The sequence below is a fragment of the Procambarus clarkii genome, chromosome 67, assembly GCF_040958095.1.
Source record: "Procambarus clarkii isolate CNS0578487 chromosome 67, FALCON_Pclarkii_2.0, whole genome shotgun sequence".
NCBI lineage: Eukaryota > Metazoa > Arthropoda > Malacostraca > Decapoda > Cambaridae > Procambarus > Procambarus clarkii.
In genome coordinates, this window is record NC_091216.1 from 3,348,703 (window position 1) to 3,420,791 (window position 72,089).

Sequence of the window (72,089 nt, forward strand, 5' to 3'; positions counted from 1 at the left end):
ACAGTTCCTGCAATGGCGCTGGAACCAATCGTATTGGCATTAGCTTCTCTATTGGAGACTTTCGGCGCCGTGGAGAGGAGGGCCGGCTGCATGGGTAACAGCTTCTCCCTTGTATCAACCTACCCTGGCTTTGTGGCCTGGAGAGGCAACTCCAGTCCGACATCCAGAGCGCATCTTTATAATCTCCAGAGACTAATGGATTCCTACTACTATATATTATAATTAAACTGACTGTCAAGATATATGACTAGTGATTTTGTACAGGTAAATGAAACACATTTTTCAAAGATTTTGATAATAAAACAACTGTTCAAATAAACAATTCATTACAAACTCTCACAAAATAGTATTTACATTGGCCAGTATTCACATCCTTCCACACCTCCGAAACACATTCACAACATAAGCCATGCAGTCCAAGAATTGGATCATTCAAGCCAAAATTTACACCTCCACACCATACGTTCACTCCCTCCTTCCAAGACTCCCAAGACAAGGTGGAAAACATAGTGTAAAGAAAGATAGTGAAAGGATCAGGAGAAGGGTTTCGTTGTCACCAGAGAAGACTTCCTTAGTAAGGAGTCTTACCATGGGATTATTAGTCATGTGAAAACTGCAAGGAAAAATGGAATTAGTGACATGACATAATGTTGTAAACACAATTATACGCCAGAACTTTTGAGGAAAGCTACTTTACATCAAAATGTCTGGAACATGAATAATTCTACTTCTTAATGTCTGTTATTATACGAGCAGACACCTTGTAACTAAACTATAATTATCACATTATATTCAGATATTGGCTATAAGTACTGTATGACTATTATATTGTTATATAAATAATATTCAATATTAAAAATTGTTAAACTGATATTAATAATTAGTGTTTAAGACAAACATGTTTTCTTATCTTAACAAGTAGTAAATGGTCTATTCTATGATGAAAAGTGATTTTCAGACTTGACTTCTGTGGTGATGTTCAGGCAAAATTGTATGGCTTACTATATCAAATGAGATAATATAAAGTATTAAATTACAGCAACAACATATAAAAAAATCTTAAAACTATTTTGTATACCATATATTGAACAAGGTATTGCATATTTTACTCTAAACTGCTTTAAAAGTTCAATATTTGTATTATAATTTTAACATTGGACTATTCCAAGGTACAGTAAATGCATCATAATACAGAAAGATCAACTTACAAAAGATGCAGCCAGTGATGTTCTGCCAGCCGGTGTTGGTGCAGGCGAGAGTGAGGGAGCTGGCTTGGTTTAGGAAGCGGTATTGAGAGTTACAGTGAGCCATTACCTCCTGGCCCTCAAGCCACAACCCTGGCACCCAGGTGGTGCTGCCGTTGTCAACACTTGGCTCTCCCTCACACACTACACCATCCAGTTGTAACATTATGTGCGCGATGTATAACAAGACAAAGACAGGTCATTAGTCTGATGCTTGCTTTTTATCATTAAAACATCTTAGACATTATCTTTATTATAAATCTCAGTAGAATGCTTATCCTAAATTTATGAATAACCCTTTAACTGCTAAAGTCGACATTCTTCTCTATTACTATTTCAGGTGTCAAGAATTTGTTTCACAAGTCATGCAATGTTCGACCAGGCCCTTTGGCTTCACGACTGTGGCCTGCAGACCTAAACAAATACAGCAATCCATTAGTTATAAAGGACACATTTAAAATATAATTTGTGGCATAACATCAGAATGAGAGACCACCCTGAAAGGGAGAGATCACATCCGGACATGTCTTCAAAGGAATGGCAACCATGTCGAGCATATAATAGCATGTAGTTTTCGGCATTCATTTTTTTGCTACTTCAGTTCAATTCATGCTTCAATTAGTTTATATTCCAGACATCCTTGTGCACAGGAATCTTAGCAGATATATGAAAAAAGGAAAACATAGTTCCAATCTACAAAATTGGTAGTGGAGAAAACCCTCTAAATTATGGACCCATATCATTAACAAGCGTGGTAGTCAAACCACTTGAAAAATAGTTAAAACCAAATAGGTAGAATACATGGAGAATACTATACTAACAGACAGACAGTATGGTTTTCAAACAGGAAGATCATACATAACAAATCTACTTAATTTTTTATGAAAGAGCCACAGAGATTCTACAGGAAAGAGATGGTTGGATTGATTGTCTATCTGGACCTAAAAAAGGCTTTTGACAGTCCCACACAAGCAGTTGTTTTGGAAACTTGAACATGCTGGAGGGGTGAGACAGAGACTTCTGACATGGATGACAAGTTTCCTTACAGAAAGATGAGCGCAGTAATCAGAGGCAATGTATCTGATGGGAAGAGTGTTACTAGTGGAGTCCTGCAGGGTTCAAATCTTGCACCAGTAATGTTCATCGTCTAAATAAATGATCTACCAAAATAAATATAACATTACATGAACAACGTTGTGGATTGTATTCACCTAGTTGTGTTTGCGGGGGTTGAGCTTTGCTCTATCGGCCCGCCTCTCAATTGTCAATCAACTGTTTACTAACTACTTTTTTTTCCACACCACACACCCACACCCCAGGAAGCAGCCCGTGACAGCTGACTACTCCCAGGTACCTATTTACTGCTAGGTAACAGGGGCATTTAGGATGAAAGAAGCTTTGCCCATTTATTTCTGCCTCGTGCGGGAATTGAACCCGCGCCAAAGAATTACGAGTCCTGCGCGCTATCCACCAGGCTACGAGGCCCCATTGTTATGAACCTTACCTGCTGTGGAGGTTAGTTTCAAGTATAAAAGGTTGGTGGACACAGTGGAGAATGTTTGATAGGAAAATATCTACAGCTGATATCAGAGAGTCCGCGAGTCACCAGTAATACTCCGCCCAGCAAAGTAGTGCCTTCTCAGCTGGAGATTGTTAGGAATAATGTGAACTGGAATATCCTAACTACGTAAGGGAAAAATGGACTCAATCAAAAAGCATGCATATGGAATATGGTAAATAAAGTCAATAAAGGATTTGATTGCAAATGTAAAGAATAGAGTATTAAGGAGCGATGACGCAAGGGAGGTGGACGCCATCTTGGCTTGAGGGGAGATGGAACGCAGATGACCAGTCCTTGCTATTTGAGGGGGTTTTCTCCCCCGCACAGTCAGATAAGCCTTCCTTTGTATCTAAACAGGGATGCAAGGGGATGCGCTTACTCCTGAAGTATCAGGAGTAAGCGCCAAGCCATAACGACTATATAGCACTTGGAAGGGGTTAAGATTCGGATTTGGGATTATGCAGACTTTGGAGATGGTTTACGAGAGTCCAGGTTTCCTAGAGGTGTAAATATGTGTGTCACTGGGTTGATAGGTATGGTGGCTGTGTGCAAGGTTCCAGGTTTGGGATTGTGAGCCATAGGGTAGCCAGAGCCCACTTGGCTTATATTAATTGTCCTTCTGTTGTAAGGAATAACATTTCAAATATGTAATAGCGTGTGTCTTATACATATAAACTTGTATCTTTGTACTAGGCTGTTTTTCCTTACCCCTTGATTTTCCACTAGGCTCGAGTAAAATTATCTGTTCCCCTAGACAACATTTAAAGGTCCACCACCACCAAATTCTTGACAGGACTCTGGCACACAAACTAAGACACAACCCATGACATGAATGATGCTAAGATACTGAGGAAGATAGGAAATGTAGACAATTGTCATGCTCTTCAAATTGATCTAGATAAAGTAAGTGCTTGGAGCACCCTGTGGCAAATGAGGTTCAATGTGAATAAATGCTATGTTATGGAATAGGACAAAATAGACCACCCACAACCTACAAATTATGTGGAAAGGAATTAAATAATTGCTAACAAGAAACGAGATCCAGGGGTGGTTCTGAATAGTAGACTATCACCAAAGGAACACAAAGGGCAGTTTGCGAGGAGTAAATGCTGCACTTTCCAACTTCAGAACTGCTTTTAATTACATGAATGGTGAAATACTAAAGAAACTGTTCATGACCTTTGTGAGACCAAAATTGGAAGAGGCAGCAGTTGTATGGTGCCCATATCTCAAGAAGCACATCAATAAACTGAAAAAAGTGCAAGGGGGCATGTTAGTTAATGGCTTCCAGAACTGATAAATAAGAGTTATGAAGAGAGGCTAGAGACATTAGATATGCCAAAGCTAGAAGATAGAAGAAAACATGACAATATGATCACCACTTACAAAATAATAACAGGAATCGACCAAACTGACAAAGGAATTGCCAAAACCTTTGTCAAACCTCAAGAACTTTCAAGCTAAGGAAACGAAGGTGGCAACAAATGCTAGAAGTTTCTTTTTTGCAAACAGAGTGGTATACAGTTGGAACACATGAAGTAAGAAAGTGATGGAGGCCAAAACCGTCAGTAGTTTCAAAGTGTTATACAACAGAGTGTACTGGGAAGACGGGACACCACGAGCGTAGCTCCCATCCGTTAACAACACTTTGGTAACTACACACACACACAATTGTGTTATAAAGCACATAACTTGTACGAGATTAAGAGAGATAGAGATATTTACAGTTTACCTCTAAGACAGGGCGCAAGAATAAGCCAGCCAGTTGGAGTACAGGTGAAGTTAGTGGTGTTGGTGCCATTGTGTGTGAGGTACTGGTCACTGCAGGAAGCTGTGAGGTTCTCATCCAACGACCACACCCTCGTCTCCCACGGCCAGATGGCGGACCCATTGGCTGCCTCGAGTGCAAGCTCCTCAGTACAACCTGCAACAACAGAGCAGTACAGTGAACTGGTACAAGAGGGTTGTGTAGTGAAGTGGTACAGGTGGGTTGTGCAGTGAACTGGTACAGGAGGGTTGTGCAGTGAACTGGTACAGGTGGGTTGTGCAGTGAACTGGTACAGGGGGGTTGTGCAGTGAACTGGTACAGGAGGGTTGTGCAGTGAACTGGTACAGGAGGGTTGTGCAGTGAACTGGTACAGGAGGGTTGTGCAGTGAACTGGTACAGGGGGGTTGTGCAGTGAACTGGTACAGGGGGGTTGTGCAGTGAACTGGTACAGGGGGGTTGTGCAGTGAACTGGTACAGGGGGGTTGTGCAGTGAACTGGTACAGGGGGGTTGTGCAGTGAACTGTTACAGGAGGGTTGTGCAGTGAACTGGTACAAGAGGGTTGTGCAGTGAACTGGTACAAGAGGGTTGTGCAGTGAACTGGTACAAGAGGGTTGTGCAGTGAACTGGTACAGGAGGGTTGTGCAGTGAACTGTTACAGGAGGGTTGTGCAGTGAACTGGTACAGGAGGGTTGTGCAGTGAACTGGTACAGGGGGGTTGTGCAGTGAACTGGTACAGGAGGGTTGTGCAGTGAACTGGTACAGGGGGGTTGTGCAGTGAACTGGTACAGGAGGGTTGTGCAGTGAACTGGTACAGGGGGGTTGTGCAGTGAACTGGTACAGGGGGGTTGTGCAGTGAACTGGTACACGAGGGTTGTGCAGTGAACTGGTACAGGAGTAATGTCACCCAAAATTTTCTCCCAGACAAACTAATTTTGGCTGGACCATAATTATAATGAAGCAAAAACAAAATAATAGCAATTATATTATTTACAATGTAAATATAACCACTCAAGATAACATAACTATAGTCAACTTTCGTGCTGGCAGAGACATTTATCACGTACAACAATGTGTACCTCTTGTCTCCTTGTTCTCTGGCTAATAGTACAAGAAGACTGTCCCACAGGGTGTCACCTCTCATTCCTTATATATACAAGTAGATTGAATAAATCCACAAGTGCCGTGATGAGAGTTCGATCTTACGTCCAGGAAGATCCCAGACGCGCCTTAATCGACTGCGCCACGACATGGATAAGAATTGCAACCCTTGAGGATTTATACATTCGATATATCACGCTATTGTGATTTCTGTGTGTATACAAGAAGATTGTCTGACAGGCTATCCCCTCCTGTCTCTCAAAGTGTTCAAGAGGATTCTCTCACCTGGTTCACAGGGCGTCGCGTTCTGCCAGCCTTGGCTCGTACACTCTACTGTCTGGGTGAGGTTGCCTTCGGGTAAGATGTAGTGACCCTGGAGACAGGTGGCGTTGACCTTAGCTCCCAGCGGCCACACCACAGTGGATGACCAGTCAGTCATGGCTCCTTCCACGCTCAGCTCCTCCTCACACACTGCCACAATGATCACATTATGTCAAACAAAAGGTTAACTGCAGATACATTTTCATTTATTCTCGTTACAAGCAAAACTACTGCATTATACCAACCATAACGTAATATAGCAAAGTGCAAGTGACATTGCAATTCACTTTAATAATAATAATAATAATAATAATAATAATAATAATAATAATAATAATAATAATAATAATAATAATAATAATAATGAGTAAATCAGTAGGAGTCATGAGAAGGATTCGAACCTATGCACAAAGCACTCCCAGGTAAATGTTCTACATCATGATAATGTGATTTCTCTGTGCAATAATGATAATAATGATAAAATCCGTATGAGTCGTGATTAGGGTTGGAATCTATGTGCAGGGTGTTCCCAGGCACACACTCAAGACAACTTGACCACGATATGGAAAAAGGTTGCAACCTGGGGTACTACTGCGCCCTCGAGGAATTCTGAGGCTTCCACTGAAGCCGAACCAGAGTTTCTTACGATCCTCCCCCCCCCCCCCTATGCTCTCTGGCTCTGTCATCTAGGAATAAGCTACCTCTGATGCTCCTCTTTCAATACAGAGTAATCACAATCAAATATTACTAGAGTAATCACAATATAATTACTAGAGTACTCTAGTAATCACTAGAATCTATCCCTATTTAACACACAGTATCTATGCATCGGGTTCAACCACTGCAAATTATCTAAAGCCCATCATCACCCAGTAAAAACCTGCTATCAGAACTATAACAAACTATCTTTAGACAACACACAGCCCCTCTCTTTAAATCCCTAAACATGCTAAACATACACTCCACACATTCTCTTGTGCTATATATATTTAGAAAATCTTGTTCCTAAATGCTAATCTGATCTGAAACTCTTCCTTGATAGATGTAATAGACCCCATAATCACTACACCAGGAAATAATTATCTTTTGATATCCACAGAGTCAAACTAAATCTGTGCAAACACTCCATGTAAATAAAAGGACCCAGTCTATGGAACTCACTCTGTAATGAATTAATAAATTGCCCAACAAATTAAAAATATTTATTCAAAATAAATTAAAATCGTTATTCAAAAGTAAAACCAAAAAGTATCCAATTTCATCCTTATAGTTTCGTACCTTGTGCTTTAAACTCACCTGTAGTTTGTGCTACCTACTTCCCCAATTTTAGTATTTAAGGGATTTGGAACTCCGTTAGTGTAAACATTCCCATCAATTTATGTTGCAGCTATTATGGTAAACTCAAATCTTACTACAATATTATATTGAACTCAAATTCTGCTGCAAAGTACCTATTAATACTTTCACTTTTATTAGTTTGATATCCTTAGAGACAGCAGGTATTGTCAACTGTTGATTCACAGAGTAAGGCGGTTATCATCATATGAAGATTTAACAAATATTGTCTGGGTTTTACGTGTATCATGCAAATATGGATATAATAGGTCTATGTGGATGTAACGGCATTTGCTTTGTTCCATGAAAATATCCTGCTACCATTTCATGGAACAAATGCGGTTAATGTCATGAATGTTACTAGGGTAATGCAGTCAATCATGTGATGATTTAAACACTTAATGTCTGGGTTTTACATGTATGATGCAAATATGTATATAAAAGCTCTGTAGATGTAAATAAAGAAAAACAAGTGATAAAACAATCAGTGAAGCATCAGAGAATAAATCAGGAAGTGTCAGCAAAGTCGAGCACCAGGCGTTGACAAGCGCCAGACACAGCCTTGCAGACCGCCTCCACCCAGTGTAACAATAAATATTCACTTATTTTTCTTATATTTTTATATTTATATATTTTTCATAGGGAGGTGTGAACATTTCTCCATAGCCGCTATCTAAGGGTTAACGACCTGCCCGAAACGCTACGTGTTAATGGCTTTGCAAGAATATTAAAAACACCTATGTTATGTATGTACTCTCTGAACCTAATGTATCTTCTTGTATATAAATGAACAATAAATAAATAAGTAAATAAATAAATAAATAAATAAATAAATAAATAAATAAATAAATAAATAATAAATAAATAAATAAATATAGTAATAAGCAATTCTGGTGGGTGTGGTGATGAAATCCAAACACAGCATGGGGCCATACGATATGAGCAGACAATGCTAGCAAACACAGCATGGGGCCATACGATATGAGCAGACAATGCTAGCAAACACAGCATGGGGCCATACGATATGAGCAGACAATGCTAATAGATTCAAGAAAATGCCTCCAATATTCTACTCATTTTGCTATGACTAACGAAATGTTATCATCGTTATGATAATAACAGAACTGCTGTTATCATCACATTCCTGTCACAAAATCCCGAATATGAATCCACTTTCACAAGGTTATATTGTGAAGGAGCATGAGGTAATATAATAATGTGTAGATACAGAAAACAATGGCTGGGTGCGCGCTCTCTCTCTCTCTCTCTCTCTCTCTCTCTCTCTCTCTCTCTCTCTCTCTCTCTCTCTCTCTCTCTCTCTCTCTCTCTCTCTCTCTCTCTCTCTCTCTCTCTCTCTCTCTCTCTCTCTCTCTCTCTCTCTCTCTCTCTCTCTCTCTCTCTCTCTCTCTCTCTCTCTCTCTCTCTCTCTCTCTCTCTCTCTCTCTCTCTCTCTCTCTCTCTCTCTCTCTACCTCATGCTGTGAATATCATAACTAGCATTGTGTTCACTGATGTCTGACTGTTGTACACAGTCTTAATCACAGTCAGGATCATCCATGACAGTGTCAACATAATAATTGCAGTGACCTATTTTATTCATCATTATAAAGTGGTGCTGCAGCGGTGCTGTGAGCTCCTGCTGCATGTGCTAGCTTGGTCGCTCTCTCAGTACTGAGGTTCTCACAGCCAGTAGGGATGCAGACAATTTCTTTTTTATGAGGGCATCTGTTTACTGGAATCCTAAGGAACAGCATGCGAGTCCCGTATACCCACGGGAGTTTTGAATCGTTCCCTATACCTAAAAGGCCATAAGGTGTTGTGCACAGTGAAGTGGTTAAGTGAGTGGATTATATGAGAGACATATAATCTATCCCACACAAGATCTGAAGATCTTGTTTGGGATAGAGGTAAGAGAATCGGGAGAGTTGCTTGTGAAATTTTTATTTACAATGCGTTGTAATGATGAAATTCTTTTGGGAAAATATTGTTTCTATTGATAGAAACAAGTGATGAAATGCTGATAAAAAATTTCCATTGTTTCTCCCCAGGTATATTGCTTATTATTAGTTCTTTTTATTTAAATACCTGAGAAAATGTTTTTAATGTTTTGTTGTCTCTTATTTAACAACATTTATTTACACAGAACTGTAGTTTGAGTTAGCTGTTTTCATTTTCCTAGTGTTGCAGAGTACCTCTTAGCTGCTTCTGTAGGTATAACTTGTATTCTCTATTTCTTCTGTTATTCAAGCTTTGTGTTGATTGATTTGTGCCTTGTGTAAGCCATGGATTGTTTAGCCTTTTGGAGGTAATTTATATAGTTAGCACGGGACTGTTTGTGTTATAGAGGCTCTCAGTCTATGAAGAAATGTGTAAATTATGCTGATATTAGCATGGGGCCATACTTGTTACAGAAGTTCCGAGTCTATGAAGAAATGTATGTACACTATACTGATGCTTTCTATATTAACGAGTTCAGTCTCCTTGTGTATATGGCTGACCGCTTCAAGGAAGTTCCTTATAGAGGCTTCAATGTATAGTCTGAAAGCAATATTCATGGTTTAAAGTGGAGATTTAGCAATGTTTGTTAAAAAAAAATGTTGGATAGACCGTATATACTAATGCACGCACATTGATTCTAAAAGCTTGAGGGACAATAAAGTAGAGGGAAGTTGAAATGGGGAAGAAACTCTTGCAAATATCTGGTGGCAATATAGTCCACTAATTCAGATAATATTTTTGCCATCAGCTGTAACACGTGCAATAGAGCAACATCCAAGCAATGCAACAATTCATGTATAACATAGGCGAGCATAAGCAATATTGCAACAAGCCTCAAATATAGCAAAAGTGCACATATAGCAGAGTGCACGCTGTATAGCAGTACCCAGAGAGTATAGCAAATACTGCAATATTAACGTGCACTGCAACACGCACAAACACTCGGCATCTAAATTTTTACTGTTAAATGACACATGTGTTATTGCATAATAACAAGACTTAGAGAAGAGAACTGACCTATCTGACATCCGGTTAGGTTCTGCCAGCCCTGGGCAGTGCAGGTGATGGGGCTCTGTGAGGCGTTGTTTACCACAAAGATGAATCCAGGCAAACAAGTGGCAGTCACATTGTCCCCAACAAACCACGTTCGGTTCCTCCAGGTGGTGTTGGCATTCTCCACCAGAGGCACCATACTGCACTCCTTTCCTATGTTGACTGTGTATGATAATAGTGAGAACTTGTATGTATGGTGGCATACTCAGATATAATAATAGTTACTTATATATTCCATCAATTTTAAGTAATGCTTTGGATACAGGATAAACATCAGTGCTGTTAGTTCAAACAGCATATACCAGTCTTAGCTGCTCACTGCTCACTTGCTACTGATGCCCTCACACACAAGAACGGTGACCACAATTATTTTTCAAATGGTGTTTGTTTACTGGGAGCCAGAGAAAGCCAATGTGAATCCTGTGTACCCACAGAACTTTTCAGTCTTACACAATATTCTGAGGTGTATATATATATATATATATATATATATATATATAGGAAGGGAGTACCAACTCTAGCTGGAAGAAGGGGGACCCATAGCCTCGGAGGAAACCAGGTATAATGACGTGGCGATAATCTCCTTCAAGAGATTGAGCCTGCTCTTCCCTCCACAATTACGTCGTTATATATATATAAAACTACTATGGAAGAAATGTCCAACAACGACAACAACACCAGCAAGGTTTGCCAGAGAGCAAAACGTATGCAGCCAGGGACACCTGCTCAGACTCAAACCGCCAAAACTACCTGTCTTACTGCCGGCTCCCCGCTGATTGGTCGCCGGTCTGGCTGCAACTGCACTCGCCCCCCCCCATACTACTTGATGTCTGGGGCCGCCACGACCTCAGTCCTCAGAATATTCCGTGCTTTCACAGTTAACACTTCTCCCTGCTAGACGTAAGCTTTAGCGTACGTATACTGAGAGAGGTGATAGCTTAAAGCCAATATTCCAGCACCTTTCATATACTTGTCTATTGCACTTCTTGTTATTTTGTCTTAACGTAACTTTTCATTGTGTCATTTAATTATTCTTATTATTTTGATTGATTTTATTATACGAATTTGTTTGACCATTTTATTCATGTTTTATTTCTTTAACGTAATTAAAATTTCATTGTTAAAATTTACTTGTGTTTTGTGTGTCTTCTCCTTACCTTACCACAGACGAAGTTCCAGATTTTCTATTTTTTTAATACTATGTGACGAGGCCATACCCCTAGCTTTGAACAGCCGAACACCAACGCGTTACCGTCACATATTATATGGGGGCCTGTCCTAGGAGCTTCACTCAGGTACTGGTGCCAAGTGGTAATTTATGGTAAGCGTATTTAACTTTGTTAACGTAGCATTACTGTTTTTCATATTCAATTTCATTTTTTATAAGGTGCGGTGTATTGTGCATTACGAGAGTAACATATAGTGAAGGTGAGACAACTTTGGATTACGTGGTGACTGTAGGCCGCAGTCATACTCTTAATTGGTCATCTCTCCCTCCGTGTTATTACTCGTGTTTACCATCTTTTTCCCTTGAATATTTCTCATTTTTGACAGATCATCATATAGGTACCCTTGTACTGTGGTCTGCCCCGGGTCAAGAGTACCCAATCTTCTGCAATCTGACTGTAGGAGGAAAAAGAGGGCCATAGTTCCTCTAGCTCGAACTTTAGTTGCTGAATTGGGACCTCAGCAGCAGTTCTCGTCACCAGTTGACACCTCGCACCCCTACACGTCAGTCAGAGATGATGATACATACAACGGTAGGGAATTAGCTTACTTTTTCAGAGCACAAAAGTTCGCTAATTCTGTAAGTATCATACTAAATTCAGTAGGAAAAACTTGCTTTATGTCCTATAGAGACTTGGCAAGGTATGCCTACATCCTTGGACTACCAATTTTACTTTTGAGGCATTTAACTGTTTCATTTGTTTTCGAAACTCTGTTTCATTTGTTAGTAGGATTTTCTTGCCCTTATCCTCTTACATGAGTACCGGGTACAAGATTTCCTGCGCCCTTGATTTAATTTAATCATTTAACATCTTTTACTTAACTTTAATTGTTAAAGATCTCACAGGATAGGTACCAGTTGCCACGTTGTCCTGTTTCTGACATTCACTATTGAATATTCGTGTACCTTTATTTGCTAATTTCACCATGTTTCGTCTCCAAGCTTTCCGTGCAAATCCAGCAGGTGAAATAGGGACTTTAAGTCGTGCCAAGAAGACTGAATTACAAACTCTTGCACATGAGTATCAACTAGAAGTTCCCTACCAAGCCAACAAAAATGACCTACACAACCTGTTGCTGGATTACTATTTAGAGCAAGGTAAGATAGACTCTGAAACTCATGAAACTTACTATATTGCAGAAAAAACTGATTTGGCAACGCTGAAACTCAAACTAGAGCTGGCCAAGATTGAAGAACGAACAGCTGCCATACGGAGGGAAGAACACGAACGTGAGGCTGCTTTGAGGAGAGACGAACAAGAACGCGAGGCCGCCTTGAGGAGAGAAGAACAAGAACGTGAGATTGCCTTACTCCAGGAGCGGGAACGCGTACGGCTTGAAACCAAACAACGCGAGTTGGAGATGCAACGCGAACATGACAAGCAACAAGCGACTCTGGCTCTAGAGTGTCGTCAACGAGAAATCGCCTTGGAAACTTCACACTTCACTCAACGCCAACAAGCTACTGCCAATCTTCCCGTCAGTTTTAATATATCACATGCAAGTAAGTTAATGCCATCCTTTGTAGAAGAAGAAGTTGATGTGTTTTTCACCACCTTTGAAACCCTTGCTAATCAACTCAGTTGGCCTGTCGACCAATGGTCCACACTTCTCAGAGTTCATCTTACAGGTAGAGCTGCAGTCACACTCAGTACTTTGGCGTCTGAGAATGACTACCACACTCTGAAACAAGCAGTGTTAGACGCCTACCTACTTTCCACAGAAAGTTATAGAAGGAAATTCCGTGACCACCTGAAGGCAAGTACCACTACCTTCCTCGAGTTTGCTAACACGAAACGGAGGTATTTCATGAAATGGCTGGAAGCAGCACATGTCTTTACTTTTACAGAACTCGTCAACCTGATGCTTGTTGAAGAATTCTTGAGACGTGTGCCGCCTCCTGTCCGCCTCTACTTAGCAGATAAAGAAGAAACCGACTACCTGAAGTGTGCTAAGTCGGCTGACACTTACAGCCTCATCCACCGGCTGACACCCGAACCATCCTCCAGTAAGAAGTCGTGGTACAGTTACGAGAAAGTGAGCCCCGATCAAGCTGGTTCACAACTGTACTGCAAGTATTGTAGACTCTATGGACATACCATAGACAAGTGTGGTAAGTCTCAATACAAGGGAACCACTGACCAACAAAAACCCAAACCAACTCCTCCTAAGTCCGGTAAGCCTGTGATAAATGTTGGTGTTAATATTAATGATCTTTCTCTTTTCAGTAACCACCTGTATACTGGAACTGTCTCTGCCAACGGTTCAAATCCGGAGGGACGTTCCAAATTGAAGATCTTGAGGGACACAGCGGCTCTTCAATCGATCATCTTGAAGTCGGCTGTGACCAACATCACCTACACCGGAGAAACTGTCTTCATCACTGACCTCACTGCTACCACTCCATACCCTCTCGCCAGAGTCCACCTGGATTGTCCCTACGTGAACGGGGAAGTCCAAGTCGCCGTCAGGGAAAAGCCTTTTCCCATGCCTGGAGTGCAACTTCTCCTAGGCAACGACTTGGCAGAAGACCTGCAACCGACCAACCTGATCGTCATGGACAAACCCCAGGTGTGTAACTCTGTGCCAAGTAACCCTATTCTAGAGTATGTTCCAGCAGAGGTTCAAGAGAGTGATGAAGTTTCTCCTCCGGTTCTCGTGACCACCCGTGCACAAGCCGCACGTCCACAGCCAGCTGACTCTACTGCTACCGCTGTCCCTCAAGACCCTCAGAAACTCCCCCCGCATCTGACCAAGTTGGAGTTCCGTAAGTTGCAGAGGGAAGAACTTACTTTAACACCATTGTTTTTCCAGGCTGAGACTCAACCCGACAGTATTCCTGGGTTCTTCCTAGAGAACGACTTGCTCTACCGCAGATATAGACCCAGTAAACTGAAGGAGGAGGACGATTGGGCCAACATCGAACAACTTGTGATTCCCACCAGCCTGCGGCCCACTATTCTACACCTGGCCCACGGAGCACTCTCCCACTACGGCTTCAACAAGACTTACCATGGAATTCGTCAAGACTACTACTGGCCAGGTATGGTAAATAACGTCAAACAGTACGTAAAACAGTGTCATACATGTCAGATGGCAGGCAAACCGAACATCTCCATTCCCAGAGCGCCACTGATTCCCATACAGGTGCCTGCGGAACCTTTCCACAGACTCATAATAGACTGTGTTGGTCCTTTACCTCGGACCAGTTCAGGTAACGCCTACATCCTAACCATCCTGTGTCCTACCACCAGATTTCCCATAGCAGTTCCAGTGAAGAACATCACGGCTGCTACGGTTATAAAACATCTATTGAAGATCTTCACTCAATACGGATTTCCCAGGGAGATTCAGAGAGACTGTGGTACCAACTTCACCAGTGATCTCTTCAAAAGGACACTGGAGGAGTTCAACATCAAACAGGTATTGTCCAGCCCCTATCATCCTGCTTCACAGGGTTCTCTTGAACGTAGTCATCAGACAATCAAAGCACTCTTGAAAAAGTTTTGTAGTGAAACCTCGAAGGATTGGGATAAGCAGATTGACCTTATAATGTGTATTTACAGAAGTCTCCCCAATGAGTCCCTAGGAGTATCTCCTTATGAGATGCTCTACGGCCGTAAGTGCCGTACTCCCCTTAAGGCTATCAAAGACTCTCTCCGAGATGCCACCTTCAGTGAGCATCAGAATGTGCCCCAGTTTCTTCAAAACCTTCAACACATTCTAGAGAGAGTCCACCGTTTTGCCCATGATAATCTATTGAAAGCCCAGGAGAGAATGAAGACTCATTACGACCAGACCAGCAAAGTAAGAAAATTCAAGCCGGGAGACTTCGTCCTTGCATATTTCCCTATCCCAGGTTCACCTTTACAAAACAGGTTTTCAGGACCCTACTGCGTCAAAGAGTGCAGGAATAATAACAACTACGTAATAGAGACTCCAGATAGGCGGCGGAAGACCCAGCTGTGCCACGTCAACCTCCTGAAGCAATATAATGGTACTCCTCCCACTGTCCTAATTAACTATTCCACCTTCACAGAACCCTACATCCACAGTGAGACCTTCCCAGCTTCTCCTCCCAAAAGCACTGACAAGGAGTCAGCGCTTTCTAATTCCGAAATCCTTAATGATCTTCCCAAATGCTTTCAGGATAATAATCGTGCTCCTTTGCCCTATTCTAATTCCACTCTCACCTCGTCAGATAAGCCCTTCATCCTCCATGTCGACGCCAGTGGTACCGACGTTGGTGGTGTCGCGATGCAGCAACGAGGCGAGGAGAATACACCTGTCAGCGACTACTGCTACAAGGAACTACGGAACAATTGGCAAGGAGCTACTCTTCCTCATCCTGAAGCTCCAGCACTTCACTCCACACCTGAAAAGTGCTCGGTCCACCATCAACACGGACCACACCACCCTACACCTCCTGCAGCACGCCCACTTCTCATCTCAACGTCTTCTACTATGGGCTTGCTAACTGCAGAAATTCAACCTGGAGACACGCTATACCAAGAGTCTGACAACATCTTAGCCCATGATCTCTCCAGAGTTTATGAAGTAGAAGCAACTCCATCCATTACTCCACCACATAACGACGTACTTCTTCCAGAACCGCAGGCTTCGGGGGAGAGTTGTGACGATAATCTCCTTCAAGAGATTGAGCCTGCTCTTCCCTCCACAATTACGTCGTTATATATATATAAAACTACTATGGAAGAAATGTCCAACAACGACAACAACACCAGCAAGGTTTGCCAGAGAGCAAAACGTATGCAGCCAGGGACACCTGCTCAGACTCAAACCGCCAAACTACCTGTCTTACTGCCGGCTCCCCGCTGATTGGTCGCCGGTCTGGCTGCAACTGCACTCGCCCCCCCCCATACTACTTGATGTCTGGGGCCGCCACGACCTCAGTCCTCAGAATATTCCGTGCTTTCACAGTTAACACTTCTCCCTGCTAGACGTAAGCTTTAGCGTACGTATACTGAGAGAGGTGATAGCTTAAAGCCAATATTCCAGCACCTTTCATATACTTGTCTATTGCACTTCTTGTTATTTTGTCTTAACGTAACTTTTCATTGTGTCATTTAATTATTCTTATTATTTTGATTGATTTTATTATACGAATTTGTTTGACCATTTTATTCATGTTTTATTTCTTTAACGTAATTAAAATTTATTGTTAAAATTTACTTGTGTTTTGTGTGTCTTCTCCTTACCTTACCACAGACGAAGTTCCACATTTTCTATTTTTTTTTAATACTATGTGACGAGGCCATACCCCTAGCTTTGAACAGCCGAACACCAACGCGTTACCGTCACAATATATATATATATATATATATATATATATATATATATATATATATATATATATATATATATATATATATATATATAGGAAGGGAGTACCAACTCTAGCTGAAAGAAGGGGGACCCATAGCCTCGGAGGAAACCACGCATAACGCATTAGAGGGAATGTTTAGATCCCCTCCAATACAGTTTCTGTGTGCTTTTCTCCTACCACCCCCTTCCTTTTTTATTTTTTGTGCTTTATTATGCATTTGATGGTTACAAGATATACATGGGTTGATACAAAAATAATAATGCAAAAAGGTGCTTAAAGGTTATGGATCTCTTGTATATATATATATATATATATATATATATATATATATATATATATATATATATATATATATATATATATATATATTTTCAAGTTTTCCTTAATTAATATATTTTCTCTAATTTTTTTTCTTATGAAATGATAAAGCTACCCATTTCATTATGTATGAGGTCAATTTTTTTTTATTGGAGTTAAAATGCATAAGCAACAGGGCTCCATTAAGGAACATATAATCTCTTCCCACAAACAAACCATCACCAGAGAAATCTTAGCAAACAACACAGAAATCATCGATAGATACAGCGATAGCAGACGGCTTGACGTCTGCGAGGCACTACACATCAAGAAGTCAACACCGGCAATCAACAGTTAATTAATGCACAACTATATTCTACCCACTTCAAGACTCCGCTCCTATATAGAAGCATCAAGAAATATGGACCAATAGGCTTTCTACAATTACTTCCATTCAATACCCATTGTTTCGTGTTCTGTCTTGTGTTTGAATTTAATACCCATTCAATACCCATTGTTTCGTGTTCTGTCTTGTGTTGGAATTTAATACCCATTGAATACCCATTGTTGAAAGTTCGTTTTTCACCTCATCCACCTCACTCAAATGTAGATATAAACCTCGAAGATGTGTAAGCTCTATTCAGTTTCAGTTGTGTGTTTGTAAACTAAAGTCTTTGAAAATGTAATAAGTTTTACGAAACGCGCTCAAGTGTCGCGTCAGACTAGAAATAAAAATGAATTTTGGAGAATTGATCTTTGAATTACCATCAACAGTGAAAAGAAACATAAGAAAGATAGAGAAAATTCGTGTTAGAATTATTAATGTTACTTTTTCGGTCATATATAATAATATATGTCTACAGGAAAGACTGCTACCAAAATATACTAATATATATATATATATATATATATATATATATATATATATATATATATATATATATATATATATATATATATATATATATATATATATATATATATATATATATATATATATATATATATATATATATATATATTATTAAATATGACCGAAAAAGTAAGATTAATAATTCTAACACGAATTTTCTCAATCTTTCGTACATTACGCTTCACTGTTGGAGGTAAATCAAAAATCACTTCTCCAAAATTCATTTTTATTTCTAGTCTGACGCGACACGGGCGCGTTTCGTAAAACTTATTACATTTTCAAAGACTTCACAAATACACAACTGATTAGAACTTGCGTTTCCCTGATTTTATATCTACATTTGAGTGAGGTGGGAAGGGTGATGTGGCATTACATTTGAGTGAGGTGGGAAGGGTGATGTGGCATTTAACACAAGACAGAACACTAGGGGATATTAATAGGGTATTAAAAGTATCAACACAAGACAGAACAGAAACAATGGGTATTGAATAGAAGTGTTTGTAGAAAGCCTATTGGTCCATATTTCTTGATGCTTCTATATTGGAGCGGAGTCTTGAGGTGGGTAGAATATAGTTGTGCAATAATTGGCTGTTGATTGCTGGTGTTGACTTCTTGATGTGTAGTGCCTCGCAAACGTCAAGCCGCCTGCTATCGCTGTATCTATCGATGATTTCTGTGTTGTTTACTAGGATTTCTCTGGCGATGGTTTGGTTATGGGAAGAGATTATATGTTCCTTAATGGAGCCCTGTTGTTTATGCATCGTTAAACGCCTAGAAAGAGATGTTGTTGTCTTGCCTATATACTGGGTTTTTTGGAGCTTACAGTCCCCAAGTGGGCATTTGAAGGCATAGACGACGTTAGTCTCTTTTAAAGCGTTCTGTTTTGTGTCTGGAGAGTTTCTCATGAGTAGGCTGGCCGTTTTTCTGGTTTTATAGTAAATCGTCAGTTGTATCCTCTGATTTTTGTCTGTAGGGATAACGTTTCTATTAACAATATCTTTCAGGACCCTTTCCTCTGTTTTATGAGCTGTGGAAAAGAAGTTCCTGTAAAATAGTCTAATAGGGGGTATAGGTGTTGTGTTAGTTGTCTCTTCGGAGGTTGCATGGCTTTTCACTTTCCTTCTTATGATGTCTTCGATGAAACCATTGGAGAAGCCGTTATTGACTAGGACCTGCCTTACCCTACAGAGTTCTTCGTCGACTTGCTTCCATTCTGAGCTGTGGCTGAGAGCACGGTCGACGTATGCGTTAACAACACTCCTCTTGTACCTGTCAGGGCAGTCGCTGTTGGCATTTAGGCACATTCCTATGTTTGTTTCCTTTGTGTAGACTGCAGTGTGGAAACCTCCGCCCTTTTCCATGACTGTTACATCTAGAAAAGGCAGCTTCCCATCCTTTTCCGTCTCGTAAGTGAAACGCAGCACGGAACTCTGCTCAAATGCCTCCTTCAGCTCCTGCAGATGTCTGACATCAGGTACCTGTGTAAAAATGTCGTCAACATACCTGCAGTATATGGCCGGTTTCAAGTTCATGTCGACTAAGACTTTTTGCTCGATGGTACCCATGTAGAAGTTTGCAAACAGGACACCTAGGGGAGAACCCATGGCGACCCTATCTACTTGCTTATACATGTGTCCATCCGGGCTCAAGAAGGGTGCCTCTTTAGTACAAGCTTGGAGTAGTTTCCTCAGAATACTTTCTGGCATGTCAAGAGGAGTACAGGCTGGATCACGATACACTCTGTCGGCTATCATTCCGATTGTCTCGTCCACAGGTACGCGAGGCACTACACATCAAGAAGTCAACACCAGCAATCAACAGCCAATTATTGCACAACTATATTCTACCCACCTCAAGACTCCGCTCCAATATAGAAGCATCAAGAAATATGGACCAATAGGCTTTCTACAAACACTTCTATTCAATACCCATTGTTTCTGTTCTGTCTTGTGTTGATACTTTTAATACCCTATTAATATCCCCTAGTGTTCTGTCTTGTGTTAATGCCACATCACCCTTCCCACCTCACTCAAATGTAATGCCACATCACCCTTCCCACCTCACTCAAATGTAGATATAAAATCAGGGAAACGCAAGTTCTAATCAGTTATGTATTTGTGAAGTCTTTGAAAATGTAATAAGTTTTACGAAACGCGCCCGTGTCGCGTCAGACTAGAAATAAAAATGAATTTTGGAGAAGTGATTTTTGATTTACCTCCAACAGTGAAGCGTAATGTACGAAAGATTGAGAAAATTCGTGTTAGAATTATTAATCTTACTTTTTCGGTCATATTTAATAATATATGTCTACAGGAAAGACTGCTACCAAAATATACTAATATATATATATATATATATATATATATATATATATATATATATATATATATATATATATATATATATATATATATATATAATGTCGTACCTAGTAGCCAGAACGCACTTCTCAGCCTAATCTGCAAGGCCCGATTTGCCTAATAAGCCAAGTTTTCCTGAATTAATATATTTTCTCTAATTTTTTACTTATGAAATGATAAAGCTACCCATTTCTACATGTATGAGGTCAATTTTTTTTTTATTGGAGTTAAAATTAACGTAGATATATGACCGAACCTAACCAACCCTACCTAACCTAACCTAACCTATCTCAATAGGTTAGGTTAGGTTAGGTAGCCGAAAAAGTTAGGTTAGGTTAGGTAGGTTAGGTTGTCGAAAACCAATTATTTCATGAAAACTTGGCTTATTAGGCAAATCGGGCCTTGCATAGTAGGCTGAGAAGTGAGTTCTGGCTACTAGGTACGACATATATATATATATATATATATATATATATATATATATATATATATATATATATATATATATATATATATATATATATTGCATAGTAGGGGCCTTGCATAGTAGGCTAGGTATATATGTACCTAGTAGCCAGAACTCACTTCTCAGCCTACTATGCAAGGCCCGATTTGCCTAATAAGCCAAGTTTTCCTGAATTAACATATTTTCCCTAATTTTTTTCTTATGAAATGATAAAGCTACCCATTTCATTATGTATGAGGTCAATTGTTTTTTATTGGAGTTAAAATTAACGTAGATATATGACCGAACCTAACCAACCCTACCTAACCTAACCTAACCTATCTTTACAGGTTAGGTTAGGTTAGGTAGCCGAAAAAGTTAGGTTAGGTTAGGTTAGGTAGGTTAGGTAGTCGAAAAACAATTAATTCATGAAAACTTGGCTTATTAGGCAAATTGGGCCTTGCATAGTAGGCTGAGAAGTGCGTTCTGGCTACTAGGTACGACATATATATATATATATATATATATATATATATATATATATATATATATATATATATATATGTCGTACCTAGTAGCCAGAACGCACTTCTCTGCCTACTATGCAAGGCCCGATTTGCATATTAAGCCAAGTTTTCATGAATTAATTGTTTTTCGACTACCTAACCTACCTAACCTAACCTAACCTAACTTTTTCGGCTACCTAACCTAACCTAACCTATAAGGATAGGTTAGGTTAGGTTAGGTAGGGTTGGTTAGGTTCGGTCATATATCTACGTTAACTTTAACTCCAATAAAAAAAAATCGACCTCGTACATAATGAAATGGGTAGCTTTATCATTTCATAAGAAAAAAATTAAAGAAAATATATTAATTACGGAAAATTTGGCTTATTAAGCAAATCGGGCCTTGCATAGTAGGATGAGAAGTGCGTTCTGGCTACTAGGTACGACATATATATATATATATATATATATATATATATATATATATATATATATATATATATATATATATATATATATATATATGTCGTACCTAGTAGCCAGAACGCACTTCTCAGCCTACTATGCAAGGCCCGATTTGCCTAATAAGCCGAGTTTTCCTGAATTAATATATTTTCTCCAATTTTTTTCTTATGAAATGATAAAGCTACCCATTTCATTATGTATGAGGTAAAAAATTTTTTATTGGAGTTAAAATTAATGTAGCTATATGTGACTGAACCTAACCAACCTTACCTAACCTAACCTAACCTATCTTTATAGGTTAGGTTAGGTTAGGTAGCCGAAAAAGTTTGGTTAGGTTAGGTTAGGTAGGTTAGGTAGTCGAAAAACAATTAATTCATGAAAACTTGGCTTATTAGGCAAATCGGGCCTTGCATAATAGGCATAGAAGTGCGTTCTGGCTACTAGGTACGACATATATATATATATATATATATATATATATATATATATATATATATATGTCGTACCTAGTAGCCAGAACGCACTTCTCTGCCTACTATGCAAGGCTCGATTTGCCTAGTAAGCCAAGTTTTCATGAATTAACTGTTTTTCGTCTACCTAACCTACCTAACCTAACCTAACCTAACTTTTTCGGCTACCTAACCTAACCTAACCTATAGAGATAGAGATAGGTTAGGTTAGGTAGGGTTGGTTAGGTTCGGTTATATATCTACGTTAATTTTAACTACAATAAAAAAAATTGACCTCATACATAATGAAATGGGTAGCTTTATCATTTCATAAGAAAAAAATTAGAGAAAATATATTAATTCAGGAAAACTTGGCTTATTAGGCAAATCAAGCCTTGTATAGTAGGCAGTGAAGTGCGTTCTGGCTACTAGGTACGACATATATATATATATATATATATATATATATATATATATATATATATATATATATATATATATATATATATATATATATATATATATATATATATATATATATATATACCTTATCCTCATGTACAGCAGCCAACGAATTGGTAGGGCAGATCCTACCAGAGCGTATGAGAGAGACAGCGGGAACTCATGATCAAACGTTCATCGAAGCAGCCAGACAATGGGACACCATTGCACACCCTCAACCCCGACCACAAGTCCCAAAAGACCACAAGCAGGCCCACTGGGATAGCCCCATAATGGAAAAGACTGTCACAGCAATGATTGACAACGCTGATGCTGAAAACAAAGCCCGCCTCCTAGCGGTAACAGCACCCCACGCCGGGGATTTTTTATTTGCTGTGCCCAATGCAGCCCTGGGAACTCGCCTCAGTCATGACGCTCTCCGCATTGGAGTTGCCCTTCGCCTTGCCGCCCCCATCCTCACCGAACATAGGTGCATCATATATATATATATATATATATATATATATATATATATATATATATATATATATATATATATATATATATATATATATATATATATATATATATATATATATATATGTCGTACCTAATAGCCAGAACGCACTTCTCGGCCTACTATCCAAGGCCAGATTTGCCTAATAAGCCAAGTTTTTCTGAATTAATATATTTTCTCTAAATTTTTTCTTATGAAATGATAAAGCTACCCATTTCATTATGCATGAGGTTAATTATTTTTTATTGGAGTTAAAATTAACGTAGATATATGACCGAACCTAACCAACCCTACCTAACCTAACCTAATCTATCTTTATAGGTTAGGTTCGGTTTGGTAGCCGAAAAAGTTAGGTTAGGTTAGGTTAGGTAGGTTAGGTAGTCGAAAATCAATTAATTCATGAAAACTTGGCTTATTAGGCAAAATGGGCCTTGCATAGTAGGCTCAGAAGTGCGTTCTGGCTACTAGGTACGACATATATATATATATATATATATATATATATATATATATATATATATATATATATATATATATATATATATATTTATATATATAAATGTCGTACCTAGTAGCCAGAACGCACTTCTCAGCCTACTATGCAAGGCCCGATTTGCCTAATAAGCCAAGTTTTCCTGAATTAATATATTTTCTGTAATTTTTTTCTTATGAAATGATAAAGCTACCCATTTCATTATGTATGAGGTCAATTTTTTTTATTGGAGTTAAAATTAACGTAGATATATGACCGAACCTAACCAACCCTACCTAACCTAACCTAACCTATCTTTATAGGTTAGGTTAGGTTAGGTAGCCGAAAAAGTTAGGTTAGGTTAGGTTTGGTAGGTTAGCTAGTCGAAAAATAATTAATTTATAAAAACTTGGCTTATTAGGTAAATCGGGCCTTGCATAGTAGGCAGAAAAGTGCGTTCTGTCTACTAGGTACGACATATATATATATATATATATATATATATATATATATATATATATATATATATATATATATATATATATATATATATATATATATATATATATATATATTTATATATATATATATATATATATATATATATATATATATATATATATATATATATATATATATATATATATATATATATATATATATATATCACGGAGGAAAAATGAAACAGGAAATTTCCTTAAGTACTTTCGTATATTAAATACATAACCTTCTGACCTTCTGAAGATGTATTTAATATACGAAAGTACTTAAGGAAATTTCCTGTTTCATTTTTCCTCCGTGGTCTGACATTGTCACATTCTTAATCACGTGTTTATTTTCGTGATATACACACATATATATATATATATATATGACTGGTGCACTTCAGTCAGATACGCCAATAGGATATATATAATTTACACTGAAGAACACCTTTGTACCATGCGGTACATGATTAAGATCCGAGGCCAGCTTCACGAAGCAGTTACGCAAGTACTTACGAACGTGTACATCTTTCCTTAATCTATGACGGCTTTGGTTACATTTATTAAACAGTTTACAACCATGAAAACTTCCCAATCAACTTTTGTTATTGTGATAAATAGCTTCCTGGTGCGTCAGAGCTCATTAGCTGTTTAATAATTGTAAACAAAGCCACCAAAAATTGAGAAAAGATGCACAGGTTCGTAAGTGCTTGCGTAACTGATTCGTGAATCTGGTCCCTGGTCAATAAAATAAGCCAACTGCCTAAGCATGACAGCAACAGTTGGCTTCACAAGATTACCTTTCTCACAGCCAGAGAGGTTGGTCCAGCCGTCCCACGTGCAAGTCACCTGGAGATGGTCAGTGTCATCAGAGATGAACCAGTGGTCTGGAATGCAGGTAACAGTGACATTCTCTCCCACATACCAATCTCTGTCCACCCATGTGCTGTTGGTGTTATTCACGTCGGGCTCCTCCCTACATTCAACACTCGCCACTGAAATATAGAATTAAGGCTGATAGTTCTGGGGTAGATTTCTAAATACAGCCAGAATAGACAAGAATATTAGCACACAGCGATCATTGAACCAGTAATACAATGGGGTTGGCTGTATGCAAGACATAAAAATTACAGCCTTTTTTCTATTAGGAGAAAACTTCACATCAAAATTCCACAGGGACACTGCAAATCATATTTCATGAACCAGCCTTCTATGTAACATGCGCATGGCACCATACCAAGAACAGTTGTAAAAGATTGTAGAGAAACATCTAGGTGAGAGCTTGTATGTATGTATGTATGTATGTATGTATGTATGTATGTATGTATGTATGTATGTATGTATGTTTGTATGTATGTATGTATGTATGTATGTATGTATGTATGTATGTATGTATGTATGTATGTATGTTTGTATGTATGTATGTATGTATGTATGTATGTATGTATGTATGTATGTATGTATGTATTTATGTATGTATGTATGTATGTTTGTATGTATGTATGTATGTATGTATGTATGTATGTATGTATGTATGTATGTATGTATGTATGTATGTATGTTTGTATGTATGTATGTATGTATGTATGTATGTATGTATGTATGTATGTATGTATCTATGTATGTATGTATGTATGTTTGTATGTATGTATGTATGTATGTATGTATGTATGTATGTATGTATGTATGTATGTATGTATGTATGTATGTATGTATGTTTGTATGTATGTATGTATGTATGTATGTATGTATGTATGTATGTATGTATGTATGTATGTATGTATGTTTGTATGTATGTATGTATGTATGTTTGTATGTATGTATGTATGTATGTATGTATGTATGTATGTATGTATGTATGTATGTATGTATGTATGTACGTATGTATGTATGTATGTATGTATGTATGTATGTATGTATGTATGTATGTATGTATGTATGTATGTATGTATGTATGTATATATGTTTGTATGTATGTATGTATGTATGTATGTATGTATGTATGTATGTATGTATGTATGTATGTATGTATGTATGTATGTATGTATGTTTGTATGTATGTATGTATGTATGTATGTATGTATGTATGTATGTATGTATGTATGTATGTATGTATGTATGTATGTATGTATGTATGTTTGAATGTATGTATGTATGTATGTATGTATGTATGTATGTATGTATGTATGTATGTATGTATGTATGTATGTATGTATGTATGTATGTATGTATGTATGTACTCACCTAGTTGTACTCACCTAGTTGTGTTTGCGGGGGTTGAGCTCTGGCTCTTTGGTCCCGCCTCTCAACCGTCAATCAACAGGTGTACAGATTCCTGAGCCTATCGGGCTCTGTCATATCTACACTTGAAACTGTGTATGGAGTGAGCCTCCACCACATCACCCCCTAATGCATTCCATTTGTCAACCACTCTGACACTAAAAAAGTTCTTTCTAATATCTCTGTGGCTCATTTGGGCACTCAGTTTCCACCTGTGTCCCCTTGTGCGTGTTCCCCTTGTGTTAAATAGACTGTCTTTATCTACCCTATCAATCCCCTTCAGAATCTTGAATGTGGTGATCATGTCCCCCCTAACTCTTCTGTCTTCCAGCGAAGTGAGGTTTAATTCCCGTAGTCTCTCCTCGTAGCTCATACCTCTCAGCTCGGGTACTAGTCTGGTGGCAAACCTTTGAACCTTTTCCAGTTTAGTCTTATCCTTGACTAGATATGGACTCCATGCTGGGGCTGCATACTCCAGGATTGGCCTGACATATGTGGTATACAAAGTTCTGAATGATTCTTTACACAAGTTTCTGAATGCCGTTCGTATGTTGGCCAGCCTGGCATATGCCGCTGATGTTATCCGCTTGATATGTGCTGCAGGAGACAGGTCTGGCGTGATATCAACCCCCAAGTCTTTTTCCTTCTCTGACTCCTGAAGAATTTCCTCTCCCAGATGATACCTTGTATCTGGCCTCCTGCTCCCTACACCTATCTTCATTACATTACATTTGGTTGGGTTAAACTCTAACAACCATTTGTTCGACCATTCCTTCAGCTTGTCTAGGTCTTCTTGAAGCCTCAAACAGTCCTCTTCTGTTTTAATCCTTCTCATAATTTTAGCATCGTCCGCAAACATTGAGAGAAATGAATCGATACCCTCCGGGAGATCATTTACATATATCAGAAACAAGATAGGACCGAGTACAGAGCCCTGTGGGACTCCACTGGTGACTTCACGCCAATCAGAGGTCTCACCCCTCACCGTAACTCTCTGCTTCCTATTGCTTAGATACTCCCTTATCCACTGGAGCACCTTACCAGCTACACCTGCCTGTGTCTCCAGCTTATGTACCAGCCTCTTATGCGGTACTGTGTCAAAGGCTTTCCGACAATCCAAGAAAATGCAGTCCGCCCAGCCCTCTCTTTCTTGCTTAATCTGTGTCACCTGATCGTAGAATTCTATCAAGCCTGTAAGGCAAGATTTACCCTCCCTGAATCCATGTTGGCGATTTGTCACGAAGTCCCTTCTCTCCAGATGTGTTACCAGGTTTTTTCTCACGATCTTCTCCATCACCTTGCATGGTATACAAGTCAAGGACACTGGCCTGTAGTTCAGTGCCTCTTGTCTGTCGCCCTTTTTGTATATTGGGACCACATTCGCCGTCTTCCATATTTCTGGTAGGTCTCCCGTCTCTAGTGATTTACTATACACTATGGAGAGTGGCAAGCAAAGTGCCTCTGCACACTCTTTCAGTACCCATGGTGAGATCCCATCTGGACCAACCGCCTTTCTAACATCCAGATCCAGCAGGTGTCTCTTGACCTCCTCTCTCGTAATTTCGAACTCCTCCAAGGCCGCCTGGTTTACCTCCCTTTCTCCTAGCACAGTGACCTCACCCTGTTCTATTGTGAAGACCTCCTGGAACCTCTTGTTGAGTTCCTCACACACCTCTCTGTCATTCTCTGTATACCTGTCCTCGCCTGTTCTAAGTTTCAATACCTGTTCTTTCACTGTTGTTTTCCTTCTGATGTGACTGTGGAGTAGCTTTGGTTCGGTCTTGGCTTTGTTTGCTATATCATTTTCAAAAATTTTCTCTGCTTCTCTTCTCACCCTGACGTACTCATTCCTGGTTCTCTGGTATCTCTCCCTGCTTTCTGGTGTTCTGTTATTCCGGAAGTTCCTCCACGCCTTCTTGTTCAGTTTCTTCGCTTCCATAAATTTTATGTATGTATGTATGTATGTATGTATGTATGTATGTATGTATGTATGTATGTATGTATGCATGCATGCATGCATGCATGCATGTATGTATGTATGTATGTATGTATGTATGTATGTATGTATGTATGTATGTATGTATGTATGTATGTATCGGTAATTACCAAAGTATAATAACCTTAGTTACAAATGAGAGCTACGCTCGTGGTGTCTCTTAGTTTATCGTTGCTATTCCTGATTATGTTGCACGAAATGGGTATATCCCTTAATCAAATAAACTGAAATGTTTATTCAGATTAAAGTACATACATACAAGATGAGTTACAAACAATGTTAGATTTATCAATAGAGCTATTATAGTATCATATTTTAAAGGTACTACCAAGTCCATTGTTTTCGTTTTACATCTTATATAAGTAAAGAACGACTTTGGACTTTTCTTTATGTTTTGGGCAAGTTTTCTTTCGTAGTTTCTTTTGGCTGATGTGATTGTGAGAAACCTTTGCCTTCAGTTTCCTTGTTTTTTATACACTGCCAAAGGCATCACAGATATCAAAACAGGTACTGTGGCATATATTTTTGTAATTCTCACATCTGATTGATAATTTTGTCCTGGGCTCTACTACACAATTGCAATGGCTACATTTATCATGGCTTACTGGCATTATTACTTTTCTAAGTTGTCTTATTTACTTACCAGAATGCAACCCGTTCTCGCACTTGCTTACAGTCAATATTGGCTTATTTAATAAGTGCATATATGACATAATAATTGATTGTGAATATTTTAGTTTACCTTGAAAAGCTTTATAGAAAATACCGCCCTCACCTAACCTTCTTAGTATGTTAAGATAAGCATCTTATTGCTTCTTATTTACAATTAATACTTAACCTATCAACGGTATAGGTTAAGTAATAATTGTAATTAAGAAGCAATAAGATGCTTATCTTAACATACTAAGAAGGTTAGGTGAGGTCGGTGTTTTCTATAAAGCTTTTCAAGGTAAACTAAAATATTCACAATCAATTATTATGTCATATATGCACTTATTAAATAAGCCAATATTGACAGTAAGCAAGTGCGAGAACAGGTTACAGAATGATATATAGTGTACATTTATTTTTTCTCTATATTGATAATATTAGTTACTTTTCTGGTTCTTGCCGTGAGTCCACTGTTTACGACAATGAGCTGACTTATTTCCCGATGAGGGTGAGGGTGCAACTATTTGATGATTCCGAGGATCAACGTCCCAGTAACCCTGTTTCTTACCAGGCCTACCCACCAATGCTGTAAATGCAAAAACACTTTGAATTTAAAATCAATTTAAAAATTATCAGAACAAATGGGGAACTTTGACAATCCACCGGCTTCCAGTTCTCGTTGAGGCCATTAAAGTGTTAGTAACCCAAAGATAAATTCAGGTAAATAAAAACAAAACAAAATAAAAACCGTAAAATATATATATAAAGGTATAAAACAACATATGACGGCATGAAAAGAATGTTTGAAGGATTAAAATTAATATTTGAAGGTATAAAAACAATAATTTTTAATTATTCAATTAAGAAAAAGTGTAATGACTGGTACCTAAAGTCTAGCTTTTGTTATTATTAATCTAAATGTTTTTCTTAGTTAAAATACCAATTTGTTTTATATTTTGTTAATTTTCATGGTACAGAATGAATGTGATGCAAGTATGTTAAACTGAGCTTTAGTAAATGTTTATACCTTGTGTGTGTGTGTGTGTGTGTGTGTGTGTGTGTGTGTGTGTGTGTGTGTGTGTGTGTGTGTGTGTGTGTGTGTGTGTGTGTGTGTGTGTGTGTGTGTGTGTGTGTGTGTGTGTTTGCAAAGTTTTTCCGCATGTTTCGGTGTAGGTAACGTCTCTGCACCCCATAAGGACAGAATGGGTCTAGACTCCATACACAGAGGGAGTGTGGTGTGCTCGTGAGCTTATTGGATGTCCCCCCCCCCTCTTCTTATGAGGTTATTTATCTCAGATATATCAGAGTACTGTATAGTACAATCGTCCATCTGGTGAGTGAGAGACTATTTACCGTTTTATTATGTCCCATTCCTTGTGTGTTTTAATAAATGTAATGCACACACCCTGCTTGTTTAAGTCTCGCTCATTCAAAAGTATAGTACCAGCCTTGAGTGGTTTTCTCATGTTTGAGATGTTTATTGCAAACACATATTCTATATCTCTGATTAAAAGTAGAAGAGGAGAATCTGTTTGATTAGTATTATTGAAGTATAAGCCAAATTTTCACATTCAGTTTTCTCTTCCCCCCCCCCCTCTCCTCCCCTCCCTCTTACAAAACAAAGTGCATTTAATGACGTAAGACAGTATATGATGCGACCAATAATAGGAGCGAGGTTGCCCCGAAATTCTACTGGAAGTGTAAGGGTTCGCTGAAACTTCACTTATCCTACATCAGTAGGGGTAATAACAATAAAAGGACTGTATTCTGTTAACATTCAATATTAACATGCTTACGTTTACTGCAGCCGGTGATGTTCTCCCAGCCGTCTTTAGTACACTCTAGCTGTTGCTGTTGAGTAGAATCATTGAAGTAGTATAGAGGGAAACTGCAGGTGGCGGTGATGATGTTGCCCACTCCCCATGTCCTGTTCTCCCAGCTGGTGTTGGCGTTATCGACCTTGGGCTCCACACTGCATGGGAGGCTCGGCTTGACTGTAAACAACAGTTGGCAGGAATTTAGTACTTGTATCATTTATGTGGATAATATTGTTTTGGTTATGAAGAACTGGGTTAATATATCATGGGTTATTATTTACGTTTATGTACAAGTTAAGATTTAACCAAGTTTCCAATTAATGCAAAAATTCTTTATATGTCATTATATATATCAACAATAGTAACAGCAGTGGTCACAGCCACTAGATACAGTCATGGATACTGTAGCTGAGACTGTGATGTTTTGTTGACTTAATGAAGCAGAAATATCATACACCACTGAAGACATATGTACGTGAGTGTTTGTGTGTGCACCGCCTTACGTTCATCGCAGGGCGGAGTGTTTTGCCAGCCGGTGAGGGTGCAAGACACGAGGCGGGTTGAGGAATGAGATGCGATGAAGGTGAGGTTGCCAAGGCAGGTGGCATTGACAGCGGACCCCACTGGCCATAAACCATTTGTCCAGTTAGTGGTGGCGTTGACAACTTGAGGTTCGAGAGAGCATACTGTAGGGAAAAGGCAGTGGTGGCACCACCACAGATTACCCAACATTATAGTAACTTTTGTATTATTAGAAATAGTGGCCAAGGTCATTCAATGCAGAGCTTTTTCAATAGTAACAGACAGAAAAAAATACCCATGTCTCTAACTTCAGTTATCCTGTGTAATATTTTATAATAATATATTCCAGGAACAATGACTGTACTACAAGGTAAGATTCCAGAAGAAATTGGCAATGGTACCATAGAAAGAGTTGTGCTTTTAAGGAAAATCTCCATATTCAAAAATTTAGTAACCATACACAAAAGAGGATGATGCTGTAATTAAGTGGTTATTGTATCATTAACATTAAGTTGATGAATAAATTCACCTTTCTGGCAGGAATTTGTGGTCCAGCCACTGTTGGTGCACTGGACGGTGAACTGCAGATCGCCGCCGGGTATGATTACGGCACCATAGTTGCAGGAGCCATTCACTGTAGATCCTACTGGCCACACTTGGGATGGTGTCCAAGCTGTGATGGCATTTGGCACGTTCGGCGGCTGATCGCACACTGAACCAAATCATTATTACTCAGCGGCAAGTAATGGTGCCAGGGAAAAGACAGAGCATCATCAAGGGTCACCACCTGCTCCTCTACCTCCATAACGTAATACATAAACATGATTACTATTAATTGCGTAGAGGAGACAAACATGGGGATAGTATGTTACCTTTGGGCTATGCTATATTACGGTCTAATGAGCTTTTAACTTAACTTTGAATAGTCGTTTCAAAATAATCTATTGAAAGAAATCCAATTCATTCTTGATGAAGTATTCAGTTGTAATATGTTTGACTTTAATTCGTAAATAATCAAGCCTTGATGTCCCAAAACAAATATTATATAAATTAACGCAAACTCTCTTGAGGGGAAGTCATTCGGGAAGAAACAGCCATCTTGTGTGGAAGCAGAACACTACTCCTTGGTCAATCTGTTATTACAACACTGTTAAGACATTCATCAAGACCAAGACAGGTCAATGTCTCTGCCTCACACTAACCAGAGCCTTAATTGACCTCATACTATTCTGCTATATAGGCGTTTGGCCAAATATACATGTACAGTATACGAGTAGTTAATAGGTGGTGGTTGAGTGCAGTTATGGGAATGTCTACCCCAAACAAAGTAATCAATATTTAGATCCTCAAAGTATGGCTTGTAAACAGGTGTTATAAGCTCATATGATTTCTTCCTTTGTGAATATAAGCTATCTTGCCATCAGGAATGGTTCTGGAGATAAATGTAGCATAAACTAAAGGCTGACATGTGCCAGGGAAGCCATACTGGGAACTGCACGAGATAAACCATCTCCAAACTCCTAGACAGCCAAGGCTTATTTTTTTTAATAATATTATTATTAATAGCACTATATGATATGTATAATCAGAACTGATCCTGTCCAGTGGGTGTTAACTTAATTTAGGCTTTATTTTTGGAGTAAATTCTGCTATGAGTTCATTTGCAAGTGTTACGGATGTCTAATTAATTGTTTGTCCCAAGTACAACTGTATATGTATTCGTGCATGGTACATCATCAACCGACTAGGTTGGAACGAACACTAGAATAACTAGATTTAGAATTTGGAATCAAGTTTACATAAAGAAGATTTTCCATATCCACTGGATTGTTAAAATTAAACCTAAATAAAAACAAAGAACTAACAAGGTCCAATGGGAGCATAGAGTAATCCAATAATTAATATTGTTAATTTAAGCATATAATGCTAATAATAATTTTCCACGTGGGTATAGGGATCCACTGCAGCCCACAGGATGGGTATTGTGTCCATTCCTGCCCACAGGAGAGGTATGGGGTTTGCTACCATTCATGGGATGGGTATGGGGTTCACTACCGCCCAGAGGATGTGTATTGGGTTCACTGCCTCTCACAGGATGGGTATGGGGTCACCTACTACCCACAGAATTGGTATGGGGGTTCACTACTGCTTACAAGATGAATATGGGGTCAACTACTGCCCACAGGATGGATATAGGATCCACTACCAGCCACAAGATGGATATGGGGTCCACTACTGCCCACAGAATGAGGTTGAGGTCCACTACTGCCCAAAGGATGGGGCTGGGGTCCACTACTGCCCACAGGATGGGGTTGGGGTCCACTACTGCCCACAGGATGGATTTGGGATCCAATATCACCCACAGACTGGATATGCGGTCAATTGTGAATACACCATTATCCAATTATATATCCTATCGCCTCATTAAATATTTTACTTCAAATAATGCATATTTCTACACCTAAATCCTCGAGTCATAGCAATAGGTTTGTATTTTAACTCATATGAGAGAACATACAGAAGGCGACTAAAGGCTGTTGGGTTTTCTAATTTAATTATATAAAATAGACTGACATTATTAACAATATAGTGAATTTAACTTGTTTATTTTAGCTACCCTTTCCATTAAACACAATGGACCTAACTGGTCACCATTCACAGTCATCTTCACCAGCCTATGTCTCTAACTTTGAATTGTCACTCTAACACTTCACACCTGGTTAGTCTCCCAAACTGAAGTTACATACTCCCATCTCCACTATTGAAGGTGGTGGAGGTCAATACCATCAGTAATTTCAAAGCGTTACATGACAAAGAGTGCTTGGAAGACGGGACACCACGAGCGTAGCTCTCATCCTGTAACTACACTTAGGTGCTACACAACTACAGTTGGTAACTACACTTGGGGTGCCTGACAGCTGAGTGGATAGCGCTTCGGATTCGTAGTCCTGAGGTTCCGGGTTCGATCCCCAATGGAGGCGGAGACAAATGGGCAAAAAAGTTTTTTTCACCCTGATGCCCCTGTTACCTAGCAGTAAATAGGTACCCGGGAGTTAGACAGCTGCTACAGGCTGCTTCCTTGGGGGTGTAACAAAAAGGAGGCCTGGTCGAGGACCGGGCCGCGGGGACGCTAGGCCCAGAAATCATCTCATGATAGGTAATTACACTTAGGTAATACTATACTCTCACACGGCAGACTTGACTCGGGTCAACAAGATCACATCAGGTTCCCTCATTTGCTTGTTTGGCCATCGTCACTGTCGCAGGTGGTGAAGGAGGACTTGATAGAACCCAGGCTTCCACAAACCTGACTTCTTGCCAGTCACAGGTATTGCCACCACACCCAGCATCGCCAAGGACCTCATAATCAGATTAAATAGAAATCTCCTTGTTTCCTAAGAACTTTGAATCACTCGTATTCAGCCAAGTCGCCCTTTGTGACCTGTTGGCGGCAATATTAACTTGGGCGGGCTAAAGCTGTCTTAATCCATTTGACCTCACCTTTATATGTGACAACTAACTACTACGTACCAGCACTCCTTTCAACCTGTTTGATCCATTAGCTAATGCTTACTCCTAACTTGCGGATTACGGATTACTACAGGTCCACTGCCATCTACGGGAAGGGCATGAAATACATATAAATAAATAAAGTTATGAATTCTCTTGGCTAAGAATTCCTTCCCCCCGTCCCATCCCAAATCCTTATCCTGATCCACTTCCAAGTGCTCTATAGTCGTAATGGCTTGGCGCTTTCCCCCTGATAGTTCAATTAAAATAAATTCTTGGCTATGAGTAAGTTGGCAAAGTTTGAATTGAATACCAGTCCCAAGTGTCTAATTTTATTTGCTACCTGTATATCTTTAATATTAACTATTGCAAGAGGAAAAACTATGTCACTGGCAAAGGATATATAAACTTGTATACCAGCTGAAAAAGGATGTACTGTACCAGCTCATGAAGAATGCATAGCATCCAGCAGACTTCCATACATACTGGACATACTACTACAGCAGCAAGACTTACCTTGGACACAACCAGTCCTGTTCTCCCATCCCTGGCTGGTACAGATGATGGGTTGGGTCTTGGTAGCCTCTTGCAGAAACATATAATGTTCAAAGCAGGTGGCGGTTGGGGCCTCCCCCACCGCCCACATTACGTTTTGCAGGTCCACTGTGGCATTCTGCACCACCGGGTCTCCCAGGCATACTGTTGGAGAGCACTCAACACCATCAGTCATAGATATAGATACAGACACTTTAACATTAAAGACTAATGAGGAGGCACAAGTAAGCCAGCAGCCTTGGGGATGCCAGACACTCGCAACCATCACGTGTAGCAGGTTTAGGACACTTCATTTACTCCTTAATTTAAATTATATTTCCCTCACTGAATCTTTAGTTTAATGTAAGCACGCAAAATGCTGGAAAGTCTAGACTCTAGATTATTAATACTATACATACGAGGAAATCTGTAATAACATGCAAAAGTTAGAATGATTGAGGAACGCTATCAAGCTACCAGTGGAGCTAAAATATATTCTTTAAATTACAGCTGGCAAATAATGAAAAGTGGATGAAATGACATAGTCCATCAAAGTTAAGTATTATGCTCCGACAAAATAGAGGGTTGGACGAATACATGGCACACTTAACTATTTTAGCTGCAGTGGCACTTAGCCAGGTGAAAGCATATCACATTAAGAATCTCTAATGTGCCATCTACTTCCAACCATAATCACTAATGACACTTGCAATCGTAGTCCCTAACGATTAATGACATCTGTAATTGTATTAATCTATGTTCCCAAATGTTCCATAAATCACATAGGAAAGCCGAAAGTAACTTGCGTCCCATCAGGCCAATTGATGCCAGAAGCAAACTGTCCAAAGTCAGGTGAAGCATAGATATGTAACAATGTAACATCATCAGTCTAATTCCAATAGAGAGTGGTTCAGTGGCAAATGTTCAGAATATACCGCAGATCTTCTCCTACACCATTGACATCCATCAGCGTACAATGTAACTCTTGACGAGTCTAATTCCCCACTCATGGTAGACGCTACAGCCTCACTACAGAACAGACATCTGGCCTTATTCGAGCTACTCACTCTTATCCTTCACTTGAGCTCTCCGATCCCACCCTCTTTCGAGCTCTACGCTCTTGCTCTTGTTGATACCTGGTTAATGGGGTTCTGGGAGTTCGTTTATTCCCCAAACCCAGCCCGAGGCCAGACTTGACTTGTGAGAGTTTGGTCCACTAGGCTGTTGCTTAGAGCGGCCCGCAGGCCCACATACCAACCACAGCCCGGATGGTCCGGCACTCCTTGGAGGAAACAATCTAGTTTCCTCTTGAAGATGTCCATGGTTGTTCCGGCAATATTTCTTATGCTCGCTGGGAGGGTATTGAACAACCGTGAACCTCTGATGTTTATACAGTGTTCTCTGATTGTGCCTATGGCACCCCTGCTATTTACTGGTTCTATTTTGCATTTTCTTCCATATCATTCACTCCAGTACGTTGTTATTAACTGTGTAGATTTGGTACTTGGCCCTCCAGTATCTTCCACGTGTATATTATTTGATATCTCTCTCGTCTTCTTTCTAGTGAGTACATTTAGAGGGCTTTGAGACGATCCCAATAATTTAGGTGCTTTATCGCGTCTATGCGTGCCGTATATGTTCTCTGTAGTCCCTCTATTTCAGCAATCTCTCCTGCTCTGAATGGGGAAGTAAGTACTGAGCAGTACTCAATGCGGGACAACACAAGTGACTTGAAGAGTACAACCATTGTGATGGGATCCCAAGATTTGAAAGTTCTCGTAATCCATCCGATCATTTTTCTGGCTGATGCAATATTTGCTTGGTTATGCTCCCTAAACGTAAGGTCGTCAGACATCATTATTCCCAATTCCTTTACATGCTGTTTTCCTACTATGGGTACTTTTGATTGTGGTTTGTACCCTTTATTATGTTTAAGGTCCTCATTTTTACCGTACCTGAGTACCTGGAATTTATCACTGTTAAACATCATGTTATTTTCTATTGCCCAGTCGAAAACTTTATTAATATCAGCTTGAAGTTTTTTAATGTCTTCAGCCGAGGTAATTTTCATACTGATTTTTGTGTCATCTGAAAAGGATGATACGAAGCTGTGGCTTGTATTTTTGTTTATATCTGATATGAGAATAAGGAAAATCAGCGGTGCAAGTACTGTACTCTGAGGTACAGAGCTTTTAACTGCGCTTGGACTCGATTTTATATGGTTGACTATTACTCGCTGAGTCCTGTTTGACAGAAAACTGAGTATCCAGCGTCCTACTTTACCGGTTATTCCCATTGACTTCATTTTGTGTGCTATCACTCCATGGTCACATTTATCGAAAGCCTTTGAAAAGTCCGTGTATATCACATCAGCATTCTGTTTTTCTTCTAATGCCTCAGTGACTTTGTTGTAGTGATCAAGTAGCTGTGAGAGGCACGATCTTCCCGCTCAAAATCCATATTGGCCTGGGTTGTGAAGGTCATTGGTCTCCATGAAATTGGTGACCTGACTCCTAATCACTCTTTCAAATACTTTTATTATGTGGGACGTTATTGCAACTGGTCTATAATTCTTTGTCAATGCTTTGCTCCCTCCCTTGTGTAGAGGGGCTATGTCTGCTACTTTAAGTGCATCTGATATTTCCCCCGTGTCCAACCTCTTCCTCCACACTATACTGAGTGCCTGTGCTACCGGCACTTTGCATTTTTTTATAAATATTGAATTCCATGAATCTGGACCCGGGTCCGAGTGCATGGGCATGTTTTTAATTTCTCTTTCAAAGTGTATTACGCTCGTGTTGATATCAGTTATTTTTACAGGGGTTTGGATATCCCGCATAAAGAAATTGTCTGGATCTTCCACTTTCATGTTGTTTATTGGAGTGCTAAACATGTCCTCATACTGCTTTTTTAGGATTTCACTAATTTCTTTGTCATCCTCCATGTATGAACCTTCACTTGTACGAATAGGTCCAATACTGGCAGTGGTTTTTGTTTTTGATTTCGCATATTCGCATTCGCCCTGCTCTGAGCTCTAAACTCCAGCCTTGGCTCAAAGCCTCACACAAGCTCTGTCTCCGGCCAGTCAGTACTACGTCCTACCTGACTACCAGCATAACGTAACAAGCATCCTCACTTTAACTTATAACGAATCATTATACTATTCCTAACATTTAACCAAAACTGTATTAAACATAAAAAACAATGTTGAATGTGTTGACCAAACCACACACTAGAAAGTGAAAGGACGACAACGTTTCGGTCCGTCCTGAATTATTCTCAAGTCGATTGAGAATCGACGTCCCTTCACTTTCTAGTGTGTGGTTTGGTCAACATATTTCAGCCACGTTATTGTGACTCCTCGTCTGCAGTGTTGAATGTAATGAAACGATATTTTCTGGGTAGAGCCCCGGAGGCTCCCTAGAGCTATTTGACTGATATTAGCTAATATTAGTACTGTACAGAAAGGTAGACGCCCCAAAACAAACCCTATCTGGTTAAAAATTTGTATGATAGTCGAACTGTTGCACAGACCACAAAAAATAAGCAAACGAGCATGTCACAACCATCATCGCTATCTGTGCAGCTCCCCCCTTCCGAGGAGGAGGAAGGGGGAGTTCCAGACCCCCAGCACCGGCTATCCAACCCCAGTTATGAGGCTGATGTGAGATCTAGCGGTCATGCGACTCTGGTTCAATATTCCAGTGCTGTGTCTTGTGGTGTGGTCCTGTTCCGTGGTGGTGTGTTTGAGCCAGGAGTAGTTTTACCTGTACTCAGGCTGTATGCGCCTAGGGTTACCTTTCCTAGGTGCCCTGTAAGTGCTACTCTTGGGGCTTCGGGCTATCTTCCACAAGTCACTTGGGGTCTACCTCCGCTGTTGCCCTTTGCTGCTCGGTGATTGCCCGCCCTTGGAGTCAGCTGGGGTGTTTCATGCACCACTGTTTGCCTCTGGGAAAGAGGTAGTTTCGTCACTGGTAGAGGTGCAAGGTACTGTGCAGCTTGTTTTCATCATAATACAGCGGGCGGCTCTGTTCCTCCTGTGACGATTTCCTCTTGCATTTTTTCTTTTTTGTTTGCTGCCTGGTGGGGAGTCGGCCTCTTGGTATTGTTGATCCTTATATCTATATAAATAAAAATGGAAATGCTCGTTTGTTCAAAATCGATAATCTCCGAAAGTTCTTCATCGATTGCTTTGAAATTTTAACACAACGTTCCATTCGCATCCGAGTGGGTTTTTATATACATTTTATATAGATGTCAGGTCTGTGACGGGAAGAAAACATGCTTTTGGGATAACTGAGTTTTTTTGTGTGGACCTAACTGTGTGGACCTGTTAAGCGCAGGTCTGCCTCTGAACGGCTCTCCACGTGTACTGAGCTGGTCTTCCTCTACCCACGCCGAGTTCGCGTTCATAAAACAAATTATTGTCTCGAACATTAATATTTCTCGCATTTACGCTTGAAACGTTGAAGACTGGACGGGTTTATTATTTAGAGGAAGAAAATATGGTTATTTACCAATTTAAGAATAGTAAATATATAAGGGAGAGGAATTAATGTCTCCCCATGGCATTCACTGGTGACGTTAACTTTATCACGAGATAGACGCTATGATTCCAACGCTCTATTCGGCTTTTTGTTAGAGATCAATTCGTCTGCAATTAGTTATCATACAGAATGCTTTAATTATGGAGAATCGAATTTAATTCTCACATACATTGGATATAATGTGTTTACTGTAAGGAAATCTGACACAATACTGGCGTCAGGTGACGTGAGAATTCTAGCCTACTGCACAGATGAAATTATTAGGACATGAGAATTCTACGTGTTGTTAATTTTACTTACTACAATAATTAGTATGGTTAGTAATAAGTAATGAGAAGACAACAATGTTGTATTCGGTGTTGGAAATATCCAACAAGTGTTATATTAGAGATTACTTTCAAGGCTTCATTTCGTAACAAGCCTTGTAAATAAGTGAATTTGGTTGTTTGAGGAATGTTGACTTTAGAGTCTACTGCATCCACGAATTTACTCCAGAAATCATCCCAACTTTCATTCTCGTTACCAGAGAATGTGGGTATGTTGATCTGAGGTAATTTTACATCAGGATCTGGATGTGCAGTAGAAGTTATTGTTAATTTGTTTTTAGCAATTTGCTTTTTAAAGGGCTGAAGCTTAACCTGTATATCATCTTCATACTGGGCTAAGTCATTTACAATATCCTCAAGTTCAGTTTCACCTATAGAAGTTGAGTAAAGTTCTGTTAAATACAGATTCATATGTTGCTTAACACTTTTGCACTCTCCGCGAAGATCACTCAGCCAACCGTATGTGCGCGCAGCTTTTTTGTTGCTTAAGCGTAAAAACAAAAATGTGTATACTCTTTTTACTCTTCTGACCTTAGTTCTCATGCTACGTATTTCATTTTGGTACCAACGTGTTCACAATAAAATTCTCTAGAAGAACATCAGTAAAAAAAGTCACGAAACGTATAGGGATACCAGCACCAAATAAATAACTACCAAGATGACTCGCCGTGAGCGCCCAACAGCAAAAAAATGTTTTTACTCTTGGGATTGTAATCACCTCCACACTTGTTCTACAGCGTTAATTTTGGTATCAATGGACTCGCAATGAAATTCCCAACACGGTGATATGAATATAAGCGTAGAATAATGATGCGGCCCGCCCACAGGAGTGTGGGAAGTGGTGAAATTGTTACCCGGTATCGGTGACAGGACGACGCACGGCGCTTTGAAAGTTTATACTTATTTCACTCTCATGACATTAATTTTCTATGTACGTCATTCATTTTTGTGTCAATGTTTTCGCAATAGAATGTTCTATGAGCCCATAGGTAAAAAAGATCAACAAAGCGAAGTTAGAATAGCGCCAAATATAAAACAACGCTGGAACATATCAGTGAGCGTCAAACACACACGAAATGTTTTTACTTTTGTTATGTTTGTCAAGTTTATACTTGTTGCACACAGTTATTTTTGGTTGTATATTGATCGGAATAAAATTCCCTAAACAGACATATGCATATAATACATGATATGGGGGAAGCATTACCAGTATAAACGGCTAAAGTCACCCACCTGCAACCCGTTTGGGACATAATACCATTTGATCGGAGTTATCCACACCTTTCATGAACTTATTGTACCATGCAGCCTAGTGGTGAGAAAGAGAGCCTCATGGTGCGCAGTTTGAAACAAACCCAAAGTAAATCGGATAAAAATTGAATTTTATACAAATATTTTAAAAGAGGACATAACTTTATGTCCACTATGCGTTAGCGTTAGACGAAACAGGACTCACCGGTGAGTCCGGATAGCGCAAAAGTGTTTTAATATGGGCGAATTTGCCTTCAGCAACTTGAAGTAAATCTTCTAATTCAAGGTAGTCAACAGGTGACTGTTGTGACAGATTTTAACATTTGGTAATCTGTCGGGTCAAAGTACCTTTCAGACCAATAAGGGTCCTTTTCATTTTGTCAGCCGTTTCCATCTTGGTGGGTAAAGGCTGGTTTGACAGTAAATAGTTGTTATTGAGGTAACTGGGATATTGACTCATTCAATGGAGTTCAATATCAATAATAATAGCCCAATATATTTGAATAGACTACACTACCTCGTTCAGAGGTTAATTTACCTACCTAACAATAAGTAACTAATTATTTTGAGCAGTGCTTGAACTTCACCATTAACTTTCGTTCAGCTAGCTTATCTTTATCACCATTAGATGTAATGGTGATCATTCAGCAGCACTCAAAATGTATACACACAAATAATGAGTACAAGAATACGTAATATGGATATACTCTAATCAGAGTTATCCTAAGGTTTAATCCCACCCTTGATGGGGTCAGCACAAGAATGAATAATATATGTACTACTAACTAGCTCAAGCCTAGTCGTGAGAATTTCTACCTAAGAAACTACAAATTTATTTAGTCTGCGTTTGTGCCAAATTCAGCACAATCACAGCCTAAATTCCTACCTAATAAAGGTTGGCAAAGATTATATTGTGGTGCAGTAATGTGAATATATAGTTGTACTGTATTTTTGTTTTTCTTTTGGATTTTATAGTTTATATAAATGTGCACTTGCACACACAGGTGAAAAACAATTATGTACAGTTAATTTTGGCTTGCTAGCCACAGCCATTTGTGGTGATTGATTGTGTTGATCAATTTGTCAACTACATGTGACCTAGACTCACCTGACAGGTGTACACCATCTCTTGCCAGGTTTTGCCTGTATGGTCTGGCTGTAAATTGAATGTAAGTGGCATCCAATCGTACTCGTTTCTTCAGCCTGAAGTTTATATATTTGGCAGCTCTTTGGTAATATTCTGGGCTTACTCCCCAACGGTTATTATTACTCAGTTGGCTGTTTCCACCAATGTGAATACTACTGAATTGCTGATAAGTTTAAATGAGGAAATTATGGTTTTAAGGTGATTAATTACCTCAGCTGGATGTCGAGTAGGATGGATGTCATTACCACCTAAATAAATAATGGTTAGATGGTGAGGCAGGTGTTAGTGTGGAATTGTTATAGAAGTTATGAGCTGTTGCTCCTGGTGACCTAAAGATTCTTCCTTCAGTATGAGGTATAGGTCTAAGTGTTGTGGGTAACTGACTGTGTCCCACGAGTGCTACCTTATACATGAGGTATAAGTAGCAAATGAATTGGTGTGAATTAGGCTAACCTATGTGTTACACTGCCGGTAGACACAATTAATAAATATGGTTAGTCTAAACTACTTCACACGGTGATTAGTTATTACTAATTAGTATATATTTATCTATATTTATCCGGTTCGAAGGACCATAATGTGGGATATCTGGGGCTTGACTCAATTATTTAATTATTTAATTTAATAACAAAGGACCACCCACTTTTGAGAAAAGAGGGAAACTAATAAAAAGTGATCATTAGAAACACAAGGAAGAACCAGTGTCTATGGATAAATATTAGAAAGAATAATCACTTAAATAAATAATGGACTGTATGATTAATTAACTAAAATCAGAGCCTCAAACACCTACATTGGGGGGGATTGCTAGAACTTCATATATGTCTAGGAACTAGTGTGGTTGGTCACCAGTTCATTGTTGAGTAAAGAATATTATGACCAAAAATATTATAGAATCAATAGGTAAATTCAAATAGAGAATATTAATGATTGTGCTTGGTGCTTGGGCCTCGTAGCCTGGTGGATAGCGCGCAGGATTCGTAATTCTGTGGCGCGGGTTCGATTCCCGCACGAGGCAGAAACAAATGGGCAAAGTTTCTTTCACCCTGAATGCCCCTGTTACCTAGCAGTAAATAGGTACCTGGGAGTTAGTCAGCTGTCACGGGCTGCTTCCTGGGGGTGGAGGCCTGGTCGAGGACCGGGCCGCGGGGACACTAAAGCCCCGAAATCATCTCAAGATAACCTCAAGATTGTTAGAATTAAAGAGCAATCATCTAAGTAAACACATCAATCTCCAAATTCATATAGTAAGTACTCGATATGATAATATTATGGATATGTATAATAAAATGGAATAATTAAATGTGTACAAAAAGTCTTAGCTTTAAGACGATTTCTATGACATCGTTCGTGCTTCGTCCTCGTGATCTCAGGATCTCCACATAGAAGCCATTAAAGGTGAATAACACGAATGTAGTTAACGACTCGTTGACTCCTCACATACGAGCTGTAATTTAAAGGATATTACATAGCATTGAACTAGGCTACTTAAATCTCAAAATTTATGAAAATAGAAAATGAATATTAATGCGGTACTAACATTAGATTTGTTGTCGTCCCGCTATGTAACGACAGACTACCCACGAAATATACAATCTCTAATGATGCATCAAGAAAGAAAATATACTTAGCATGAGCGCAGTACATGCTGAAGTCTGCCGATATCGCGTCTCAGTCTCAAACTTCCACGATGTTGTACACGTGATTGAGAGTTTGGCTTGATTCTCGACGCGTTATTGTTTGACCGAGCACTATGGAGCACGTGGAAGAATTATTATTCGTTATAAGTTGGGTATCAGTGTAATTCTTTCTGATAATCCCAACGCCACGTGTCTCAGACTCTGACGCCACGACTTTCCTCTGTCCAAGTACGCACGCTGGCTGCTCGCTCCACAACACGAGCCACAACAATGGCGTCTCCTTCTCCTCCAACCCGCGTCCCGCATTCACCACAGAAATTATTTATCACGAATAATACTATTTCGCGCAATGTTGGTTGAAATACTTTAATAAGGACTGGGTTGTGATTCTAGAGATTTAAATATTATGGCTTTCTCGTCTTATGGTGGTAAACGAGAAATGGAGAAGATTATAGTTTTCTCCATGGCATTCACGCATGACAGAAAAACTATTACTTGATAACAATTGTAACTAAAAACTCTCGATTTAGAATTATTTGGGAGTTATGTTATCCGTAAATAATTATCACACGGAATACTGATGATTTTAGAGAACCACATTCAATTCTCTAGCACATTGGCAATAAATGTGTTTAACTAGATATAATCTGACGCAATATTGGTGCTTGATTTCGTAAGAATTCCAGCATCAATATGTAGATATAATGGTTAGTTTATGTGAACATTACTGTTAGTAAATTTAGTGACTGCAGTAGTTAGTATATAATAATAATGATTTATTATAATACAATAGTATTGTATTAGTGTTGGAAATTTCCAACATATGTGCTTGTATCCACAGTGTGTACATCTGGTCTGGCTCTGTACGACCATAATTTCCTGAGTAGAAGTCTTACTTCCAAAAGCCCTTTCCAGGTTCAATATCTTCTCCAGCACTGTCCATGAAGTCATCGATTGTAGATCCAAATTTTCTCCCACCAGGTTAGAGAAATAATTCTCCTTTTCCACTGCCATGAACAACTGGTCCCTAACCCTGCCGTCCAACTGTGCTCCGAAGTTGTAGTGGTTAGCCAAAGCCTTCAATTCCGCAAATAAATCCTGTACGGATTCCTGCTGCTTTTTCGTCCTCCACTGGAAATCCATCAAATTCCTGTGATATGAAGGTTTCACCACATACTGACGTTTAAGCAAAGCAATCAAGTCTACATAGGTCTTCGTGTGCGGCAGCTCAGGTGCACACAAATTTCCGAGAACACTCTATGCTTCAGAACCCAGTGAAACTAAGAGTACCGCTTTCTTGGTGGCGTCCTCCTTAATCTCCCGGTACTGAATGTTTGCTTCCAGCAGGCTGAGCCACAGGTCCAACGAGATCTTGGCAGTGTTTAACGGCTCGATTGACATGGTAGCCATGGCCACGGTGTAGCACACTCCACTGTTTTATGCGAAGCGTCCACTCGTCCACACGACGTACCCTGCACTGTCTTGATCCTTACACCACGTCTCGTACCAAGGCTCTCTGCCAGCGATGTTTAATTCTCGTCGCCACTGTTATGGTTTTGGTCAGACAAACAATCTTCGTCCATATAGTTTTATTCTCCGCCAGTAACAACAACAAAACAATTATCAGGTACATGAAATATTATTAACAAGATCATAAACCAAAGAGCATCTGCTCCAAACATGCTACCTCCAACATCTGTAGTACTCAATCCCAACACACTGTCTCTGCCTGTGGCCACCACTCACACTGTCTCTGCCTGTGGCTACCACACACACTGTCTCTGCCTGTGGCTACCACACACACTGTCTCTGCCTGTGGCTACCACACACACTGTCTCTGCCTGTGGCTACCACTCACACTGTCTCTGCCTGTGGCTACCACACACACTGTCTCTGCCTGTGGCTACCACTCACACTGTCTCTGCCTGTGGCTACCACTCACACTGTCTCTACCTGTGGCTACCACTCACACTGTCTCTGCCTGTGGCTACCACTCACACTGTCTCTACCTGTGGCTACCACACACACTGTCTCTGCCTGTGGCTACCACACACACTGTCTGTACTAGTGACCACCACACTGTCTCTACCTGTGGCCACCACTCACACTGTCTCATCCTGTGGCCACCACTCACACTGTCTCATCCTGTGGCTACCACACACACTGGCTCTTTTAGTGGACACCACACACTCTGTCTTCCTGTGGCAAACACATACACTGTCACTACCTGTGGTCACCACACTCTTTCTACATGTGGCTACCACACACACTGCCTGTTCCTGTGGCCACCACACTGTCTCTTCCTGTGGCCACAATTATGATGATGTTGTTCAATTATCCGTCCTTCCTTATGGACCAACCAACCCAAAACCCGGAGAGTGCTTATTTTTGCCAAGAGATCACCTTGGGTGCTTCTGGCACTTGGAGAGGGGTTCAACGTCACACGTTTAGGGATGCGGCTCCAACACTGGCCTCGTTGTCACATGCACACACCCACTCGAGCCGCTGTGACTCCCCACTCTCTCCTAATTTGGTATGACCTCCTCAATCCCCTTTCTCTTAATATTTTTCTGTTCTACCCTGTCCACAGCTGTGGTTCTTTCTTTCTCTCTCCTTTCTATTTTCTGGGAAGCCTCACTAGGACACGAGCAAACACCGGCAAATTTGAATACATTTACTGGACAAGGCACATACACAATGCATACACACGTATAGTAATGTGAATCCTACAATTTATACTTTAGTAGTCAGGTTGCACTCCAATACCATCAGGACTCTGTCATCTGCGTGTCAAGTGGTAGCCTAACTGCTGTCTCACCACTTATACCACCAACCTCACCAAGTAGGTCAAGTCTCATAAGACAATATTGCATTATCAGCAAGAGAATATATATATATATATATATATATATATATATATATATATATATATATATATATATATATATATATATATATATATATATATGTCGTACCTAGTAGCCAGAACTCACTTATCAGCCTACTATGCAAGGCCCGATTTGCCTAATAAGCCAAGTTTTCATGAATTATTTGTTTTTCGACTACCTAACCTACCTAACCTAACCTAACCTAACTTTTTCTGCTACCTAACCTAACCTAACCTATAGAGATAGGTTAGGTTAGGTTAGGTAGGGTTGGTTAGGTTCGGTCATATATCTACGTTAATTTTAACTCCAATAAAAAAAATTGACCTCAAACATAATGAAATGGGTAGCTTTATCATTTCATAAGAAAAAAATTAGAGGAAATATATAATTTTAGGAAAACTTGGCTTATTAGGCAAATCGGGCCTTGCATAGTAGGCTGAAAAGTGCGTTCTGGCTATTAGGTACGACATATATATATATATGTATATATATATATATATATATATATATATATATATATATATATATATATATATATATATATATATATATATATATAAGGAAAATCAGCCTATGACTGCAATAACATAAATATCAGCATAAATATTCCTTGATAAACAACAATGATCAATCACCCTATCAGTCCTAGAACATATATTCTACTCTGTAGGTAATCCAGTCTGCGGTTGTAACTCTATACTTCAGTGTAAGTACTCCTTGGCACAAAAATGGTATTCAATCACCCACCTTTCACTGCGTCTTGCATGCTAATGACACTCGAGTACTCTACCAACTCTCTACAAGTAGTCAATAAGAACTTCCTTTCCACATCTGGAAGTTCACTACCCTGACATCATCAGGTTTTCCTAGTATCGTCTACCAGGGTCCTCCACAGCTCTCCAGGCTGCTACACCATGACGTCTTCCTGAGCAACAATGGTGCTTCACCACTGGTATCACAGAAGCATGTGAATCTTCATTCCACTGCTCCTCTTCTCACAGCTTCTGGTCCTGCTCCTCACTGTAATGCTGCTCTTCCACAGAGCTCAGTACCTTCCACAACCTTGGAGTCTCATCAACTACTCCCTCTCTGCTGGCTTCGAAGTTCTCAGCAACTCCTTCCCCAGACAAACCTGTAACCCATCGACACACCAATAAAAATGTTTCCCTATAAACACATAAACAAAATAAACAACAATGTTTCCACCCAACATCTCTCTGCTTTCTACATGCTGTAGGGACGGACTCCCCCATCCAGAACGAATCCATCTTCCGCCTCCCGCTGGATGGTTCCTTTCCCTGCCGCTGCGGGGCAGCCCCTCTGTGAGGAGCTAAGTCTCCTCAGTCACCTGCCAGCATTCGGAGGTGATGGACGTTGCTCTGCCCTCCAGGACGTTCCTCCATCTGTACTCTCTTATTTAGGCCTTCTGCCTTATCAAAACATGCCTAACATATCAACAGACACTTACCACGATCGCTGGGCACATGATCAACTATAGGCAATCACTGTAAACTGGCTTAAAATGAGCTTACCACAGAGTTAGATGTACAGGGGCACACCTTGACCGTCGGACGTTGGCGCGCTCCTCAGCCCCAAAAATCGCTACTTAAACTCCTCTACTGGGCTTCTTTCCTTCCTGACTAGAGCACTAAGTCGTCCCCAGGCTTCATACAGGAACGCCTGACTAATTCTCCTCTGGCGGAGCACGGAACATGAGATTCTTCCTTTGTTACCAGGAGCTCACAGACACTGCATCTTGCTCCTACATCAGCTACTCGAGTGAGGTCAAGACCCCTGCCTTGAGCCTCCTACCTTCCTCACAAACTCTCGACATCTCATGTCAAGTCCTTTATTTCTATTCTTGATCACTGCCCATACTCTTAAATTGTCTGTCAAATTTACCCAATTGTTTTGCGTATCTTCATATCTATATTTTTGTGACCTCTTATTTAGGTCAGGTCTTGCAGAATAACTCTCATAGTTGACTCGCTTCGCAGATACCTGGGATCATAACATTATGTTTCCATATCCAATTTATACCCATTGATTCATGTTATGTCTTATCTTTGTCACTTCATCCAAAACTTTTGTACCATATCACCTCACCCAAATCGAGTATAAGTGTAATGTATTTTGTGTCTACACGTAAGTCCTTGAAAATTAAATAAGCATTACGAAACGTGTTCAGGCATCAGACCATAAATAAAAATGAATTTTGGAGAATTTATATTTCAATTGCCATCGACAGTGAAGAAAACATAAGAAATATTGAGAAAATCCATGTTAGAATTATTAATCTTACCTTTTCGGTCATATTCAACAACATATATATGTGTATATATATATATATATATATATATATATATATATATATATATATATATATATATATATATATATATATATATATATAAATATATATATATATATTTATATATATATATATATATATATATATATATATATATATATATATATATATATATATATATATATATATATATATATATATATATATATATATATATTATTAAATATGACCGAAAAAGTAAGATTAATAATTCTAACACAAATTTTCTCAATCTTTTGTACATTACGCTTCACTGTTGGAGGTAAATCAAAAATCAATTCTCCAAAATTCATTTTTATTTCTAGTCTGACGCGACACGGGCGCGTTTCGTAAAACTTATTACATTTTCAAAGACTTTAGTTCACAAATACACAACTGAATAGAACTTACGTATCTCCGATTTTATATCTACATTTGAGTGAGGTGGAAGGGGTGATGTGGCATTAACACAAGACAGAACAAAATGTGGTACAGCGACTGCCCAGACAGGTACAAGAGGAGTGTTGTTAACGCATATGTCGACCGTGCTCTCAGCCACAGCTCAGAATGGAAGCAAGTCGACGAAGAACTCTGTAGGGTAAGGCAGGTCCTAGTCAATAACGGCTTCTCCAATGGTTTCGTCGAAGACATCATAAGAAGGAAAGTGAAAAGCCATGCAACCTCTGAAGAGACATCTAACACAACACCTATACCCCCTATTAGACTATTTTACAGGAACTTCTTTTCCACAGCTCATAAAATGGAGGAAAGGGTCCTGAAAGATATTGTTAATAGAAACGTTATCCCTACAGACAAAAATCAAAGGATACAACTGACGATTTACTATAAAACCAGAAAAACGGCCAGCCTACTCATGAGAAACTCTCCAGACACAAAACAGAACGCTTTAAAAGAGACTAACGTCGTCTATGCCTTCAAATGCCCACTTGGGGACTGTAAGCTCCAAAAAACCCAGTATATAGGCAAGACAACAACATCTCTTTCTAGGCGTGTAACGATGCATAAGCAACAGGGCTCCATCAAGGAACATATAATCTCTTCCCACAACCAAACCATCGCCAGAGAAATCCTAGTAAACAACACAGAAATCATCGATAGATACAGCAATAGCAGGCGGCTTGACGTTTGCGAGGCACTACACATCAAGAAGTCAACACCAGCAATCAACAGCCAATTAATGCACAACTATATTCTATCCACCTCAAGACTCCGCTCCAATATAGAAGCATCAAGAAATATGGACCAATAGGCTTTCTACAATCACTTCCATTCAATGCCTATTGTTTCGTGTTCTGTCTTGTGTTGATGAAATTAATACCCTATTAATACCACCTCACCCCATCCACCTCACTCAAATGTAGATATAAACAAATCGGAGATGTGTAAGTTCTATTCAGTTGTGTATGTGTAAACTAAAGTCTTTGAAAATGTAATAAGTTTTACGAAACGCGCTCAAGTGTCGCGTCAGACTAGAAATAAAAATGAATTTTGGAGAATTGATTTTTGAATTACCACCAACAGTGAAAAGAAATGTACGAAAGATCGAGAAAATTCGTGTTAGAATCATTAATCTTACTTTTTCGGTCATATTTAATAATATATGTCTACAGGAAAGACTGCTACCAAAATATACTAATATATATATGTATATATATATATATATATATATATATATATATATATATATATATATATATATATATATATATATATATATATATATATATATATAGACATATTGTCGGGGTTTCGCGTAAGTAACCGTACTTAATATCCTGGCAATATCACCAATGTCGAGGTTTCTCTCCCTCTCATCAGTCACCATCAAGTACTAGGAGTAGTAACTGTTACTTACTGTAGCCCTGTGGGTCTTCACTCCATCCTCAAGGTGCCACTGTTCACCTGGAGAGTCTCCCAGTCTATCCCTGGCCGGCCTTATAGCCTGAAGATGAGTGGGAACACGATCTACTCTCTTGATCGTGTGCCCGCCCCGACAAAGGGCTCTACTGCTAACTGAAAGGTCGCCAACTGGTGTTTCCCGTGTCCAGAAACACATCAGTGGTATTGTGGAATTGTGGTAGTAGTGGCAGAGAGCACACTAATCATATCTAGTAACAGGCAGGTTTATATCTCAATCCCTCTCTCTCTTTCAATGGACTCAATAATCTCAATAGCATCAAGTAATGGAGGGATAACACAAACACGAAGGTGGTTTTGTATTTTACTTAAAATATTAAAGTATTATAGCTCTGGATCAACAACAAGGCAACGAGGTACATGGCAGCAAATCACTCCCTCTTCATAATCTGGAACACAACGCGATGGCAACACTCCCCCACCGCCGTACATTCCCAGCTGCCACGCCCCCTCACTGTATACTCTCTCTGTACTTGTTTCCTAGCATTAAACGCCTATTTCTTTAAATCACAGTAAACACAATACTGGCAATAAACACACTAAATTTCTATAATGGCAATGAACATGATAAATCACGGTACTGGCCTAAAGCACAGTAAATCATTTCAATGGCAATAAACACAGTAACTCACTGTAATGGCATTAAACACAGTAGATCACAATAATGGCCCCAAACACAGTAAATTACTTCAATGGAAATAAACACAGTAAATCATTGTACACATGAAAATACTGTTCAGTATTCCAGCATATATATATAGATCATTGCATCAATATTAATAATAATGAGTCAATACGGGGCACACAGCCTTATACTAATAAATTGTACATTTATATTTATATATTCTCTGGCACAAACTTATAATATTTGTGTCACATGAATGTAAATGTCCTCGACACAGCAAACCCTTCGATAAATCACAGGTGCACTCACACACCACATATATATTTCGCAACAGCTCTCTACAGCATCTCTCTGCTCAACTGTGCCTTACTATGACATAGACATTGATGAGCCCTGCTCACGACATAGAAGATACTCTGGCTAAATAGCTGACTAAAGGGGAATGGGGAGGGAAAACTGAATTACCTACTTCCACCTCAATGATGTGAACTTGTCCTCTGTTGAGAGTTGAATTGTAGCTCCTGGTCCCGGCTCTCGACTCGTTGTAGGGAATGCCCCCACACACACACTGATGCTCTCTCCAGGAACCCAATCAACACTCAAAAATGCGTCTTCACCGTGCTCTATCCTCTGCAGGCCCCGTGCTCCTCCATAACCTCTTGAAGGGTTGGAGTCGGTCTCCTGGCCGTCGACTTCTCCTCCAACTACGTCTGCAGTCCTTTCTCTCGGCTGCACTCGTTCTGATTCCAGTTAGCTTCGTTCTTCTCCTGCCTCTCGGTGGATTGGCCCAGCCGCTACGTCGTCACGTAAACTGGTGAAACTGCACAGTCGTCCCGGACGTCACTGCTCAGACTTCACTTCTTGCAACACACCTGTCACTGGAGCACTTGCTGCTCATTTCTTGTCAATTCCTTCTTCGGTCCAACACATGGATTACAGGATGACCTCACAGGGTGCTTGCAGACTACAGGATGATGCGTAAAATCCACCAGAGCGGGGCAAAACTGTCAGACTGACAGGACCCTCGATCGCACGTCCGACCTCCTCGATGTGTCGTGTCAAACTCCAGGGCGCCACGGCCCGCGCTGTCCAGACCCCCCTGCACTCATGACGTCATACTTGCCAGGGGCGTTTCTCATTGGCTCCCTGTGCCACGTTACTGTTCTTGACAAATCTGGTGCCACTGACGTCACAACGTTTTGGCGGGAAATTGTAGGGGCCGGCGCCATCTTGGCGTCCTAAAAGGCCTAAACCACTGGCCAAAACACTCTTCTTTTGCGAATTTCTCGCCAATGCGAGAACACTTCACGCTCTCACGTATGTCAAATTGTTCCCCGGAACGTAGAAAACGTTCGGGTAAAGTGGATATGACTCTTACAGCTGGCGTGGGAGAAATATAAGGGGGAACACCGTCACAATATATATACATATATGTATAATTTGTGTTCCTCACGTGTGCCCCAAAGAATGAGGTGATTTGGTAAAATGCTATGCCCAAGATTACTATCCGAGTGCCGGCGGTGGGGTGGTTCAAATAGCCTCGGCTATCACCTCATTTTGTCCGGTCGTGATGGTCAAGTGGATTAAGGCATCTTGTACATACCAGTTGCGTTGCTTCTGGGAGTATGGGTTCGAGTCACTTCTGGGGTGTGAGTTTTCAGTTGCATATTGTCCTGGGGACCATTCAGGCTTGTTCGCATTTGTGTTCCTCACGTGTGCCCCAAAGAATGAGGTGATTTGGTAAAATGCTATGCCCAAGATTATATCCGAGTGCCGGCGGTGGGGTGGTTCAAATAGCCTCGGCTATCACCTCATTTTGTCCGGTCGTGATGGTCAAGTGGATTAAGGCGTCTTGTACATACCAGTTGCGTTGCTTCTGGGAGTATGGGTTCGAGTCACTTCTGGGGTGTGAGTTTTCAGTTGCATATTGTCCTGGGGACCATTCAGGCTTGTTCGCATACATATATGTATATATATATATATATATATATATATATATATATATATATATATATATATATATATATATATATATATATATATGTATATATATATATATATATATATATATATATATATATATATATATATATATATATATATATATATATATATATATATATATATATATCATGAGCATAAGCAATTCAGCTGGGATCGCCCCATTGCCAACCAAGAAGCTGCGACAACACACGATACTGCCTGACTTAGAGCATTAGCAACCCCAATGTCAGCAACTGGCACTCGTCTCACACCGCAGGCTCTACAAATTGCAGTGGCTCTCCACCTCGCTGCCCCAATCCACACCGAATACAGGTGTATTTGCGGTGAGGCAGTGACCGACAGGTACGGACGGTATGGCCTTCTCTGCCAAAGGACAGGAGGATGGCATGCAAGACACGGCAAGGTTAACAACATTATCAAGAGAAGCCTTACCACGGCCGGTTGTCCAGCAACCTACTTCCTCCGCCTACATCAGGGAAGTAGGCATATGTGTGGCAAGATGGCTAGACATGAACATAGAGCTCGTGACCAGGATCACCACCGAGAACGGTCATAGGCTATTCAATCTTATGTAAACAAAAGAAAAAATTGTAGTGTAGTGTGAGTGTACGAAGTATAAATAACAATGAATATGGGAAATTTAAATCACGAAAATGATATCTAATTTAATCCAAAGACAATATAATCATAAGTATCCATATATAAGTGATGGGATGCAAAGAAGTAATTGCATACAGGTATTAAATGTGATTTTATAATTATAATAATAAGTTAAACACCACCTTGGTTTATTAGTGAAAGAACCAGTGAACAGCATTATGCCAATATGTAAATTATAAATGTGTAAATAAAAAACCAATCGCAATATACTTTTTTAGTTAAACCAGAGACATTCTCTTCCGTTGCTATTTATATATCATTCCACCCCTCAATGTAAAGCCGGTGGAGGGTCCATTCCAAAGGGATATACTAAGTCTAGATTGAGTTTTTAATACACCCTATGTTTTATAGGGACGGGGGGAGTGTGGAGGGAACCATATTTAAAATACCCGCTAGCGGGAATATCTTATGCTAGGTGCTCCTGATTTGTGGACAACAATCCTATGCCGTGCGTCTGCGCAACACCCACGCGCATGCCCGGAGGGGGAGGGAGAGGGGCTGAGAACAGAACCGCACCTGACTGCAGCTGGACCTGTGAACAACCCCTCCTAGACAGTGGTTATTCGGCACCCCGTATTGGCTAGTTACGGTTGGACCTCGCCCCTGAGAAGCCGTCGCATTGCTTCAGCCCTCCCCTAGAAGACTTCAGCTCGAGGTGAGCCACTGTCTTCCCTGTTTCATATCTATTTCTGTGTATGTTGATTACCACGTGGTCGGTCGTCCCATACCCCATAGGCGACCACCTCCACAGTACACTCAGTCAGCTTATTGTTTACCCACACTCTCTTTGTCAGTCTGGACATGGTATTAGATGCCTTACCGATGAGTTTGTTTAGTTCCGTATCAAGAGAGAAGGAGTCAGATTGTGGAGCCCAGGCACACGAAATCGTGAGCGACTTTCAGTTTGGAATTGGAGATGCTGATGTCAGGTGGGGAGTCACTCCTTGTCCCATGATCTGTGTTTTCTTCAGGCTGATGGCGAGTCCGAAAACCTGACAGGCCTCGTGGAAGCGGTTCATGAACTGTTAGAGGTCTTCGGATGAATGGGCAGTGACTGCTGAATCGTCACCAAAAAGGAAGGCTTGCAAACATCTCAGCCGAACCTTTGCCTTGGCTCTCAGCCTGGCGAGGTTGAAGAGCTTTCCCTCCGACCTGGTCCAGAGGTAGATGCCTTCCGTGGCAGATCCGAAGGCGTGCTGCAGCAAAACTGCAAAGAAGATCCCGAATAGGGTTGGAGCCAGGACGCAGCCCTGCTTTACTCCACTTCGGATGTCAAAGGCGTCTGATGTTAGGCCATCAAAGACCATGATGGCCACCATGTTCTCGTGAAAAGATCTGATGATGCTGAGGACCCTGGGTGGGCATGCGATCTTGGGGAGGATCTTGAACAGGCCATCCCTGCTGACGAGGTCGAAGGCCTTCGTCAGATCGTCAGATCTATGAAAGCTACGAAGAGTGGCTGCTTCTGTTCCCTGCATTTCTCCTGCAGTTGTCTGAGGGAAAAGACCAAGTCGATGGGGACCTGTTAGCTCGGAATCCGCATTGTGTGAGGGGATTCTGAGTGGAATCCACTCTCTCTGCAAGTACTTGGAGCCTCTTCATTGTGACTCGAGCAAACAGCTTTCCAACAATATTGAGGAGGGAGATTCCACAGTAATTGTTGCAGTCGCCCCGTCACCTTTATTCTTATACAGCGTGACGATGTTGGCGTCTCTCATGTCCTGTGGCACCTCTCCTTCCCAGCAGAGGCAGAGAATTTCATGAAGCTCCATGAGCAGGTTGCCTCTGCAGCACTTCAAGGTCTCAGCAGGTATACCGACTTTTCCAGGAGTTTTGCCAAAAGGAAGGGAGTCAAGGGCCTCGCTGAGTTCTTCGGGGGTCGTTTCGCTGTTTGAGCTCCATTAACACAGACAGGCACTTAATGGCGCTCAGGGCGTCTTCGGTGATCACTGTTACGAATCCATATATTTGATTCTAACATTTATCATGATAAACATGTAAGTCCATTAATCCTTTCCTCAGTTATTTAAATTAACCATATGTCCATTTGTTTTCCAGTATCCATGTTTGATTTATATGTAACATGCTGTAGTGTGTGTGTATGTAATATTTTGTTAATGCTATTGCATGTTCATTCCTGTGGGGGAAGACCGTGGCGTCTCATGGGGGGACGACCATATTTAGGATGTTCCAGTAATGCGTGCAGTGTATCAAGCTAGCGTCACTGATTCACACCTGTAATTATTCCTGTTTATTGATTGTACTTAATTTCTTAATTACACCTTAGCAGTGTTATATGTATATTAGTTTAGTTATAATTATGTTCTTAAGTATTACTCTCTGATAGCAGAGCATTTAGAGATTTCATGTGGTTTTTAGTTGGTAACCTGTAGACTCCATGAGCCAGATTCACGAAAGGACTTACGCAAGCACTTAAGAACGTGTACATCTTTCCTCAATCTTTGACGGCTTTGGTTACATTTATTAAACAGTTTACAAGCATGAAAACTTCCCATTCAACTGTATTTATTGTTATAAACAGCCTACTGGTGCTTTGGAGCTCATTAACTGTTTAATAATTGTAAACAATGCCGCCAAAGATTGAGAAAAGATGTACAGGTTCGTAAGTGCTTGCGTAAGTGCTTTCGTGAATCTGGCCCCATGCCTGCATGCGGGAGCATGCCACTTGCGTGGGTGAAGCTGGCTGGGGTAGACATGTTTTTAAGTCTTTGGTACCTGTTTATTGTTTAGTAACATAGCTAGTTGCCTGGTTAGACCATTATTTGCATACCCATCTATTCATTTAAGTTTTAAAATATTGATCAGTGCTTATATAATGATATTCTGTTATTGTATTCTGGTGCATTAATATTTCTGGCTGCCTGTATTTTCATTTATATGTTTGTATGTTTTATGTTGCCTTTCTTTAAGTATATTACTCTGTTGAGTAAGCAGTTGAATTATTTACCCTAGACACTTTTGGTAGGCAAGGCCGTATTATTATATATTCTTTACAACTGCAAAGGCAGAGGAACCATACTCAGAGGTCAAGGGTCCATAACAAAATGAGGGCCTGTCCGGGATAATTAATTCCCATAATTTAATGTACTAAATAGTGGTGCATGCTATTAATTGTTAATGCCTTCCTAGGTACTGTGTATTTAACTAGTGATACCCAACCAAGCCTCTGTACCATTTCTCTGTTCATTCTGAGCTGCTTGTGGAAATTTTCTCAACACTTCGCGATTAAGGTAAGTGTACAGCTTGTGCCAGGGGCCAAGCAAACCTTCAGTATTGTAATTGCTAGTTGTGTTAATTAAGCTGACAATGGAGGAACAAGTTGCTGTGTTGGTGGAGCAGCCAAATTTTGGTGAAATTAAAGACTTGAAGAAGTCTGGGTTGTTGTCCATGGCTGAAAAATTAAATCTGACAGTTTCCAGGAGAATGTTAAAGGCTCAGCTAGTAAGAGTCATTGTTACACACTTGGTGGAGGAGGAGAAACTTGACGAGGAGTGGTTAGAGGAATTAGAAGAAGAGTCAAGTGATCAAGATGCAATTATAAATTTAGAGATGGAATCTAAGCTAAAGATGGCTAAGTTAGAAGCAGAGAAACAGAGGTTGGAGATGCAGAATCGCCAAAAACAGCTGGAGTTGGAGACTCTGCAGTATATGCTTGAGGCTCAGAACCAGCAAAGACAACTTGAAATTGGAGACTCAGCAGCAGATGCTCGAGGCTCAAAACCAACAAAAACAATTTGAACTAGAAGCACAGAGCAGAAGAATTGAAGCTCATTTGCAACTAGAGGAAGTTAGGCGGCAGCAATTGGAAAGTCAACAGAGTATAGCAATAAATAATAATAGACTAGAGGAACAGAGAATTGCAGCAGCGCTTGGTAACACTAGTAATCATACAGATAGTACTGATAGCTCTTTAAAATTTAGGAAAAATATAGATATACCTCAATTTAATGAGGACAACCAAGAAATATTCTTTTTGCATTTCCAGAAGTTAGCAGTCAGTAAGAACTGGCCTGTGGATCAATGGGTTGCCATCATGCAAGGACAATTTAAGGGGAAAGCCCAGGAAATTTTTGCATCTCTTCCTGCCGCTAATTCTTTTGACTTTAAATTTGACAAACAGAGCATCTTAAATGCATATCAACAGATCCCATAGGCATGCCGTGCATGCTTGAGTATCACAGTCAAGTAGGTGGCACTGGCTGGCGGGACATGTTGGGAGTTAAGTAAGTGGTCCTTGTTTAATGTTTAGTAACATGTAACATAGCTGATTTCCTGGTTAGACCATTATGTGCATACCCATCTATCCATTTAAGTTGTAAAGAAGTGATCAATGCTTATATAATGATATTGTTGTATTATTTTCTGGTGCATTAATATTTCTGGCTGCCTGTATTTCCATTTATATATTTATATGTTCTTTGTTACCCTTACTTTAAGTATATTGCTTTTTGAAGAAGCAGTTGAGTTATTTACCCTAGACACTCTAGTAGGCAAGGCCGTATTATTATATATTTTTTAACAACTATAACAGAGGAACCATACCCAGAGGTCAAGGGTCGTAACATGTAGATGGTTACAATGATGAAGACAGAGCGCAGAGTAGATGGTTACAGTAATGAATACAGTGTGTAGTGTAGATGGTTACAGTGATGAATACAGTATATAGTGTAGATAATTACAGTCATGAAGACAGTGTGTAGTGTAGATGCTTACAGTCATGAAGACAGTGTGTAGTGTAGATGCTTACAGCCATGAAGACAGTGTGTAGTGTAGATGCTTACAGTCATGAAGACAGTGTGTAGTGTAGATGCTTACAGTCATGAAGACAGTGTGTAGTGTAGATGCTTACAGTCATGAAGACAGTGTGTAGTGTAGATGCTTACAGTCATGAAGACAGTGTGTAGTGTAGATGCTTACAGTCATGAAGACAGTGTGTAGTGTAGATGCTTACAGTCATGAAGACAGTGTGTAGTCTGGTTACAGTGTAGATGTGTAGATGGTGTGTAGATGGTTACACTGATGAATAGTGTGTAGTGCAGATGGTTACAGTGATGAAGACACTGTGTAGTGTAGATGGTTACAGTCATGAAGACTGTGTAGTGAAGAGTGTTACAGTAATGATTACAGTGTGTAGTGAAGATGATTACAGTGTGTAGTGAAGATGGTTACAGTGATGATTACAGTGTGTAGTGAATATGGTTACAGTAATTATGGTCAAGTGTATAATCAATGGTTACAGTAATTATAGTCATGTGTACAATCAATGGTTACAGTGATGACTGTTATTGAGGATGGTTACATTGTTGATGGCTGTATATTTTGAAGATAGTTTCAGTAACGCAAGTTGTGTACAGTGGTTAACTCTCATGATAGTTAATCAAATACATATTAGTTTCAGGTGTTCCGACAATTGTGACAATATTGAGGGTAGTGCAAGAAACTGTTTAGGCATTTCTAATGTACAGTTTTGTAGGGAAAATGTCACCGTATTCTCCACAATGGTACTCGTCGCTAATGGTCCTGTTGCTGAGGTTCCCTACACCGGGTGAGACATTATCTGTTGGGAGATGTGTACCTGCAGCCGTATTCTCCACAGTCCCTTTCTTAATGTTAAGGTTAATATTCCCGCCAGACTGCTCTACTCTGGGCACTTTCTTCAACATGTATCATCATTTTCAATATTACTGACCACATGGTTTACTTTGCATTTCTTTGCATGGGTTCTCGTCTACGCAAGGTAGTCGAAACCTTGTTTCCTTAGTAACGTCGTTTTGGAGAATGCATGAAAGCAATGACAAGCATTCAACACGGCCCGTTTCTGGCAACCTGGCGAAGAATAACAGATGTGTCGGTCTTCCTCCTGCAGTAGCGAAGTATTATCCTCCTCACTCCTGGACTCCTCCAAGTGTAGAAGAGACAGTGTATTTCATAATTACCACAACAGGATCTATCGTGGGCAGTGCTGCCCTGGGCGGCTGTAGTGTCCGTGTCACATCTCGTGTACACTGACCTCCACAACTTACTGCTCCTCCCTATTAATTACAACAATTAACTGCAACTGATATAAAAACCTGTTTCATCCTAATTAAAAAAAATATTCCACCCTAACTATAAAAATTGCATCAGGGATATGAAGGTTAGTTCATAATGAGCATGTATGGTGTGAAATGGTTCCCTCTTCTCTGCTCTATTTCTCGTGTGCTAACTAAACTTTAGGAGCAAGAGCGAGACAGTTTACCAGGACCAACGATGTGTGAGGAAGGAGTATCCGGCGAGGTGTCTCTCCCTCTTTACCGCCACTGTCGTAAAATGTTTATTCCTGTGCGGTTGGGAAACCAAACTATAGATTTTATCGTGGACACCGGCTCACCTTTCTCCCTAGTGACGCATCCATTTAGGGAGATCTATGGTTTGGAAGCCGTAATGGGCAAGAATATTTAGTGCAAAGATACGATGGCGTTCTTAGACATAGCAAGTGGCTCTTGGAAGACGACAATCTTCTCAAATTTCTTCAATGGGATCCTTAAAGACAAACCTTATTTCCAGGAAGGCTTCTCACTTGATACTAAGATATATGTCTATAATGCTTAGCAGGGAGTTGCCTTACTGGGCTTGGATTTTTTAACTGAACATAATTGTTCTATAATCTATGACATGAAAAATCCACGACTAATTATCCGGTCACAGAAAAAGCAGAAGATGCCAGATGGAGAAGAGAATTATGTCAGGACATACAACAGAATATACGTCAAGTGCAAAGTTAATGGAAAGAAAATCAAAGCCTTAGTAGACACAGGTTCTTCCGTAACGATGATCACTAAAAAGCTTGCCTAAGAACTAGGCCTTGAAACAGAGTTAGAACAAATGAAGAAAAAAAGAATAAAAGATATAAGGAAGAATAAAGGAAGGAGAAGGAACTGGGAAGAACTACGTGGTTCAAATCGCATCATAAGGGCTGCAAAAATCTAATTCAATGGACTTGAATTCTAAACAGACATATACATCGAGAACATCTTCGAAGACATCTTCATAATCGGAGATGATGTCCTCCGGTTCATCAATATAACATTCTAACCCCAAAAAACTAAATTCGAACGAAACAGCAACGGTATCAACTCCCCGGATAGATTACTTCAAGAAGTTGCCCCTAACACCGGCCGCACCAATATACCTAACAATTCCGAACAGAAAATTCGAACAGGTAAAAAAAGTGATGAAGTTAGGCCTAAAACGACTGGCAAATAGCGAAATATAAAGTTATTCAACAGATGTATAGCCTTCCCGGCTTGGTGCCTTCTTTGATACTTACTTCACCAGATGAAAAAGGTCTTCCCGACCTGGTGTGGAGGCTTGATAAATACTTCACTTGAGAGAACCATCCACCGGAACCGGATGATTGAGCGACGCTCACACGTTCAATTCGTTGGATTTGAATTGGCGTTCAATTCCCGACCGTCCGAGTTCTTGACACCTTTCCCATCCTCTGACAGGTAAAGTCGACCAGGAGCTGGAGTAGGGCTACATGGTGACGATTCTTGTTATAGATAAAAGGAGTTGTAGTGACGCTACGTGTCCTCTTGTTGGTGGACAACGTGACTAGTAGTGGTGCTGCCTTTATAGGACAGTTATGGCTCTACGTAAAGGGTTTTGGCATTGTGTGTGTGTGTGTACTCACCTAGTTGTACTCATCCATTTGTGCTTGCGGGGGGTTGAGCTTTAGCTGTTTGGTCCCGTCTCTCAACAGGTGTACATATTCCTTAGCCTACTGGGCTCTATCATATCTACATTTAAAACTGTGTATGGAGTCAGCCTCCACCACATCACTACCTAATGCATTCCACCTGTTAACTGCTCTGACACTGAAAAAGTTCCTTCTAACGGTCCTGTGACTCAGGTGGGTACTCAGTTTCCACCTGTATCCCCTTGTTCGCGTCCCACTAGTGATGAGTAGTTTATTCTTGTCTACCCGGTCGATTCCCCTGAGGATTTTGTAGGTAGTGATCATGTCTCCCCTTACTCTTCTGTCTTCCAGTGTCGTAAGGGACACTTCCCGCAGCCTTTCCTCGTAACTCATGCCTCTTAGTTCTGGAACTAATCTAGTGGCATACCTCTGAACTTTTTCCAGCTTTGTCTTATGCTTGACAAGGTACGGGTTCAATGCTGGCACCGCATACTACAGGATTTGTCTTACATATGTGGTATACAAGATTCTGAATGATTCCTTACACAGGTTCCTGAAGGCTGTTCTGATGTTAGCCAGCCTTGCATATGCCGCAGACGTAATTCTTTTTATGTGAGCTTCAGGAGACAGGTTTGGTGTGATCAACTCCTAGATCTTTCTCTCTGTCCCTTTCATTAAGTACTTCATCTCCTATTCTGTATCCTGTGTCTGGCTTCCTGTTTCCACCGCCTAGTTTCACTACTTAGCATTTACTCGGGTTGAACTTTAGTAGCCATTTGTTGGACCATTCATTTAGTCTGTCTAGGTCATCTTGTAGCCGCCTACTATCATCCTCTGTTTCAATCCTCATCATAATTTTTGCATCATCAGCAAACATTGAGAGAAACGAGTCTATACCCTCTGGAAGATCATTTACATATATCAGAAACAGTATACGTCCAAGAACTGACCCCCTGCGGGACTTCACTTGTAACGTCTCGCCAATCTTAGACCTCACCCCTCACAGTGACTCGTTGTCTCCTGTTGCTTAGGTACTCCTTTATCCAATGGAGGACCTTCCCTTTCATTCCAGCCTGCATCTCCAACTTTTTCACTAGCCTCTTGTGTGGTACTGTATCAAAGGCTTTCTGGCAATCCAAAAATATGCAGTCCGCCCACCCCTCTCTAGTCTGATTTTTGTTGCCTGGTCGTAGAATTCAAGTAACCCTGTGAGGCAGAACTTGCCATCCCTAATCCCACGTTGATGTTGTGTTACAAAGTTATTTCGCTCTAGATGTTCCACTAGCTTTCTTTGCATAATCTTCTCCATCAGCTTGCATGGTATGCAGGTTAGGGAAACTAGCCTGTAGTTCAGAGCTTCCTGTCTATCCCCTTTCTTGTATATCGGGACTACATTAGCTGCTTTCCAAATTTCTGGCAGTTTCCCTGTTGCCAGTGATTTGTTATACTATGGAGAGTGGCAGGCCCAGTTCTTCTGCTCTTTCCATTAGTATCCATGGGGAGATACCATCTGGGCCTAAAGCCTTTGTCACATCCAACTCTAGTAAACACTTCCTTACTTCCCCACTGGTAATCTCAAACTCTTCTAGTGGTTCCTGGTTAACTATTCCCTCTCTTATCTCTGGAATTTCTCCTTGCTCTAAGGTGAAGACCTAATAGAATTTCTTATTCAGTTCCTCACACTCTTCCTTGTCGTTTGTAGTGAATCCTTCTGCCCCTATCCTTAATTTCATAACCTGTTTCTTTACTGTTGCTTTTCTCTTGAAATGGCTGTGCAGCAATTTAGGCTGAGTCTTTGCCTTGCTTGCGATGTCATTTTCGTACTGTCATTCTGCCTCTCTTCTGATCCTGACATAATCATTCCTGGCACTCTTGTATCTTTCTCTGCTCTCAAGTGTCCTGTTATTCCTGTAGTTTCTCCACGCCCTTTTACTTTGCTGTTTAGCTAGTATACATTTCTGAGTAAACCATAGGTTTCTCATCTTCATTTCATTGTTTTCCTTTTGGACTGGCACAAACTTGTTTGCTGCTTCCTTGCATTTCTGCGTGATGTAGTCCATCCTTTCTTGGGCAGTCTTTCCCCTGAACTCTGTTTCCCATGTGATATCTGTTAGGAATTTTCTTATCTCCTCATAGTTTCCCTTTCGGAATGCCAGCCTTTGGTTTTCAGTACCCCTCCTCGAGTTCAATAACCCTTCTTCAATCAGGTACTCAATCGCCAGTACACTGTGGTCGCTCATTCCTAATGGGGTCTCAAAACCGATTTCTCTTATGTCGGAGTCGTTCAGAGTGAAGACTAGATCGAGTCTCGCTGGTTAATCATTTCCTCTCATCCTTGTGGGTTCTCTGACATGCTGGGTTAAAAAGTTTCTAGTCACCACCTCCAATAGTTTGGCTCTCCACGTATCCTCGCCTCCATGTGGTTCCTTGTTCTCCCAATCTATTCTTCCGTGATTGAAGTTCTTCATGATGAGCAGGTGGGATCTATTTCTGCAGGCAGCAGAGGCTGCCCTCTCAATTATAGTGTTAACTGCCATGTTGTTGTTGTCATACTCTTGACTGGATCTTCTGTCATTTGGTGGAGGGTTATATATCACTGCTACTACTATTCTTGATCCTCCCATTGTCATGGTGCCGGCTATGTAGTCTCTGAATCCCTCACAGCCCGGGATAGCCATCTCCTTGAAACTCCATTACTTTCTCATTAGTAGGGCCACTCCACCTCCTCTTCTACCTTCCCTCTCTTTCCATATTACTGTGTACTCCTGGGAAAACACGGCATACGTTATGATTCCTGAGAGTTTTGTTTCAGTGAGTCCGATTACATCTTGGTTCCCTTCTTGTGCTCTTTCCCTTAGTGCCCAGGGAGGGCAGAAAAGGGGGGGAGGGCTTGGGAGGCGTGGGGGGAAAGGGAAGGCTGAGGTGGATGAGGAAGAGGGGAGGGTTAAGGGGAGTGGTGGAGAGGAGAAGGATTGGGTGGGGTGGGGGATAGTGGGGGGCTTAAGGGGGTGGAGGAGAACGGTGTTTGTGTGTGGCTTGTGAGTGTTTTTTTTTGTGTGTGTGTGTGTGCGCGCGCTATTTGTATTTACTATTTATACTTGCCGAATCGAGCTATTAGCTCTTGGATCCAGCCTTTCTAACCAATTTATTTTTTCTTTATTATGTCTACTACAAATATTTCTCTTACACACACACACACATCCCCAGGAAGCAGCCAATAGCAGCTGTCTAACTCCCAGATCGCTGTCTACTCAGCCGCTAGGCCCCAAAGATGTGTACTCACCTAGTTGTGTTTGCGGGGGTTGAGCTCTGGCTCTTTGTTCCTGCCTCTCAACTGTCAATCAACTGGTGTACAGATTCCTGAGCCTACTGGGCTCTATCATATCTACATTTGAAACTGTGTATGGAGTCAGCCTCTACCACATCACTTCCTAGTGCATTCCATTTATTAACTACCCTGACACTGAAAAAATTCTTTCTAATATCTCTGTAGCTCATCTGGGTACTAAGTTTCCACTTGTGTCCCCTTGCTCGTGTTCCACCCGCGCTAAAGAGTTTGTCTTTGTCCACTCTGTCAATTCCCCTGAGAATTTTGTAGGTGGTTATCATGTCTCCCCTTACTCTTCAGTTTTATAGGGTTGTGAGGTTCAGCTCCCTTAGCCTTTCCTCGTAACTCATTCCTCTCAGTTCCGGGACCAGTCTGGTGGCATACCTCTGAATCTTCTCTAACTTCGTCTTGTGTTAAATAGGTATGGACTCCAGACTAGAGCTGCATACTCCAGGATTGGTCTTACATAAGTGGTATACAGGGTCCTGAACGATTCCTTACACAAGTTTCTAAAGGCAGTTCTTATATTGGCCAGTCCAGCATATGCCGCTGATGATATCCTTTTGATGTGGGCGTCTGGAGACAGGTTCGGCGTGATATCGACCCCCAAATCTTTCTCTCTATTTGACTCTTGAAGGATTTCACTTCCCAGAAGGTACTTTATGTTCAGCCTTCTGCTCCCTTTGCCTAATTTCATTACTTTACACTTTCCTTAGTTGAACTTTAGCAGCCATTTTCTAGACCATTCTTCCAGTTTGTCCAGGTCGTCCTGCAGTCTTTATCTATCTTCATCTGTTTTGATTCTTCTCATAATTGTTGCATCGTCGGCAAACATTGAGAGGAATGAGTCTATACCCTCTGGAAGGTCGTTTACATATACTAGAAACAGGATGGGTCCGATTACAGAGCCCTATGGAACACCGCTGGTGACATCTCGTCACTCTGATGCCTTCCCCCTCACCGTTACTCGCTGTTTCCAATTGCTTAGCTACTCCCTTATCCACTGGAGCACCTTACCTTTTACTCCTGTCTGCTGCTCCAGCTTTTGTAACATCCTTTTGTGAGGAACTGTGTCAAAGGCTTTCTGACAATCCAAGAAAATGCAGTCCGCCCAACCCTCTCTTTCTTGCTTAATCTTTGTCACCTGGTCGTAGAATTCTATTAAGCCTGTCAGGCAAGATTTACCCTCCCTGAACCCATGTTGGCGATTTGTCACGAAGTCCCTTCTCTCCAGATGTGCTACCAGGTTTTTTCTCACGATCTTCTTCATCAACTTGCATGGTATACAAGTCAAGGACACTGGCCTGTAGTTCAGTGCCTCTTGCCTGTCGCCCTTTTTGTATATTGGGACCACATTCGCCGTCTTCCATATGTCTGGTAGGTCTCCCGTCTCCAGTGACCAACTATACACTATGGAGAGTGGCAAGCAAAGTGCCTCTGCACACTCTTTCAGTACCCATGGTGAGATCCCGTCTGGACCAACAGCCTTTCTAACATGCAGATCCAGCAGGTGTCTCTTGACCTCCTCTCTCGTAATTTCGAACTCTTCCAAGGCCGCCTGGTTTACTTCCCTTTCTCCTAGCACATTGACCTCACCTTGTTCTGTTGTGAAGACCTCTTGGAACCTCTTGTTGAGTTCTTCACACACCTCTTTGTCATTCTCTGTATACCTGTCTTCGCCTGTTCTAATTTTCACTACCTGTTCTTTCACTGTTTTTTCCTTCTGATGTGACTGTGGAGTAGCTTTGGTTCGGTCTTGGCTTTGTTTGCTCTATCATTTTCAAAACTTTTCTCTGCTTCTCTTCTCACCCTGACATACTCATTCCTGGTTCTCTGGTATCTCTCTCTGTTTTCTGGTGTTCTGTTATTCCGGAAGTTCCTCCACGCCCTTTTGTTCAGTTTCTTTGCTTCCATACATGCCCTATTATATCATAGATTCTTCTTTTGCTTCTCGGATTTTTCCTTTTGGGCCGGGATGTATCTGCTTACTGCCTCATGACACATTTGGGTGGCATAGTCCATCATATCTTGTACAGACTTAGCTCTGAGGTCTTTGTCCCAAGGTATTTCCCTTAGGAAGCTTCTCATCTTCTAATAATTTCCCTTTCGTTATGCCAGCTTTTTGTTTCCTAGTTCTTTTTCGGGGGGGGGGGGGGGGGGGGGGATAATTCCTAGCTCTACCAGGTACTCAAAGTTAAATACACTGTGATCACTCATTCCCAAGGGTGCTTCCATCTTAACTTCCCTTATATCCCACTCATTTAGGGTGAATATCAGATCAAGCATTGCTGGTTCATCTTGTCCTCTCATTCTTGTTGGATCCTTGATGTGCTGGCTTAGAAAGTTTCTTGTTGCCACGTCCAACAGCTTAGCTCTCCATGTTTCTGGTCCTCCATGCGGGTCTCTGTTCTCCCAATCTATCTTCCCATGGATGAAGTCTCTCATAATTAGTAGTCCAGATCCATTCCTGCTAGCAACAGAAGCTGCTCTCTCTATTATGTTAATGGTGGCCATATTGTTTCTATCATATTCCTGTCTGGGTCTTCTGTCATTTGGTGGTAGATTATATATGACTACGACTATAATTTTTTGCCCTCCAGTTGTTATTGTTCCTATTATATAGTCACTGAAACCTTCACATCCCTGAACAACCAACTCCTCAAAATCCCAGCCTTTTCTTACCAGCAGGGCTACACCACCACCACCTCTTCCTTCTCTCTCTTTCCTCATAACATAATAGTCCTGTGGGAACACTGCATTTGTTATTGTTTTCATCAGCTTTGTTTCTGTGAGAGCTATTATGTCTGGGTTTTCCTCAAGTACCCATTCTCCAAGTTCATTTGTTTTATTTGTAATTCCATCTATGTTAGTGTACATTGCCTTGAGGCTCACTTTCTTCTGTCCCTTCTCAAATCTCCTCCTTGGTGAGTGTTCTGTTGGTGGAGGAAGCTGTGCCATGGGTGTGAGGATTTGTGAGGTGGATACCAGGGTTGCAGAGGATACTGGGATGAGGGGTGGGGGTTCAAGTGAAGGGGGAGGGACAGGGAGGGTATGGGGTGAAAGGGGCGGGAGGACTGGAAGGAAAGGGGGGTTTTCTATGCAGAGGAGGGTGGTGGGGTTGCCCTCCTCGCTGGTGTTACTGGGAAGCTGGTTGTGGGTTCCCCCCTCGCCTCTGGGGGAACTGTGGAGGGAGCTGTGTTGTCCTGGTTTTCCCCTTTCGCCCTGCGCTTCTTCCTTGCTTCTGCCGCCATGGCCCTCTCCTCCCTCGTCATGTCCCTCTGGAGGAATACTTTTTTGAATTCTTCCACATGTTGCAGGTGACTTTTCTTTGTTAAAATCGTGTCCTTTGTGTTCTCGTTTGCAAACACTATCTTTAACACACGGTCTCGGTCTTTTTTGTACCAGCCTAATCTGAAAACCTTCTCAATACTATGCTCAGCCCCTTCCATGTCTAGTGCCTTCAGTATTTCATTCACTGCCGCTTTGTCCTTATCATTCCACTCTTTCCTATTAGAGCCTTCCTGCTCTTTAATACCCAAAGCTACCACTGATCTTTTCCTTTCCAGCAGCTTGCTAGTGGAGCGTGCCACTTCCTGTGAGGTGGCTGCTTTCATGGCTACCTCCATCACTGCAGGCATTACTACAGAGTTGTTTTTTTAAGCATTTCTGCAAATGTTGCTTTTATTGTGGCATTCGCTTCCAAAATACTATTACCACCTTCTCCCTGGGTGGTTATCTGAGTCTCAGCATTGATACTGTTCTCTTTGAGGGCTCTAATCTCCTCCTTTGCTGCTGTCAGCTCTCTTTTTAGGTTGATTATTTCATTCTTCATGTCCTGTGTGTGTGTGAGTGTGTGTGTGTGTGTGTGTGTGTGTGTGTGTGTGTGTGTGTGTGTGTGTGTGTGTGTGTGTGTGTGTGTGTGTGTGTGTGTGTGTGTGTGTGTGTGTGTGTGTGTGTGTGTGTGTGTGTGTGTGTGTGTGTGTGTGTGCTCACCTAATTGTACTCACCTAATTGTGCTTGCGGGGGTTGAGCTTTGGCTCTTTGGTCCCGCCTCTCAACTGTCAATCAACTGGTGTACAGATTCCTGAGCCTACTGGGCTCTATCATATCTACATTTGAAACTGTGTATGGAGTCAGCCTCCACCACATCACTTCCTAGTGCATTCCATTTATTAACTACTCTGACACTGAAAAAATTCTTTCTCGTCTCGTCTCTGTGGCTCATCTGGGTACTAAGTTTCCACCTGTGTCCCCTTGTTCGTGTCCCACCCGTGCTGAAGAGTTTGTCTTTGTCCACCCTGTCAATTCCCCTGAGAATTTTGTAGGTGGTTATCATGTCTCCCCTTACTCTTCTGTTTTCCAGGGATGTGAGGTTCAGCTCCTTTAGCCTTTCCTCGTAGCTCAATCCTCTCAGTTCCGGGACGAGCCTGGTGGCATACCGCTGAATCTTCTCTAACTTTGTCTTGTGTTTAACTAGGTATGGACTCCAGGCTGGGGCTGCATACTCCAGGATTGGTCTTACATAAGTGGTATACAGGGTTCTGAAAGATTCCTTACACAAGTTTCTGAAGGCAGTTCTTATGTTGGCCAGTCTAGCATATGCCGCTGATGATATTCTTTTGATGTGGGCCTCTGGGGTCAGGTTCGGTGTGATATCAACCCCCAGATCCTTCTCTCTATTTGATTCTTGCAGGATTTCCCCTCCCAGATGATACCTTGTGTTCAGCCTCCTGCTCCCTTCGCCTAATTTCATCACCTTACACTTTCCCGAGTTGAACTTCAGCAGCCATTTTCTAGACCATTCCTCCAGTTTATCCAGGTCATCCTGTAGTCTCTGTCTATCTTCATCCGTCTTGATTCTTCTCATAATTTTTGCATCATCAGCAAACATCTAGAGGAATGAGTCTATACCCTCTGGAAGATCGTTCACATATATTAGAAACAGGATGGGTCCAAGTACTGAGCCCTGTGGCACTCCGCTGGTGACATCTCGCCACTCTGATGTCTCCCCCCTCACCGTTACTCGCTGTTTCCTGTTGCTTAAGTACTCCCTTATCCACTGGAGCACCTTCCCTTTTACTCCTGCCTGTTGCATCAACTTTTTTAACAGCCTTTTATTGGGTACTGTGTCAAAGGCTTTTTGGCAATCCAGGAAAATGCAGTCGGCCCACCCTTCTCTTTCCTGCCTAATTTTCGTTGCCTGGTCATAAAATTCTATTAAACCTGTGAGGCACGATTTACCATCTCTGAACCCATGTTGGTGGTGCGTTACAAAGTTATTTCTCTCCAGATGCTCTACGAGCCTTTTCCTCACGATCTTCTCCAGCACCTTGCATGGTATACAAGTTAAGGAAACTGGCCTGTAATTCAGTGCCTCTTGCCTGTCACCCTTTTTGTATATTGGGACCACGTTAGCTGTCTTCCAACTTTCTGGTAAGTCTCCTGTTTCCAGTGACCTGTTATACACCATAGAGAGTGGCACACTTAGTGCTTCTGCACCTTCCTTTAGTATCCATGGTGAGATTCTATCAGGCCCAACAGCCTTTGTCACATCCAGCTCCAGCAGACACCTTTTGACCTCATCACTGGTGAGGTCAAATTCCTCCAAGGTTGCTTGGTTTGCCGCCTCCTCATTTAGTGCAGGGGCTTCTCCTTGTTCTATTGTGAAGACCTCCTGGAATCTCTTGTTGAGTTCTTCACACACCTCCTTGTCATTCTCTGTGTATCTGTTCTCCCCTTTCCGCAGCTTCATCACTTGTTCCTTCACTGCTGTTTTCCTCCTGAATTGGCTGTGGAGCAGCTTTGGTTGGGTCTTGGCTTTACTCACGATGTCATTTTCAAACTGCCTCTCTGCTTCCCTCCTCACTCTGATGTACTCATTTCTGGCCCTCTGGTATCTCTCCCTGCTCTCTGGTGTTCTGTTATTTCTGTAGTTTCTCCATGTTCTTTTACTCAGTTGTTTCGCTACCTTACATTCCTGGTTGAACCATGGGTTTTTCTGTTGTTTTTCGTTTTTCTCCTTTTGGACGGGGATAAACCTGTCTGCAGCTTCCTGGCACTTTTGGGTGACAAAATCCATCATGACCTGCACA

The 72,089-nt window shown here is 40.7% G+C and overlaps 2 protein-coding genes across 2 annotated transcripts; both read right to left on the reverse strand.

Moving 5' to 3' along the window:
- Positions 1-3,261: 3,261 nt before the first annotated feature.
- LOC138355504 (complement factor H-like) lies at positions 3,262-35,808 on the reverse strand. Its single transcript, XM_069310702.1, has 10 exons — positions 35,595-35,808; positions 32,098-32,280; positions 31,026-31,223; positions 30,635-30,757; positions 29,675-29,815; positions 25,103-25,297; positions 10,343-10,540; positions 5,958-6,143; positions 4,531-4,729; positions 3,262-3,424 (listed from the first exon to the last, which is right to left on the reverse strand). Exons 1-10 carry the CDS (start codon positions 35,806-35,808, stop codon positions 3,262-3,264), a joined length of 1,800 nt encoding a protein of 599 aa, XP_069166803.1.
- A 20,184-nt stretch (positions 35,809-55,992) lies between these two features.
- LOC138355506 (uncharacterized) lies at positions 55,993-56,445 on the reverse strand. Its single transcript, XM_069310703.1, has one exon. It carries the CDS (start codon positions 56,443-56,445, stop codon positions 55,993-55,995), a length of 453 nt encoding a protein of 150 aa, XP_069166804.1.
- Between the last annotated feature and the right edge of the window lie 15,644 nt (positions 56,446-72,089).

Bases quoted from the DNA above. Each gene is read 5' to 3' on its own strand.
- LOC138355504 (XM_069310702.1), bottom strand. From the start codon at position 35,808: ATGACTGATGGTGTTGAGTGCTCTCCAACAGTATGCCTGGGAGACCCG. The intron at 30,758-31,025 runs GTAAGCATGTTA...CTAATCAAACAG, and splicing joins CATCACCGGCTGCAGTAAAC to ATTCTCCTCTTCTACTTTTA. The intron at 25,298-29,674 runs GTAACTAATATT...TCTATATTTCAG, and splicing joins TCACGGCAAGAACCAGAAAA to TGGCGAGTGTTGAATGTAGG.
- LOC138355506 (XM_069310703.1), bottom strand. From the start codon at position 56,445: ATGCAGGGAACAGAAGCAGCCACTCTTCGTAGCTTTCATAGATCTGAC.